General features: G+C 46.5%; 1 protein-coding gene across 1 annotated transcript; it reads left to right on the plus strand.

Moving 5' to 3' along the window:
- Positions 1-29192: 29192 nt before the first annotated feature.
- PAX1 (paired box 1) lies at positions 29193-38030 on the plus strand. Its single transcript, XM_068987769.1, has 5 exons — positions 29193-29466; positions 29890-30519; positions 32037-32179; positions 32718-32940; positions 37939-38030. The coding sequence occupies exons 1-5, from the start codon at positions 29193-29195 to the stop codon at positions 38028-38030; spliced, it is 1362 nt and encodes a 453-aa protein (XP_068843870.1).
- The last annotated feature ends 33646 nt before the right edge of the window (positions 38031-71676 follow it).

The following is a 71676-nucleotide window of genomic DNA, read 5'->3' on the forward strand; positions in this document are numbered from 1 at the left end:
TTCTCCAAGCTGTTGCCTCTGTATGGTTGGTGACACCTCCTGAGGATGAAACTGCTAGCCCAAATTCTGACCCATTCACAGGTCAGTGGACCAGGAGTCAAAGGCTTTTTGAAGACATTTGTTTATGTAGGGCTCATTTAAGATACCACCTCTTCCAGAAAATCTCATCCAAGTCACCATCAAGTTCCTGTAAGAATCTAAGCTATTCCTCACCACAAGAAAACCCCAACACAGGCAAAGCATAAAAAAGTAAAAATTTTTTTTCCAGAAAAAGTAAGGAAGCCCCAGTTTAGATCACTCAGACGAAAGAAGTTTTCTTTGTGTTAGAATGCTGCTTATGGCCTCAAGTTTTCTCTGTGTAAGTGCCTAGGAGTGCAAGATTCTAAGGTATTTCATTTGTCTTTTCTTTAATCTCTAATAAGCTCTCAGTCGTTAGGATCTAGTTACTAAACCAGATATCTTTTCAACCATGTACTATAGGGAGCACCTTTCCAGGTTGATAAATATCAGGGGTACTATTACATGACATTGAAAGTGAAAGTTGCTCGGTCATGTCTGACTCTTTGTGACCCTTTGGACTTTAGCCCACCAGATTCCTCTCATCTGTGGGATTCTCCAGGCAAGAATATTGGTGTGGGTTGCCATGCCCTCCAGCAGGGAATATTCCTGATCCAGGGATAGAACCAGCATCTAGGGGCGTCTTCTGCATTGCAGGTGGAATCTTTATAGCTAAGCTGCCGGGAAGCCCTATATATGTCTTATATTTTGGAAATTAGTAAACCCAATAGAGAGACACAAGCAGACATATTCTGTGTTTTTCACAGCACTTAACATCTTGTTCTTCCTTAATATTGACAATAAGCTGTAAGAAATGACTCATGAGCCCAGAGGATGAAAGCACACCCAAAAAGTCACTTGAGGACATCCCCTTCTCTGGAAGAGCCTGCATCTTCTCTTCTTGTTCTCGCATCTCCAAGGAAGGGGAGATGTCAGAGAGAGGTGTCAAAACTCACTGGGTGGTGAACCGTGTGATCCAAAGCCAGCTTCAGCAGGCTCTACTCCTCCAGCTCTTGGGGCGTCAGGAGGGTCCAGGCCTGATGTGTGAGCTCTGGATGTGAGTCCAGTGAGGACTGGTCTTGCATGTATTTATACCTATTTTCCCTTTTTAATGATGTTGGCATTCTCTTCCTTGGTGCTGGAGTTCTAAGATGAAATGTCAGTGGAATCAAACTTGCACTGTTCAGTATCACACAACTGATGACCCACAGCTTCCATTTCTAAGTGACGTGCCATTGTGGCTGACCCTGGGAGGCTGGAGGACTGAGTCTTTATTCCTTTATTGAATTTGTTACAATAATGCTTCTGTTATATGTTTTGGTTTTTTGGTAGCAAGGTATGTGGGATCTTAGCTCCCCAACCAGGAATCAAACCCACATCCCCAGCATTGGAAAGGCGAAGTCTTAACCATTGGACTACCAGGGAAATCCTCCTTTTATGATATATTAGAAAGAGCCAAAGGCTTGACTCTTCCCTTGCTCACTTGTCTGGTCTGTGGCCCCAGGTAAGCCTTTGAAACTCTCTGAACCTTGCTTTCTTGGTCAGTAACAAGGATCACCCCTACTCCATCACAGGATGGCTGTGGACAAAGAAATGAGTCATTGTAGGGAAATCTCATTTCAAGTTGCACAATTTACAACGTAAGGGATTATTATTACTACTATTGGAGCTATCTCAGTCTGAATATCTATGTTGAAAACCTCACTCAGGGAATAGAGGTAAAAAGTGTGAATATATCAGCTCTGGTTTCCTCCCAGCTCTGCAAGGGTCCATTTGCCCAAGGGAGGGTTCAAATTGTTACAACAAGGATGTGAGACAAGAGTTGGTGTTTTGATGTATGAAGGAAGATGATTCAGAGTTCCCGATGCTGACAATGAAAAGCAGCCTTTGGGGAGAGACAAAGGTGTGTTCTAAACTTCCTTAGCTGCCTTAGTATATCAGGATCTTACTTCTGTGGCCAGATCATGAAGTTTTACTGTAAATCAGGGGCAAAGGGAAGTCTGAGACTGGATACAAGGGAAGTCTATGCCACAGAGAGAAGGTAAAGTGACGGTATGTGTGTCAGCCTGGGGATGGAGAGGAGAGGCAGATAGGTATTCACGTGTTCCCGTTATCCTCTTCTGAGTCCAAATCCTGCAAGAGTGTGTTGGATATTTGAAGGGTTAAAGCCAATCTTTTGCAGTGTGCTGTGTGTGCTAGATGAAGACCACCCTGCAGGGTGACTTGGTGGCTGCAAGAAAAGTGCAGCTGTGGAAGGCAAGGGCAGCCAACAGGTGGCCCAGAGCTCACTTGCCCAGGCTTCCTGTGTGGCACAGAAGGAACCAGAGTCCTCGCATGCCCGAGGGTGGAGGTAGGGGCTGCATGACAGTTGTTCCTGTTGCAGTCCTGCATAAAACACCAACCATTGTATTACGCTCCGTGACTCTTGGGTCAAGAGTTCAGAAGGGCACAGGATGGGGCGGGGGGGGGACAATGACACGTCTCTGTTCTATGCTATCTGAGCTCTCAGCTAGGAATTCAGATTTCTCAGGCCTGGAATCATCTCGAGGCATCTCCACTCTCATGTCTGGTCCTGGGCTGGAGGATGGGAACTGCCGCCTGGAGCACCTACATGTGCTATCTCTGTGTGGCTTGGGCTTCCTCACAATATGGCTGCCTGCAGTGCAGCTGACTTCTAACACAGCGCTGCATGGTTATAACAGGGAAAGTTCCAGCAAAAGTGAAACCTCTCATAGTCTTTAATATTTTGGCCTTGGAAGTCACATAACCTTATTTCAGCCACAATCCATTGATCAAAGGAGACACAGATCTGCCCAGATTCAAGGGAGAAGGATGGAGGCACCACCTCTCAATGGAAAGAGTGTGAAAGAATGTGTAGCTTTGTTGTAAAAATGTTGCAAGAATGTAGCTAAGAGTGTTGTGGGAGCTTACAGTGTAGCCTGGGGAAAGCTCCAGAGATGGGGACCACGGGGCAAGAGATGAGGCTGAAGACCAGCTGGAAACTGGGGGCAAGGGTGCCCTCAGAGCTAGAAGGGACAGGGGCAGCTGGAATCAATGAGTGAGACCCCTGCCCCTTAGAGGGCTGGGGGAGTGAGGGAGGTTGGTTCTCTAAGCACAGAGAGGGGCCCAGAATACCTGCCTAGCTCCTGGGGGGAGATGAACAGGAACTACCCCACAACGGAGATTTGGTGAACCCAGCCGGCCCTCACTGGGGGACCAGACCCATTACCCCTCAGCTGCACAGGAGGGTGGGCAGGGCTAGAGGGAGACCCCCCCCAACCGTGTCAGCTGTCCTGCTCCATCTTGAGGAGGAGGCAGGGAAGGCAGTCGGGGAGACCAGGTTTGGACTCTACTATATTTGTCTCTGGCAGAGACAATTTTAAATCAAAAGTGATGAATGAAACCAAAGGAGCCTGACACCACAGAGTAGCAGCCTAGGTCTCCCTGCTGGGATGGGGACAATGACTGGTGGAGACAGTACGGGAGATAAAGCAGCTGAGCTCTTTCTTCACATCTGAGTGGAGTGAATGTGGAGGGATACGTGCCAGCAAAGAGCACTTTCCATATGTTCTTCCTGTGAGCACTTTTAAAAATGGTGTTTTAAATTAGCTTTCATTTTAAAAATTATTTACTGGGACTTCCCTGGTGGTCCCGTGATTTGGACCTGGTATGATCACTGCTGAGGGCCTGAGTTCAATTCCTGGGTCAGGGAACTAAGATCCTGCAAGCTGAGCTGTGTGACCAAAACATTTATTGGCTAATTTCTCTTAAGTGTAAATCTCATTAAGGACAGGTATGCATGCTTAGATGCTTCAGTCGTGTCGGACTCTATGTGACTCCATGGAATGTGTAGCCCTCCAGGCTCCTCTGTCCACGGAATTCTCCAGGCAAGACTACTGGAGTGGGTTGCCATTCCCTTTTCCAGGGCATTTTCCCAACCCAGGGATTGAACCTGTGTCTCTTATGTCTAACCTGAATGGGCAGGCAGGTTCTTTACCACCAGCACCATCTGGGAAGCCCAAGGGCAGGCATGGAGATTTTCAAATGTGGCCACAGATTTCTAACCCTCCTCGCACACAGAGGTGGGGGTCTATGTCTCTTCCCCATGAACCCAGGTGGGCTTGTGGTCCAGTGATCTCACCTCTGACCTATGGGGGTGGGGAGTGATACCACGGGCCTCCTGAGGTGAGGTCACAACAGGCCTGCAGCTTCCAACTCATCCATGGGATCACTGAGCCTTGAGCCACAGGCTGGAACTCCAGATGTTCCAAGGCCTCCATGCTGTGAGAAAGCCCAGGCCACACAAGGGAGCAGAGATGCCTCCAGGGGACCCCAGCCTCCTGCTGCTGGAGTCACTCGTCGGATGCAGAGGGGCAGACACCAGGCACCAGCCCTCTGCCCCGTCCAGGCTCCGGGCACACAAATCCCCCAGGACAGGACCAAACACACATTGCTTCACAGCACTAAGAGTGTCCAGTCTGTTACACTGCGACAGATAATACAGCAGTGGACCCTGTGGTCAGCAGACCTGAGGTCCTGAATAGGACTGTGAGGCATCTGTGCCCAGGGGCCCCTGCCTTCTATCCAAAGCTAGCATCTTCGGTAGCACACAGCACCCCTGCCTCCAAGGCACCCTCCTGCCCCACCCCCCACTGCAGTGCAGGAGTGGGTGGAATGTGCCTCTGTGGGGACTGTGCTCTGACATCCTGGCCGCCCTGGGGTGAAAGTTTTGTGATTTTTCTCCACCAGTCCTCTCACTGGGTAGATTTTCATTAAAAAGCTGCCTGAAGTCAGAAACAAACTCCCTTTCTCTGACCTTTGGCTTTATTTTCACTGCAACTGGATCCAGACATAGGCATCTGAAACAGAACTGCATCCATGAAAATAAGATTTTTTGACAGTCATAATGAGGATAATAATAGCTAATGCTTATTGACTGCCTACCATGTGCCTTGAATGTGAAAGTGAAGTCACTCAGTCATGTCCAACTCTTTGTGACCCCATGGACTGTAGTCCACCAGGTTCCTCTGTCCATGGGATTTTCCAGGCAAGAATACTGGAGTGGGTTGCCATTTCCTTCTCCATGTGCCTTAGTCCTTATTTAATCCTTCCATTGCCTTTATAAGGCAGATGCAATTATAATCTATTTTACAGATGAGAACACTGGGGCATAGAGAAATTAAGCATTTTGTCCAAGGTCACACAGTGGCAGCTAAGTTTGAACCCAGATAAATGATCAGATGGTATACATTAAACACATGCAGGTTTTTGTATAGCCAGTATACCTCAATAAAGCTGAAAGAAAAAAGAAAAAGAAAACCTTGAGCCCAGGGTGTTTGGTTGTAGCATCCATGCCCTAGTCAGCATCCATGTAGCCTGACAACACCATCCGGCTGTGCACAACAGTTAGATTTTGAACTCATGTGAAAAGATAATTTCATTTGCTGACCCCCAGCTTTTCCCCCACTCCACACCTTAATTAACTTCTTTCCCTGGAATCTACTTTGTTTCATGAAGGCAAGAAACACTCATGAGACAGTACATCAAAAACTGTTTTTTTTTCCTAGCAAAAAAAGTTCCATGACCTTCGTGTAGCCTCTATTTCTCCAGGCTCAAGATGAACTGAAAGAGACTATTCTAAAGAATCAGTATAGCCAGAGACCTGCCACGTTTATGAGTGCCCCCTGAAAGAAAAGAAGGGGTGTCCTGATTAGGTTGTGGTTACACGGCTATGCATTTGTCAAAATCCATACCACTGTACGCCAAAAATTGAATTTTACCATATGTAAGTTAAAATGGTTAAAAAATTTAAATGAGAGGGTATAAGTATATGTACCAGTAATTCAAAAGGAGACAAGGAATGTTCAGTCCTCTTAGAAGAGTCAGACCGGAAAATATGATGAATGTCTTCATCAGTCGTTCATAGCAATAGCAGTGTGTGCAAGTTATGTTTGCATCTGTGAGAGCCTTTGAGGACTTGCCATTTCTCACCTATTGAAGGGGTGGGAGTCACCAAGCACCCTCAGGGATGGAGGCACCATTCATTCCCGTGGATTGCAAACATTTCCAAAATCCACCAGGAAGCAGGGAAAAAAGAAGTGATGTGTTAAGTAAGCTCTCATAAGCTTGTACAATCAAGTCCCCTCTGGACCTCTTCATGGCACAACAGAGGAATGGGCTGGTTTATGGGCACGGTTATGGGGGAGAGAAAGAAAACTGGATTTATTTACTAAGAATGAAGGAAATATTGGATTTTCAGGAGCTTTAGGTCACCCAAATGGAATAGATAGATCCATATCACCAACACAAGAAAGATGCTCCTTTTAATTATGTTTAAATGCCCTCCATTTATTTATCTTTCAAGAGTTTGAGCTTAACTCTGAAAAAAATCATAGCCAAGGTCTATGATGATGATTTAAAAACCCAGTGACCCATAAATTTCTCATGGCCACTGTTTCCTGCCCCTGTGGTCCCTGTTACTCCTGTTTCACAGGTGAGGGTCGAGGTGTCGGGTTGTTAATGATCTGTTCCAGGCAGCCTTGGGAGTGAGTGACAGGACTGAGACTGGAAGGCTAGATCCACTCGCCTGGCCACCTCCCTCCTACAGAACGTGTAGATTAAAATAAAGAGAGCCCGGCAGAGGTTTCACCCAGTTCCGGACCATTACATCTTCCCACAGCGATGGCTTTGAATAGGGCCACCTCCACAGGAAAGAAATCTTGGAGGGGGCGTGGGGTCAGAGGAATCTGCCCAGTATCAGGAGAAGACAAGGTGAAGACACGTTTTTGCATTATAGAAATTTCTGCTTTCAAACATCCCTGGACACAATTAGCCCACCCAGTGAATAAACACAGGATGGTCCTCATCTAGCCGCAGATGAGAGAGGCTGGGGAGGCGCTTGGGCACCAGCGGCTGCAACCTTGGCCCCCAGCCTCTCTCCCCTCCTTGAAGGCAGCAGAGATGTGCATGCAGCCTTCATGGACGGCAGGGCTTGGAAGTGCTCACACGAGCTTCTCTGAGGCCCGCAGCTGCCAGGGGTCCCCAGATGCGATGTCTAGGAACGGGTCCCAGGCAGCTGACGGGATTCGCTCTCTGTCACTCCATCTTCCTTGCTCTTGGCTCCGTGTCTGTTTCAGATGCTGGGTCTTCTGCAGCTTCTCCCAAGCCAGACGCCAGGCCTCGCTTGTTGGAAGCAACCCCTGCCAAAAGTGCAGGCCCGGGCTGGGAGGGTGTGAAAACCCAGTATCCACCCTCCCCACCCCCCTGCCCGCAACGAAGGCATCCCGACTCCCCGGGGCAGTGACAGCCTCTTGGCCGGCTCCGCTGGCACAGCTGCCCCGGAGTCCCACCGCTTCATCGATTCATCACATCTCAGTGTGCTGTTGCCACAGGCAGTGCGATCTCTTGGCGTTCCACTGGCTGCTGCATTTGGAAGTGATTTGGGACTCAAAAAGGCTGCAATCGAGGGAACTCGGCCACGTTGTTTTCTTCGATTTCTGGCCACCCACTTTCCGAGCCGAGAAAGTGGGATCTGGCCCAGCTGAAATGAAGTGAATTGATCTGAGGTCAGGAAAGGTGGTAGCCCATAGGACGGGGCACTGGGTGAGAGGTCTCTCCTTCCCTCTCAGCTCAACCCAGATGCCTGGTTGCGGGGGGCGAGGGTCCCTGCCCGCTCCCACTGCCTACCATTCTGTCTGCCTGGCCCAGCCTCAGTTCTCTGTCTTGATGATCTGTCCTGAGTCCTGCAAGTGCCCAACGCACGTCCTGCTTTCACAGACATCACCCTGATTTCTTGAGCTTGACTCCGATTTGACTTCCTTTCGGCCAAGAGACCAAGCCACATTTTGCCTCCCCTGCCCTTGAGCTCAAGCATCCCTTTGCAGAATGTTGATGTCCTTCTTGATTCTCTCCCCTTCACAGTTCTTCTCAAATCCAACCATCTTGCATTTCAACTGCACATCAGCAACTGCATGTCAAACGCTGATGTTTGAAATGACTTTCCCTAATGATCCAGAAAAAGCCCATTTTCCACAAAGCTTTTCTCCACGACTTGGTTTTACATATGACTATTGTTTGCTGTAAAGTCTTTCGATCAATCATGCTTCCTTTCTGACTCCCCTCTCCCTGCGGTCCTGTCCCCCCTCCCATGTTCATCTGCCCACCTCCCCACTCCCTCTCCTGTGGGCCGTGCCAACAGTGCAGCAGGAGGAATTTCTGGAAGGAGGCCAAATTTGGCTTCAGATCATTTCTCTTCAACACACACTGGCCTCTGAAAACCAGATTCTGTTTGTCATTTGGTTTGCTCTCCCAGCTTTGTGTCATTCCGATGGTAATGCTGATGGATTTCAAGCTTGCCTCGTAGAGGAACGCACAAGGTTTTCATAAGCACATTAATCTTAAAAGAAAAACTGTCAGATGCAAACAATACTCATATGACTGATGTTGTAAAGACACAAGCTAACTCTTAACATCCATTCCCAAAGAATATTATCTTACAGGGGCCTTCGGTTGCCCTCAGCTCCCTTCAAACATATGTACCTGTGTGGCTGGGTTTCGTGGCACCTAAAAAGTTTACTTTCCACAGCAAAAGGCTGGGGCTTAATGTCTGCTCATTTGCCAAGTCCATATAATAGGCTCAGTGTCACATGGCTGTGTAAACAAGAGCATGATTACAAGAAATGTGTAATTCCATTAGCTTTCACAAAATGTCATATAAGCAGTCCTTATTCAAACTAAATTGGAAAAATTATATTCCAAGACAAGGGACTCTGGTCACCTCGAAACACTGAATACCCATTAGCAGATGAGATGTCCTGCCCAAACCCTCTCCCCAGTGGACACGTCCTCAGCTCAGAAGTGCCTTTGCAGAAGGCATTTTTTCCCATTTTGGTCTGAAGTTAGCAAAATGTGTGGTACGAATTAAATGTCTGATATTGCTGCAAACGTCATTGGGAAGGGTGCCAGGCCACAATCAAAAGTGAGCTGGTAGCTTGTTTTAATTTAATGGTGTTGAAGTGTTCCACTATAATTAAGCATCTGAGAATTAAGTAGAAACAGTCATTAGGCTCAGCGATACAAAGCCACCAGACCAAAGAATATAAATTATTTCAAATGGAGAGCCCTGAAGAGCATTCTGGGGTCTGAGAGGGGCTCTGCAACAGGGTTTGGAATGACAGCTGGAGTTTAGGACCTTGGAAACCGAGGAAGGCAGACAGGTAATCTGGGGATGCTGTGGCCCCAGCCCAGTCCACGGAGGTCAGTGTGGACCAGGTCCTGAGCCAGAGCTGCGGCTACTCAAGCTGACCCCATATGAGGGTGAAGGCGGCCCTGAGGTTTTCATCATCACTGGCAGCCCACCTGCAGCCCTGGAGACTCACTCCTCTCTGTGCAGGCCTTCACCACAGCCCTGGGGCCTCTCAGGAGCCCCTGCAGCCAGAGAAAGCCCACAGTATTTCCCCACTTTCAACTCAAGAACTGACAAGAGCCAGCCCTTCATCCCCACGCCCATCTCTCAGGGATGCAAAAGGTCTGGGGTAGGTGCGGGCAGGTGAGATGATGGCAGGTCCTCCAGATCTCTCTTAGAAGCTTAGGAAAATACCATGGACACTTTGCAGGGCTAAAGTGCAAGGCCCAATTTCATAGACTGTCTCATCTTGTTATGTTCCTTCTACAGATAAGCCAGCTGAGATTTCAAGAAATTCAAGACTTTCCCTGGGATGCACAGCTGGTCAGTGGCTGAGCTGGTTTGAGAACTGAGGTCCTCTGATTCCATGTTCCATGTGTTTTATAAAATGCTGTATTGACCCTGATAGAAAACAATAAAATTAATTGTGCTGCCCTTAGTGGTTGTTTGGTTTGCCATCATGTAGCCTGTTTCACAATGAACTTTTCATTTATCCACAAGTTTAAGTAACAAAGACCCTGATGATTTGAGATCTTTAGCTAAACTCTTTGGAAATATGATGAAAACAAAGGATGCTCTCTTGAGAAAATATACAGAGGCAAAGTTTCACAATCCATTTTAAAGGGTTGGGGACCTGTAGCCCATGGGACCTGGGACCTCCAGTTAAAAAGGAATGGACAGATAATTGAAGCCTTCAAATTACCCCAAGTCTTCACTTTATAAATCACCTCTGAGAGTCTCCTCTACCAAACATTTTTGAAACCAGGCTTTGACAAATTTCCCAATTGTCCTTCATTACCTCCCCTTCTACCAGCCACTGCCTGATGAGCAGTCAACACTTGGCCAGGTGGGAGTGAGGGATGGGTGGGAGATCTTCAGTACTTGGAGAGCCCACTGCCCAGAAATCAGTTCTGGGGAATTTCAAGTGAGCCGTGTGTTAGGTCTCAGAGGAACGCTGAAGACTCCTGAATTGAGAACAGTGTCTGTGCCCCAGTGTGTGCTATGAAGGCAGATGCCAGATTCAGATCCGGACTCAGCCACTTTCTGGTTTGTGTGGCCGGGCACGAGCTGTCCTCTTTGTACTTCAATTTCCTCATCTGTACAATGGGGACGATGTGATGTCAGTTTGGCCTCATGCAAGATATACGTACAAATGCTTTGAACAATGCCTGGCCTGAAGCAGGCACGTGGGAAGCTCTCACTATCAAGGCCAGGAAAGAGCACGTCGGTTCAGGGCCATGTGGTACTGAAGTGGGACATTGTCACGGTGGGCCAGCTGCCTTGATTGTTTGCAGCAGTCTGGGGGAGCTGACCGAAAGGGTCATTCATCAGCTGTGGACCTTGTGGGGCTAAACCCCCAAGTTGGCATTTCCTCCATGTGAGTTGGCATCCATTCCCCCATATCTGCTTAGGTAAAGATTGTATCAAAAAGCACCCACGTTGCCTCCTCTTAGCCCCCTGCAGCAGTTTATTTGCTCTGTGTCTGCACCTCCCAGTGTTTAATGCCACATTCCTCAAGGGCTGGGCACCTGAATATAACTATCCTCACCTCAGACGTTCAGCTCCTGAAGCAGCTTCTATTTCTAAGCATAAATGGAATGTTTCCTCTGAGCACTTATCTTTGGATTTCAAAGTATCTCTTTTTCATTTTTTAATTTGCTGTATTCTTTTCAATACAGGAAGGCCTCCAACTCTTAGGGTTCCAGTTCTGTTTTGGAACAGAACTGTAGGTTTCCATGACCTGAATTTTGAGTGTAACACAATGCAGGTTATTCCTAGCTGGAAATAGTAAATAATTTCTTTCTCCCCGCAGTGCTCCAGAGACTATGGGAGCCTCCTTTGTCATTGGGCATTGCTGACACCCTGGCTGGGGCCCCATGTCTCAGGGGCTGTTCTTGTCTGGGGAAGCTCTGGTGTAGGACAGTTCATGTGCAAGCTGGTCCCACTGGTGGTGGGGGGACTCAGACCTCCTTGAACTGCCAGGAGCCATGGGGCTCAGGAAGACTGACATCCACAGATGTCTCTATGGGGCCACATAAAGGCGAAGCCAAGATCAAGAAGAAGTCCTAGGCATAGAGAACACATTGGGGGTTGCCAATGGGGAGGAAGTTGGCAGAGGGATGGAGTGGGAGGTTGGGATTAACAGATAGGAACTTTTACACATAGAAGAGATAAATAACAAGGTCCTACTGTATAGCACAGAGAGACATATTCAATATCCTGTGATAAACCATCATGGAAAAGGATAAAAGGAAATATGTATATATAACTGAATCACTTTGCTATACAGCAGAAATTATTAATAACACATTGTAAATCAACTATAATAAAACAAAGCAAAATGAAACAAAAGAGGAGGCCTAGGGCTGAGGTCACTGAACAGTATGGTGCATGGCATCACTGCTGTATCTGAGCTCCATGCCACGCTCTGGTTTCTGCCTTCACTGTGGAGCCGGGAGCAGAATCTGCTAGTGGTTGTTGCAGATAACATGGTGATCACTTTGCTGTCCATAACGACCCACAAAAAGTGTGATCTTGGAGATGAAGAAAACACATGAAGTTTATTTTCTGGTGGCTGAAAAAAACTACCCATAGTTAGAGCTGTTTGATATGAGAACATTATCAACAGTGAGAGGACTTCCCCTCTAGGCACCAGGCCATCACTCTGTAATGTCAAAACCTGACTTTGTCACCATCACACCCAGTAAAGTCTGAAACTATGGCAATTGTTAGGCTGCTTTGAAAATTCAAAATATCTGTTTTATTTTATATCAAGGTATCCTATCGATAGCTTCCCAGGTGGCACTAGTGGTAATGAACCTTCTTGCCAATGCAGGAGATGTAAGAGACATGGGTTCCATCCCTAGGTCAGGGAGATCCCCTGGAGAAGGGCATGGCAACCCACTCCAGCATTCTTGCTTGGAGAATCCCATGGACAGAAGAGCCCAGAGGGCTACAGTCCCTAGGAACACAAAGAACTGGATACGACTGAAGTGACTTAGCATGCACACACAACCTATCGATAAGGTTGCATATCAATAAGACCAATAAAACAGGAAGATCACAGAAGGATCTTGAGGGAAATGCCCTAGCAATAATATACAAATATAATTATTGCAGTTGGACATTAACATTTGGGGAAAACATGACGGGTTAAACAGCTCTGCATCTGAAGCGAAAACAGACCAGTTCTTTGAGAAAGACAAATGGGAGAGGAGGGTCCCCGAGAAATTCTCCCCAGGGTCTCATCTGGAGAAAACTGGCAGACAAGGCTTTCAGGGTCTCCATGGTGACTTGGTAATAAAGTCAAGATGAGAACAGACTGCTGCACATTATACGTACACTGCCTTCCAATTTAGATCTATATGCTGTACAAGAACAAGAACTGTAGATCTATACGTGACAGGTGAGCGGGAAGCGGACATTTAGGAAGAGAGCAGAGCAGTTGGCTTTGGCTCGTCTTTGGAGAGCTGTCTGAGTTCAGCCATGTCTGGGAATGAGATAGTCAAAAACTTAAGGACCATTTGAAGTGGATCACATTCGTTTTTTATTTTCCAGACACTTACGGGGAGTTGATAGCTCTTGCTAAGCTCCTGGGCTCAAGTGGCTCCACGCTCAGGAAATTCAGCAAATACTTCCCAGAAATGCCAGCCCTGGACAAAGGTGTAGGGCTTGGTCCCTGCCCATGAGCAGCTTGGGACCTAGCAGGCATGGGTTAAGAGGGGTCCTGGAACACACCAAGTGTTTTTGCTGGATTATGTAAAAGCCAATCCCAGATACCACTGGGTTGGTAAATATTTTAGTAATATTTAGTAAATATTTTAGTACGTAGAGTTAAGAGTATGTATTTAAATATTTATGTAAGAGTATATAAGTATGTAAGTAAGAATGTAGAGTTAAGAGATGAGAATTTTTCCAAAAAAAAAAAAAATCATAAGACCATTTACACCTAAACACTTAACAATGATTTCTTAGCGTCTTCTAGTATTTTTCCAGTGTTCACATTTCCAGGATTGATTTAAAAAATGGGTATTTGCAGTTGTTTTGTTTGAATTATGATTCTAACAAAGTCAACCCTTTCCACTGGTTGATACATCTCTTAGGTCTCTTTTGTGTATTTTAATTTTATTTTTGTCTATTATATGCCCTCCCTTCTTTCTCTTTTGTCATTTATTTGTTGAATAAACTGAGTCCTTGCTTTGTAGATTTTCCCACATTTTAGATTGGGCTAATTACATCCCTGTAAGGTCATTTAAACAACCTTCATCTTCCACCTACAGTAGGCTGGTGATGAGATCTAGAGTCTGGATCAGATTCTGGTTCACTCCGTGGGCCCGGGGCCTCCTATTGCATCCCAGGGAGGCACACAGGTCTGGCTGCTCCTCTTCTGTGAAGACTGACTACTAGGTTCAGATGTCGCCAGTCTTATTAATGGACAGATTTTCATTAGAGCTATAAAAGACTCGAAGACAATTTTTTAATTCCATCTTGTTCCAGAAAGAGCTAATAGGACAGTAGCAAAAATAGAGACCTCAGAGACTTACTGGAAGTCCAGTGGTTAAGACTCAGTGCTTCTATTGCAGCGGATGAGGGTTTGATCCCTGGTTGGGGAACTAGGATCTCACATGCCATGCAGTACAGCCAAAAAAAGAAAAAGAGAGAGAGAGTGAGACCTCATAGAGGATGAAAGGCTGGAGAAAGCCAGAAGTGTAGATGATGTTTTTTGAACACACAGAGTCTAGGCCCTGTGGTGAATGCTGTGGATGCATGCAAAGTGTCAAGAGCAGTGTCTTGGGCTTAATGAGATTGCATAATAAATTACATTATTGCTGATGTTTGTTTGAACCACTTTATTCTATTCCTTCTGTGTCTCCCTCCAAAAGTCTGGTGATCCAGGGAGAGAGAGGGCACCGCTGGAGGACACCACCCCTGGAGGGCAGAATGACTTGGGGTGCAAGAACTGTGAAAGAGGAACCTCTTTCTTTGGTGACCCAGAGCTGGGCCATCTTTGGAAGGGGCTGTTGGGTCAACCGCAGGGGCTGCAGAGCAGGAATGGCCAAGTGCTGGCTGGTTCAGACTGGAGAACAGTGTGGTCAGAGAGGTAGTTTAGAATGAGTCCTGGGCAATCGTTTATACACAGGGAGTGACAGGAGGCTGAGCGTGCAGGTAAAAGGCTTCAGTTATTGTCAGGCTAAGAATTGCCTGGGTTCTGATGAGGGGTTCCTTTACTAGGTAACCCTCTGGAGAAAGTCAGAACCACATCTCCCCCCATACACTCGAGTTCATGCCCATGGGCCACAGATTAAATTTAAGAAAGCGAAACTAGGAAAGTACCAGATGGAAACATGAGGGAATTCTGCACATTATGGAGCAAGGAAAACTTTTCTAAGAGTGCCAAATTTTCTGGTGCCCAAAGCCAGAAAATTAAAACAAAGCAAGAGTAATCTGACTCTTAGGAGTCAAGGATTTCTGGATGAAAAATATCACTATAAGCAAAGTCAAAAAGATAAGTGAGAAACTGGGGAAAAAACACATTGCAGAGAAAGTGTGAATCTCCCCAGTATGTGAAGATATTCTAGAAACTGAGAAAAGATCCAATAGAAAAAAATGGGTAAAGATATCTCAAATTAAAAAAAAAAAAACATGAAAAGGCCTGAAATATGAAAAAGTGTTCCATTTCACTCCTACAAAGAGAAACACCAACTACAACTATCATAATACCCCCCCAGTGTTAGTTGCTCAATTGTGTCTGACTCTTCATGACCCCATAGACTGGAACCTGCCAGGCTCCTCTGTCTATGGGGATTTTCCAGGCAAGAATATTGGAGTGGATTGCCATTTCCTTCTTTACATACTACCCCCATCTAGCCCTTAAAAGACAGGCTGAAAAAGTTGCTCTTGGGAATGCAAAATGGTACGGCTCCTGTAAAGGATCATTTGGCAACATTTATCAGGGTGACAAATGTATGTAGCCTCTGGCACTTCTGGAATTGACCCCACAGAGGTGTACCAGTGTGGCCACAAAACTGCAAAAGATTAGACACAATTAAGAGGCTGAATAAATGCTGAACTCAGATGGTGCAATACTACGCAGCTAATAAAAGAAGATCGTGAAGTATTCTCTGCTCTGATATGGAAAGTTCTCTAGGATGCGTGAAAACAGCTAAGTGCAGGACAGGGAGCCTGGCATGCTTCCTTTTGTGAAAGAAAGGGTGGAAAAGACCACGTGTTTGCATTTATTTGCATCAAAGGAGATAAAAACAATGGGTAAAAGTGGGACCCTGTATACTTCAGGAGGGAACAGGGCAGGATGTGGGTGAGAACCAGACTACTTAGAGGCGACCACTTTAAATCTTTTGGGAACTTGAGTCATATGAATGTATTACCTATTGACAAAAAGAATGAAATTCTAAAAAGAGTGGTCCATGGTCCCAAAGGTCCATGGTCACTTCTGGGAAGAGATGGCTGGTTATTGGTAGGTGTGGCTGGCTGTCAAGACCCATAGACCTTGACCATCCAGCCCAGGATCCTAGGGAAGTCCCAGACAGGGTGCCTTTCTTTCTCTCTTGGCCTCTGAAGGTGAAGCTCAAAGCTGCCCCTTTTTCCCAGTGGCTGTTCCCAGTACTGAGACAATTGGGTGGAAATTGGTGGGAGGGGGCAGGATTTGGGGAGGAGAATGCTGGGAAAACATATCTGACTGTGAGGACTCCTTAGGAATGAAGTTCTGTTGTTCTCCAGGAAAAAATACATCAGAGGCCAGCAGGCCATGGCTTGCAGAAACTTTGCCTTCATGCATAACTGAGATCATTTTACAATTAGCAGAGCAAAACGCCTGCCTGGGCGTCCTTCCCCTTCAGCATTCCCAGGTCACAGCTCACCTGGCTTCCTCCTGACTTCTCACTGTTTCTCTGATTCATCTTGAGACCCATGATGACAAGTATAATAAAATTGTTATATGTGATAATAATCATTAATGATTATTATTATAACAACAATCATTTATCGAGCTCTTGCTACTCAGCTGACACCAGCCCTAGAGCCTGCCCTGTCCTCTTGGCCTCATTTAAGCCTCCTGACTTCAAGAAATGCATTCTTGGGACTTCCCTGGTGGTCCAGGGGCTAAGACTCCATGCTCCCAATGCAGGGGACGTGGGTTCAATCCCTGGTTGAGGAGGAACTAGAGATGCAACTAAAGATCCTACATGCCACAACTAAGACCCAGACCCTAAGACCCAAATAAATAAATATTATGGGGGAAAAAAAAGAAATGCATTATCTTGTGACTCCATTCCCCAGATGGAAAGACTGAGGTTCAACAATGTGCCCCAGGCTGACAGTGGTTGACCAGGTGGTGTCTTTGGTCTGCACCCCGTCTGTGCTCTAAAGTCCCCGCAGGACTCCCCACAGGACAGGGGCTTGAACTCCTCAGCCCCCACCTTCTGGCATGCCCGCTTCCATAGCTGTCCTTTAACTTGCAGGCTCAATACTGCATAGCCTTAACCCTCTTTCCTGCTTTTTCTGCCCCCACTCTCTGGCTGGGGCCCTGCTCCTGTCTCAGCCTAACTCTTTCCTCTTCACCCTTGCCTTCCTGTGACCTTCCTTTGCTCACCTTCTCTTTCCTGGAAGGGCCCTTCCTGCCCCTCCTTCACCCTCTGGGCCTCCGCTTGTCAAAACTCACTTTTCCAGGTACATCTCAGATGTTGACTCCCCCCTGGAATACTCAGTGGCCCCTGACGATACGTGACCTTTCTTGGTTTGAAACAGTGGCTTCACCTCTGATTGCTCTGCCTACAGTGGGGCTCCAAGGTTTCCTCCACAGCACCTATCTTGATGCCCTGGGCCAGAACCCTGCCTGGCCACAGGGTCCAGGGAGCAAAGGTTGCATTTTTGATATCTTCTGTTTTTCTTAAAAAGGGTAACAATTTTTTTTCTATGCCATGAACCACTCATGCTTGTTTGGATATCAAAATCATGTTATTTTCCAAAATCATTGGGTGAGATTGACATTTTAGAAAGATGTGTGTGTTTTTCCCCCCTAGTTTTTTGTTTTGCTTTGTTTTGGCCTTGCTCCCTGTGGGATCTTAGTTCTCTGACCAGGGGTCGAAACTTCACCCTCTGCATTAGAAAGCAAAGTCTCTAGGAAGACGTGATTTTGCATGGTTAGGAGTGCCTTCTCTCTCACTGCCCAGCCCCAGCAGAGGCTACACACCCAAATTTCAGAAATTGTAACCAGAACATAACGTCCATAAAGAGTGAAAACGGCATCTTGTTCCCAATCCTTGAATTACCACCGTGTGTTGATTGTAAAAAGAACTTCACATTTGCTCGCATGAATTACATATTAACATAAGCTCCTAAAAGTCTGAAAATAATTTCTTTCTCAGTAGATATGTTTCCGTTGTAATTGAAGCTACTTGATTAATTTGCTCAATGAAGCTATTTTTTTTAGAGCTGGCACTAGCCCACCAACACAGTTCATGTTCCCAAGTTCTAATTTGTGGCATCCTTAGGAGGTTCTGTTGTATTTCCATTCCAGAAATTCACATGTGCTGGAAACAGAGCCAGACCACATTTTAAAATCACTGCGTTTGAAGGTGGGAGGGAAGGAGCCCTCTTACTTTCCTATTTGTTGTCTTCCCTCTGCCTCTCAGATTCTCAATCCCTGGTGTGAATCTGAGATGGTCTTGCTGCAGTCCAGCCAGCCCACTGTGGGCTCCAGGGGACCTGAGTCCAGTCACCTCTCCAGGTAGACATCCCACCTGCTTGGAGCATCTCCTTCAGCCCGCCAGGAGGATGACTGGGCAGCCACTCTGGCCTCGCCATGTGATTCAGTGGCCGTGATTTTATCTCCATGCCTCCAAGCTTCATCTCTGGAGCAAGGACACAGCTGGAAAAAACCCACATGGTTGGCAAAGGAGGTAACTGTGTGTCACGGTCCGGGTTCCCTGGGAAGTGGGCTGAGTCAGGATCTGTGGCAGGATGTTTGCTGTGAGGTGTTCTTGCTGTGAACAACATCTTCAGAGGTAATAGGCCAGGACTGGGCAGGAGGAGGAGAAGGAACCATGCTGAGAAGGCCTCTGCTGACCCCATGCCAAGCCCTGGCCCTGGGATAGCCCTTCACGGTTGTCCCCACTGAGGTTTCTGTGTCCTCACATGCACAGTCATGGGTTGTGAGCTAGCCTCATGAAGGGGTGTCTCTTTGCATGGGACAGCTGTCATCGGTCAAAGCAGGGGGGTGGGCTCTCAGCTGGGAGCTCAAGGCTGCTGCCAGCAGTGAGGGGTGAGGGCTCAGACCTGGGGTGGGACGGTGTTGGGGGGGTCGGGGCATGGCTGTACTGAAGGTGCCTGGCCCCAGAGTCAACTGAGGCCATCAGGTTACTCAAGCACACTGCCCAAATTAATAAGGAACGAGGAACAGCCTGGTTATCCCAAGGGGGTGACCTTTTCAGGAATGAAAGTGGCCCTTTCACCAACACCTTGGAGCTGAAGCATTTCAGGGAATGGGGAAAAGTTAAAATGTGAGAGAGATGCAAATCTGGGGGAGGGGAATGGTAATTTGTGGTAGGCAGGAACTCAAACCCCACTCTCACTCTGTTGAGGGCACCCAACACTGAGAGCCACAGAGACAGTCTCCGGACAGCCTGGCCCAAGCTTTGGTTCACAAAGAACAGGGCCCATCCCTGGAGGGAGCCCCCCGCACGTCCTTGAGCAGAAAGAACATGTTCAGAAGGTAAACAAGGAAGGAAAAACTCAGGACAAAAAAGAGCAAGAAAGCAAACAGAGACATAAGATCTTCTTCTCTCTGACAAAGAAAGAGCTTGGTGTTCCAGGGGTAAAGCCAGAACAAGCCTGGAGTTCTGTGAGTGTGGGGCCAGCATTGCAGGAAGTCAGCCTGGTTAAGAACCACTGTCCTCCCAGGACTCAGGAAAACCGTGGACCATCAATGAGTTTCCTTCTTCCTCAGCTTCCACAGACTGGACTGTTTACAGCCACCACTCACCACCTCTTCACTGCGGACCCTGGCTCCCCAGGAGCGTCCCTTCCCCAGGAGGAACCACGAAAAGCACGTGGCAAACAAACAGAAACTGAGGAAAGTACCTTGAAGCTGTTTCCTTCCCCAGACCTGATTTAAGACAGCTTGGTTTATAAACATTTCTATCAGCAAATCACCCACTGCATGTGTAACAGATGCCTTATCAAAGAGACAAAAAAATTAAAATGCATGAGTTTCATAAAAAATACAGAAAACCAATATAAAGGGAATGAGGGCCACAGATTAGCCAGCTGCTGCTATGAAGCATTTTCCACGGTCAGGCTGCACATCCTTATTATGACCCTATCCTGGAGAGACTGAGAGCACAGCCGCATTAGAGGCAGATGCTTTAACCTCTGAGCCAGCAGGGAAGCCCAGGAAGTGGCAGAGCCTGGATTCCAACCTGAGACTTCAGAGGGAATAAACAGTCTCGACTCAGCCATACTGAACTTTTCTGTAGCCAGGTCCTTTACTGAATCTGAGATGCATATGCACTTTGGACCTTTAGAGGCATCCTCTTTAAGGAGGACACGTCTACAGGGCGAAGTAAGTCAGAAGGAGAAAAACAAATATAGTATATTAACACGTATATGTGGAACGTAGAAAAATGGTATGGGTGATCTTATGTGCGAAGCAGAAACAGAGACATAGATGTAGAGAATAAACATATGGGTACCAAGGGGAAAGGACTGGGTGGGATGAGTTGAGAGACTGGGATTGATACACATACACTACTATGTACACAATAGATAACGAATGAGAACCTACTGTATAGTTCAGGGAACTCTACTCCATACTCCATGGTGATCTAAACGGGAAGAGAATCCAGAAAAGCGGGGATATATGTCTTTGTATGGCTGATTCACTTTGCTACCCAGCAAACACAGCAGTGTGAAGCAACTATACTCCAGTGAAAAAAAGAAAAGAATGAAGAGGTCAAGTCCACCTCTCTGTGCTATTTTCAGGATGGCACTCACACATGTGTTCTCGCTGTGGATAGCAGCTCGGCTCGGCTCCCATCTGATCATAAATTCCTCCAACCTCCCAGCAGCTTCAATACTACTACACAAAGAGAAGCTCCAGAGGCACAATAAGAACAGAAGACCCTCCGATGAAATCCCAGTCTCTCCGTAATGGGGGGCAGCAGGAACCCAGCCTAAGAAGCCAGGAGGACATGGGACCCAGAGGAAATCAAACCACTATTCACCTCACGGAGGGTCACTTGTTCAGACTGAAGCTCCGCTGTGCCCTGAGCCCCAGCCAACCCCTTCCAGTTACCTTATGCCCCAGCTTAAAGAGAAACCAAGATGAAAGTGCCAGATTCGTTCTGCCCACATCAGTCGGCTGACATGGCAAACGCGAACACATGTCCCACACATGCAAAGACCAGCTTCTCATATCATGGTCTGGCTTGTATTTTGTGAGATACAATTACAGAAGGAGATTAGACCCAGCAGAGTCTTAGCTCAGCTGGAGGTGTTATTACGGAAAGTGAAATGGACAGCACCTCTATGCTGCCAGGTCACGGGGGAGGCAACCTCTCCCTGGATGGCCTGTCAAGAGGCAATATTCCCAATGCCGAGCATTTCCCAGTTGGATGGGTATTAATTCATGTATCCACTTTGCCAACATCTCGATGCTAAGAAACCCTGTCAAAACTCGTTTTCTCAGCACATCCATTTGGAAGGCCTGTGTCCCGTTGCCGAGTTCTACATCTGGTATCGCCTTGGGTACAGCTCTCTAAACCTTAAGCTTCTGGTTGTTGCTGAGAAATGCCGAATCATTTTGAAGGCATTCTAATTTTTATTGTTATTATTATGATTAATTTCCCTGTACCTTTAAGTTATTTTAAAATTACATTAGAACATAACAGGAACAGTATCATCTTATTAAAATACATGAACACAAAAAAGTTTTTACAAGACACTTTAAAAAATGGATGTGATTCCTAAAATAGACATTTTGAGATCTTCTCAAGCGGTGCCCATGTAAGATATTAAAAAATGAACGAGATCTAAAAGCCCCACTGAAATGTGTATTTGTCCTCTTGATCTTGTAGTGACTTAGACACAAACGTTATGGCTAAACTGGATCTTAAAAACATGTACCTTAAAGGTTGAGGACCTGGAGGCCCTGCAGCAACAGAGTTAACCTCAGATTTTCTTGGAACTTGTTAAAAAATGAAATGCAGTTCATATTATATGCACAAACTTAGAAAACAATCTAGATCAAATAAAGCAGCCCAAATCTTCACCCTTACTAGCAAGATGGGGCTAATTAAAAATGAAAAGGAGTTTCCTTTTAATGACTTCGGAGACTTTGCAGAGGATAAGTGAAACATTTTTCTATTTCCTCCCCCCTTACCCTCCCTACGAATTGACACTTTAGTCATTATCACAACAAGCCAGCCATCTGGGGGGGGGGGGGGGGCAAGAAGCTCTAAGATCTAAAATGCAACCCTGCAGCAGCCACTCTGAAAAAGTTTACCCCTGACAATGTGCATGGCCATTAAATAATGTGACGCATGGAAACAGTCATAAAAATACTAAGCTATGCTTAGCCCTTAAAAAGATTCAGTCTTCGATGCTACCAGAACCTGGAGGGTTATGCCTGCCCTGCTACCTTACATGGCTAAAGGGCAGAGTTAACTAACCCTGTTTAAAAGGGCAGTTCATTTCTCACCTCCTTGGACAATGCAGTTTCTGTAGCTCCCCGTTGGGCAGTGCTTAAATTCGTTGCCATTTCTCTCCAAGTCCCTCTTCATTGGGCCAAGGGTTAAGTCAATCTCTGTCTCCATGATCCCTCCCCACCACAGTTCCTTTTGCACATGGTTACGCTTCAACGGGAGGCTGCGATCACCTGTATGAGCACAGAGAGACAGGGTTCTCGCTTTTAAAAACAGCAAACCTGTGGAAGCCCAGCAAGTCTGAGAAGGCAGCCTTCCCCCTCTTCGGCTGGTTCTGAGAGGGGCCAAAGTGCCACAGGGCAAAAATGCACAGGAAAGACGTTTGCTCCATGGAGTTAAACATGTTTTCATGTGTCATGTTAAAAGTACCCACGGAGGTAAGCGAGGCAGGTCACTTGCCAGCCAGTCCTACATCCTGGAAAACAGTTGCAAAGCAGGAAGCATCGAATTACATCATCCCCTCTAAAGTGGGTATTTTCAACCCTTTAATTCACATTGCAATCACCTGGGCAGCTCTTAAAACCCTCAGTCTCGTCCCCGAAAAATTCAGCTAGAATCTCTAAGAGTGGGACCCGAGTATCAGAACATTCTAAGGCTCCTTTGGTGACCAAAGTGCAGCCTTGGGGAGAATCAGCGTCTTCAAGAAGCCTTGCTTCGGCAGGGCTGGCTGAGGGGGCCTCGATCCAAGACACAAATCTCAGCATTGATTTCAATGGCTGCACTTTTGGCTTATTGGGGCGCTGGGGCGCTGGGGACGAATGCTCAGCCCACTGTGGTGATGCGGGTCTTTTCCTGCATGCAATCTGCAGACCCTGTCTAATATTTTCCATACCGGGCAATGAGATCACAAACTCCAAAACACTAAATCAAAACCGGAGGCATTACGGGTCTTCAATAAAACCCCATCGCCCATACGCAAGGGGGAGGGGGAGAAAATTAAAACCATCACCGAGCTGCGGACATGTTATATATATGTGTATATAGCAGGCATTGCGATAGTGCAGCAATTACAGAGAAAAAGATATCAAGCATCAAGCAATAACTAGTTAAAAGTGATCAAGTAGCCTGGCAGTGAAAAGTTACTCACAAGTTAAAATCTCATTTGTGCCTGAAAGAAAGTTCATCATAAAAGACACTTGACTTCTGGCAAGAAAATGATGTAAATGGCACTGCAGGGAGAGATAACATAGGGATGTACATATGAAATGTGAAATGAACGCGAAGGAGACCTTACTTTGAGGAGAAAATGCAATTTCAAAGGCCTTCAAAACTTCTAAGCTTACACTAAACAAATCAATCCACAAGCCTGGATAAAAACCTTTATTCCAAAACAGCAATATTTCCAAGTAGTATGCTGGGTTCAGCAAGTAAAATCATTACCATAAATAATGAATGATAATTTTAAGCTTGCAAGAAACGGATTTCTGCAAAGGATGCCTGCTTCACTGTCTGTTTGAGAAGGTGGAAACCCTCTACCAGCAGGTTTCAGAGTTCTTTAGAGCAAACCTTCTAACTGCCCTGTTTCCAGCGCTTGAATTATGGTTTGTGTGTATGTGTGTTTCAGATTGGAGAGGACTGATCTTTAATAAGAAATCAGACAAATACAGGTAAATCACAACTGAATGGGCATTTTTTTTTTAGTTCAAGAAAAGGGCTCTACACGTCCTTTCATTTCCAGGTCCTTCATGCATTCTCCTGGTTTCATGTCCATGGAGGATCAGAAATTTCCAAAGCATTCAAGGGGCAGCACACTTCAAGCTGGTTCCAATTAGGCTGTCCGGCATGGATATCTCACACATGTCAATATTTGTAGCAGAGCAAGTCTGATCCACAGGGGCATCCACCAGGCAGTGAGAGACCCTCAACCACCCACTGCCAGAGTCATCCTGTGGCAGAGCTGCCATCACCCTCTCTGTCCCCTTTGAACATGCCATCTCTGTCCTCTATCCTTGTGGCCACTCTTAGATCTCTCCTTCTCCAAGTGCCCAGACCCAGTACAGGAGATATGCCCCATGGACATTTTAAATTTCCCAAATATTTCCATTTTAATAGTGCTGTTTAGGCTCTTAGCACTGCCATATAAACATTTTTTGAGAGCTCACTGCAGAGGTGGAATTTTGTCCAGTGCCTGGAGAACTCCTTGGAGGCTCTTGGTTGCTGGAATGAAATGAAATAGATCTGAGATCATTTTATTTAAGTGGAAATTGAAACTTATTTGACGTGCCCATTGCTAGGGAAAGGAGGGAAATTCTGGATTTTGCATACAAGAGTCAAGAGATGCTGCTCTTTCAGAAAGCTCAAAGAAACCATCTCTTGCCGCAGGGCACCGGCTTCTTGTAGTTAATTTTTATCACCCAAATGCACATTTAAAATGTCTCTACTCCAAAATAAATGTTATAAATGTAGAAGGCAGATCCTTGCATTGCAGGGTAGGAAGTATCTCAGATCTTCCTTTGCAAAGTTCTATTTCCCTCTATGTGTTTCTGATGAGGGTTTCAGGGCAGGTCTTGTTTTTCTGATTTTTTTCCCTCCGCCTCTGAACGGAATCGGGGAACTGTTTTGTTATTCAGCGGACACTATTCATCGTATTCTTGTCTGTTCATTTCATTTTGGGAAAATGAAAAAGACACTTCTTTGCTCCTCTCCTCTTGTATTTCCAAGGACACCCCCGCCGTCAGCCCCCAGGTATATGGCACTTCTTTCCATCACTGCCAGCTCGACCCAGTTCCAAGCTGGAGACTGAAACGCGAGGCAACCAACTTCAAGGCCAGCGCGGTCACTAGCAGGCCCAATGGAAGCCGTCGATATTCCTTGTCCTTGTAGCTCTATTTTATTGCCAGTTGGCGCTATCTTCAATGCCTTCCGTGTGGGGTCTGGGGTGTGTGTTCCCGGGTGGAGTAGCAGGTGCAGGGCGAGACGCACCCGCCCGCGTCACCTGTGAGTCCGCGCGGCCGCCGGCAAAGGGGCCAACTCAGCCGCGAGTCCTCCTCCCTCCTACCCGCCCCCAGGCCCCCAGCGCCGCGATCACTCTGGGTGGGGTTCCGTTGATTTATCTCATAGTCCCTTATCCAGCGAGCTAGTGCGCTGCGAGCGCGTTCCCTGGGGTTTGCAGTTCCCTGACCTGGCTTCCCTCTTCCTCCCTGAGGTCTCGGTGCAGCTGACCGCTTCTTGCTCGTTCCTATTTTTAAGTGTGGTGCGCGGGATCGCCTTTGCAAAACTGTGTCTGTGCCGAGGTGGGGAACACTATAACCTGCTGCATAAAGCACGTGTGTCGCCTGCCTTGGTTTTTTTTTTTTTTAAGCAAATTTAAAAATAAAGCGGAGAGTCTGTTGACTTTGCTTTCCAAACCACGCGACCCCCGGCACAGTGCTCTTACAATCCCAGCAAAAGCGCGAGGCGTGCGTGGAGCCCGGACTTTCCCGGAGCGCGCGCGAGCTCGCAGCCTTGGGGCGCGCGCGCCGGAGGAAGGCCCCGGGATCCGGTCTCCGCTCCCTCGGAGACGGCGATGGTCCGGCGGCCCAGCCGGGCGGCAGGGTACTGGCGTCTGCTGTTAGTCCGCGGGCTCGGCCCGGGGTCCTCCGGGAATGCCGCCTCTATCTTCTGCGCTGTGTTCCGTCGCGGTCGCCTAACCGAAGGGCGCCCGGTCGCTCCTTCAGCCTCGCGGGACCCGAGCGGGACTTCCTTCTTCAGGTTAGGTTTTCCCTGAAGCTTTTGCGATGCACGGGCCCCGGGGAACACCCGGTTCTATTGTGACTGGCACATTTCGTTGGCACCCCCCAATAGCACTCCGAAACAACCCCACCAAAATATCAAAGCGGCGCAGGAGACATGAAACGGGGTAATTGAGGCTCCAAGGACGACCTTGGCACCAAACCTCTGACTCTCGCAGCCTTACCTTTCATGTTCTGGGCTCAGGCGGCAAAGCGCAAGGGCACTCACCCGCCGCCCTTCCTGCCTCCCGGGAGGACCGGCAGCCTCCTGTTTGCTTTAAGATTTTGGCACGCGACTGCCTCTCCTTCTTCTGGCCCAAGAAACCCGCGGCAGTCCCCAAGGCCACTCGGCGATCCTCGAAGCTGTCCTCCGCCAGGAGGGCGTCCGGGCCCCGAGGGGCGCGTCGGCTCCCTGGTCCCAGCGGGCGCCCGGTCGTCGGCGGCGGCCCCGCGGCCCCGGAGCCTAGCCTCTCTTGACTTTGTTCCACTCGGCATCCCGGGCTCTCGAAACAACAGAGCCAAGCCCAGCCCAGCGGCGACGTGGGAACCCGCGCAAGCTTTGCTATTTTCTACCTTTGCGCTCTCAGCGCCGACCACGTCGCCGCCCCTTGCCACCGAGGAGACCAGGCTGCATCCCGAGAGGTGGGAAGAGTCTTTTCCTTTCCTTCCGTGAGCCCACCTTGGGGCCCCCTCGCCCCAGTCCCGACTGCCGCGGCGGGAGCCGGTGGAACAGTGCTGCCTGCCGTCAGGGGGCGACAAACTGTAAGCTTTTCGGCGGCGGGCCGGGAGCGGGTCGCGGGGAGCTCTGTGTGGTCCCCAGCAGGCGGCGGGCGGCTGGAGGGGTCGGGGTGCAAGAGATGTGGAATGTGAAGTAAGGGCCTGGGTGGGGGGCTCCGACACCCCATAGAGCCCCCGGGCTTAATCCTCCTGGCGTCTCCTCCAGCCCCAAAGGTCTTTTTTTTTTTCCAAAGGTCTTCTCCAAGGGGAGTGGGTTCAAGATGCCCTCCCGGGTTCGCGGTCTACTGGCACAGAAGTGGAGGTTGATGCTCCCCTGATGGGACGATTGGGGAGAACCGGCTCTCGCTCGGGTACCCAGCTTTATTTGTTCGCTGAGTGCGCCTGACGCGGGGAGCTGGGCCAGGGCGGGGGTTAGAAATGGCTTTAGCTGCTTCACCTTGCCTTGAGGGCACACCGGGTGATGGGTGCTGCGTTTCCTGGGTTTAGGGATAAAACGATTTCGGTCCTCCGCGGCGCCCGACTTGAAATTCAGGCAACAAAAGTCTAGATCAGGAGCTAACAGGTTCCAAAACCACTTGGAGAGATCTTTGCGGGGCTGCCCCACTGCTGGTGGCCTTGGAGGGCCCCAGGTCCCTTGCGTGCTCAGTCCTCTTCGCTCGATGCCCTTTCAGAGCTCCTGGCTTCGGTTACCCATCTTCATCCAAATCACCTTTTCTCCTCGAACCCGACGCTGTACGGTCGTGGGTCGTGGAGGGGCCTAATCTTCCAAAATAGTCCCACCCCACCTCTCACCAGTGTACTCTGACGCTCCTCTGCCCGGTCTGGTGTCTTCTCTGAAGTACCTGGAACCCAAGGCTGCACTACGATTTCTGTGCTCCAGGAAGGGAGAGTCCTCACCTCTTCTGAACCTGGCTTTTCTTTGTCCAAAGACGGTTCTTGAAATCACCTGCCGGGACCTGCGCACTGCTTCCCCAGAGCCAGGATTAATTCAGCCTCTCCTAACTGACATATTCGGACAGTTGGGTTAGGAGCCAGCAGGCTTTCTCGTTTCCCAGGGACTCAGCCTTCGCTGCTCCCCAGAATGTGCTGATCGGGTCTGTCTGCGCCTCCAGTAGCATCACTGCAGCTGTGTGCAGCTTTCCACCAGCTCCCAAGCACTGGACTCTTGGGACCAAGGGGGTGGGAGACTCTTCTCTTCCTCAGGAGAGCTGGTAGTCCATGGGAATCCCTGGGAACCGGCGCTTTTCCTAGGCTCCCTCCAACCCGCCCCCGCCTTCAGCTCAGTGCCCTTGAACTTGCAGGGCCCCAAGCTCAGAAATCCCAGGACTAGTCTCCTCCACCTCCTCACTCCTGGTCCCCACCTCTAGGCTCCTTTTGGGACTGCCACACTTAGCGACACAGGCTGGAAAACTACAATTCAGGATAGAGAAAGGCAGAAAGGAGGTGATGGTTAATGCTAAGGACGGAGAGTTCAGGGCTGCACAAACCCCACTTACCTGACAGGGAAAGGACCACTCAGTGGTTTAACAAAGATCCCCTGGAAGCTGCAGATGCAGAGTGAATGGTGAGGCCAGGCCACCTCAGCATGGAAAGATGCTGGATTCTGGCTGGGAAGTGGCCTAGAACGGGAGCTATAGCTTGTGTCCTCTAGTGGGCCAGCAGGTTGCCCCTGGGGTCTCCACAGCACCAGGACCCTCTTCTGGGGGCCGTAGGTCAGAATCCCTTTCTGACCTGTGTCCTGAATTCAAGTGGGTGGGCCAGTCTACAGGGGACAGAGTCTAGAATGCGTGTCTCTCACATCACTGAAATCACACTACCCCCAAGGAGTGGGTAACTGTCAAACATTGTGAAGATTTTCTGAGAGCGAGATTGAGGTGTTGGCCAGAAATGGGACACTCTAGAGTCACTCCATCCCAAATGCCTCAGGTCTGCTGACCAGGCACCTTGCACCAGCCTGCTGCTTTTACTGGGGCGCCCTCGTGACCCAGGCTGGGGCACTAGCGGCTGCCCAGGGAAAGGGAAACGAGGGGTAGCCCCATACTGAGCACCCTGCCACCATCAACTTTAATCCCCAGCTATCTTAGTAGTAATGGCAGGGGAGGTTAGTAACACAACTAAAACCAAGACTAGTACTGCTGCTAATAAATACTCATCAATTTGAAATGACTAGACGCGTACTACTGCTAATAAATACTAATCAGTTTGAAATGACTAGCCCATCCTTTCATTCTGAAAACTCTAGTGGTAAGGGGCTTCCAGGGAGCTAGAACAAGTGGAAGGACCCAGGCCTGGCGCGGGTTAGGACTGTGTGTGCATGTGTGCGAGTGTGTGTGTGTGTGTGTGTGTGTAGGGGGGGGATGGGTTCCAAGGGAGGGCCGAGGGGGGAGGACGGAAGGAGGGGTAGAGTTTCAGGGCGGGGAAGGGGGCGCCGGGGCGCAGTGACGGGAACCAATGAGCTGCCAACTCGCTAGTCTCCGGCGTGACTGCCGAGATTGACGTGGAGGACACGTCAAATTGATCCCCGCACTCCGCAGCCTCCCGGTCAGACGAATTTCTCCTAATCGGATGAAGTTCACCCTAGGCCTGGGGTCGCGGGCGTGGAGAGTGTCCTGGGAGCGGGCGGCGGCGGCGGCAGTGGGCCCGGGGGCGGGCGGCGGCGCGCTCGGCGGCGGCGCACGGCGCTCTTCCAGTCCGCGGCCCGGCCGCCGCGGCTCTCGGCTCGCGCGCGCCCTCCCTCTATGCCTCTCCCGCGGCGGCGGCGCCCCAGCTCTCCCGGACCGCGCCGGGCCCACCCCCGGCCGCCTCGGCGCCAGGCAGCCGGCCGGCCCGCGCGCCATGGGTAAGGGGCGGGCGGACGAGGCGGGGGGCGCGGGGGCGGCGGTGTCCCGGCGCCTCCCTTCCTTCGCGTCCGAGGTTTCCCGGGGAGATCTGGTCCGGGATTCCGGACCGGTTGCGTTCTCCGCACGCCCCCAGTCCCGGGAGCGGAGGGGGCGCTCGGCTAGTATCGGGAGGGGATGTTCCAAGTAGACGCGCCAGAGATCGCAAAAGGGCACGGAGGGCTGGAGCGCGCGGCGCTCGCCTTCGCCGCCCCTGCGCGCATGCTGACTCCCGGGACCGGACGCGGTCTGCTCGCTGGGATTCTGAGGAGCCGCCGGTCACCGTCGGAGGCGCCCCGGGTGCGGCCCCTGTCCCCGCGCGGCCACCCTCGGCTCACCTCCGGTGTTCTCTCCCCTCCCCTCACTCTGGCCGGGCGCGTCCGCAGAGCAGACCTACGGCGAGGTGAACCAGCTGGGCGGTGTGTTCGTCAACGGCCGGCCCCTGCCCAACGCCATCCGCCTGCGCATCGTGGAGCTGGCGCAGCTGGGCATCCGACCCTGTGACATCAGCCGGCAGCTTCGCGTGTCCCACGGCTGCGTGAGCAAGATCCTGGCGCGCTACAACGAGACGGGCTCCATCCTGCCCGGCGCCATCGGGGGCAGCAAACCCCGCGTCACCACCCCCAACGTGGTCAAGCATATCCGGGACTACAAGCAGGGTGACCCCGGCATCTTCGCCTGGGAGATCCGCGACCGGCTGCTGGCCGACGGCGTTTGCGACAAGTACAACGTGCCCTCGGTGAGCTCCATCAGCCGTATTCTGCGCAATAAGATTGGCAGCCTGGCGCAGCCCGGGCCCTACGAGGCAAGCAAGCAGCCGCCGCCTCAGCCGGCGCTCCCCTACAATCACATCTACCAATACCCCTACCCCAGCCCCGTGTCGTCCACGGGCGCCAAGATGGGCAGCCACCACGGGGTCCCTGGCACAGCGGGCCACGTCAGCATCCCCCGTTCATGGCCCTCGGCTCACTCGGTCAGCAACATCCTGGGCATCCGGACATTTATGGAGCAAACAGGTCAGTAGCTTTCCTGGAAGGGGCAGAATGGAGCGAGGGGGGCAGGAGTGTGGGTAAGGGGATCACTCTCGCCGGGGCGCCTCCAACCGCTTTTGGCTCAGGGGAAGGCTCCGGGCTGGCCAGGGAGGCTGAGGGTCCTGGGGCCTTCTGTGGGAGTCCTCGGACATCTTGAACTTTTTATGACAAATATGGAAAATATTTTCCCAAATGGAAGAGCAATCGCTGACCACAAATTCAGAGCCCTGAAATTGCGCTTTTTCATTCTTGCAAAAAGTATGCAAACCCCTATCACCAGATCTAAGCCAAACAAACCGCAGTCAATTCTGCGACATTTTCTTTAAGACTAGTTTCTTCCAGGGTCCCTTATCATTCCGGAAAGGGCTCTGTCCCTCCCAGGCCCAAAGACTCTTTGAGTAAAGGGTGAAAGGTCCACCTGGCCCCGTGACCTGAGTCTCCAGTAGGCCCCAGAGCCTTGCAGGTCCTGAGGCTGAGACCTGGATCACAGGCGCCTACAGGCTGTGGCCGTCCTTAGGATGGAAGTGCCCATGGATTTGCCCTCGGCCTACAATGAGACTCAGCAATCTGTCTGGGTGTGGAGGGAGAGGAGGTGGGTTGGGGGCAGCTTTGATGTGGGCTCGGGAGAATGGTGGGGGCCAGAACTGAGCCCTGAGTCTCTTTGCACTGTCCCCTGCCCCTAGCAGAATGTTGTGTTCCTAGGCGAACAGACTCAGCAGGAGGGTAAGAGGCAAAATTCACTGTAGCCTGAGAGAGAGAGAGAAGGGGCGGGCGTCCTGGATGAAACTGAAGGCTTAGCTCCAGCGGCCTTGAGCCACGTCTCCAGGCCCGTGCACAGGCTGTGTTTCTCCTTGTGGCTCAAACTCAGCCTGGGCCTCAGGCTCAGGCCAAAGCTTTGCATGGAGCAGCCCACGGGCAACTGGCAGGGAGGTGACCTGGACAGGCCTGAGCTCAGTTCTGGAGCTTTCTTTCGGTTTCGTTCGCATACACCCGCGCCAGGAGCAGACCTGTCCCCCGACGCTCTTGGGTGGCTGAGCTGACACTTATTTCAGGACACCCAGGATGTCTCTGCAGGGAGTTCTGCACAGAAACAGCTTCTAGCCTTCCAGACGCTTTTTGAGACATTGAGAAACCCCGTGTAATTTTTTTGAGCCTTGTATGGATTTGAACTTGGACCTTTTGGGGCACCATCTCTGGACAGCGGAAAGGCAGCCTGGGCCGAGGTCGCCAGCTTTGGCTGCCAGCTGTCTACCCGCTGGAGATCCCTTGTTTCGCGGGAAGCGGGTTGAGGGCTGAGGGGAGGGAGGAGTAGACCCATCTGCCCTCCTGTGCCGCTGGGAGCAAAAGCGAAACCTGGGGCCGTGGGCGCATCTGACCCTTGGGGGTTCAGAGGAGCCCTGGATTCGCCCTTGGATCCCAGGTAGACACTTGAAGGCCTGAGTGCGCTTGTCCTGGCAGAGGGCTGCCCACATGCCCTTCTAATCCGTCCTGTGTCCCCGCAGGGGCCCTGGCGGGGAGCGAAGGCGCCGCCTACTCCCCGAAGATGGAAGACTGGGCGGGAGTGAACCGCGCGGCCTTTCCCGCCAGCCCCGCTGTGAATGGGCTCGAGAAACCTGCCTTAGACACGGACATTAAATACACGCAGGTAACCGAGCGCGGGGAAGGAGCCGTCCTTCATCAGGGGAGTGGAGGAGTTGGGGGCTGGTTAGAGAGAAAAAGAAGAGACCCCCCCCCCCCCGCCACTACTCCGAGGTTGGGGGAAGCGAGCTGGGGAGACAGTCAGGGTTTGGCTGCCTGGCCCGGCATCTGCGGGCATATTTCTCTTTTTCCTAGGCGCGCTGGCTTTCAAGGGGATTGAATTGCATTTTGGCCAAGACATTTTTTGCTAAAAAAGCTGGGACGAGTTAACACAAAAGATAAGAGGACTGACTCCCTTTCTCTAAATTCCGGATGGTGACTCCCTTGACCCCTTCACCTTTTATGAGCACTTTTAGAGTTGGAGTGGGCATCACTTTGCCGGAGTTCTTTCCAGGACAGTTAGAGGCCAGGCTTCGTGTGGGAATCATGGCTAGACAGCAGGGGGAATGAGGATCCCCCACCCCGACCCCTCCCGTAACTGCCTGTGCTGGGGAAGCCTGGGGGGTCGCCTGCTGGTGACAGGCTGTCGCGCTCTCTCCTCGCAGTCGGCCTCCGGCCTCTCCGCGGTGGGCGGCTTCCTCCCGGCTTGCGCCTACCCGGCCTCCAACCAGCACGGCGTGTACAGCTCGCCGGCCGGCGGCTACCTCGCCCCGGGCCCGCCGTGGCCGCCGGCGCAGGGTCCCCCGCTGGCGCCCCCCGGCGCCAGCGTCACCGTGCACGGCGGGGAGCTCGCGGCAGCCGTGACCTTCAAGCATCCCAACCGAGAAGGTGAGGGGTGCGGCCGGGCGGGCAGCGGGCAGGAGGGCGGCGGGCAGGAGCGCTAGGAAGGGTCCCTGGAAGAAAAGCGGGGAGACAGACAGCGAGACCGACAGCTAGATGCTGGAGTGGGTACTGGCCTAGATTCTTCGCTCGGTTTATGCTTTCAGTCTGTTAACTTCTCAGAGTAGATTAAACAGGTGTAAACTGTGTCCCTAGAAAGGCAGGAGGAGGTTGGGAGAGGCGCTAGGACTGTCTCCCCAACTGGTGTGGAGAAAAAGAGTCCCCTCTTTCTAAGTATCGTTTCTCTGTCCCTAGAAAGGTCTAGAAGGCACCCTCCAGGGGCAGCTTCCTGTGGCCTGCAGGGCTGTACTTTCTGTGGACCTGCCAGTGGCACCTGAGCCCGGCAGGTGGGTTGGACCTGCTCCGGGCTTCTTCCATGTCCTGCCCGTCTTTTCCTTGGGGTCCGAGTTGTTTTTTTTTTTTAAATTCCCCTCCTCCTCCTCCCCCCATCAGGCCCTGGTCTCTCCTTAAACACATTCTTTGGGAAAGGAGAGAGCATTTCAGTTCTAAGTCTCTAAGGCTAGACAGGCTAGACTCAACTGTGTGTGGTGGTTTTGGGGATCCATCTTTCTGCAGGAAATGTGGCTGGGGGTTTCTACCTCTTTTGCCGCTGCCATCTTGCCCACCCCCTCCTCCATAAATCTGCTCTCTGATAAGCCAACTAACAGATTTGAAGTATTTGACAGTCAACAGCGTGAGGGGCCTCTTCGTACACTGATCTTTGTGTTCTAGTTTTTCCTACAACTTGGGAAAAACTCACCTGCCCTCGAGTCTGCATTTTCCTCACTCTGAAAAGAATGACAGGATTTGCCAGTTTTGAAGCTGCCGCTTCTGGGTTCTGGGCACCAGAAAATTGCAACTTCGGCTCCTCTAGAGAAAGGAAGGAGTCATCCCCGGGAGGCGGGGTGCCAGCCTCCCTGTAAAGGAGGCTGAAGACAAACCTGGGGGCAGCATGGGCCACAGGGATGTTCCAGATGACCGAAGAGACCTTTAGCAGCTGACCTGCCTCATACTCACCCAGGCAGAAGTGGGGACAGGTGGCATCCATAGGTAGAGGACAGGCATGTCTGGTGACACCCAGGCAAAAAGTTTTATTTCCAAGTAGTTTCATAGTTTCATTGAGACATAATAGCACAATCCGTGAAAGAGACGGGGCAGGGACTAGATGTCACTGTTAACAGTCACGCAGAGGAACTAAAGTTTTCAAAAAATATTTTCACCTTTCGTGGAGCACAAAAATTCTGGGATATCAATTTACAGATATTGAGAATGAGAACTCCTTTAAGCTTCAAATTTAATTTAAATAATTTAAATTCCATCTGTTCATTTACAGGAAAATCCAAGTAAAGGGGATTTTAAAAGTCCAGACTCAGAGCTCCTTCAAGCTTTCCCTTTATGGACAGATAAAGGGTCTCAGGGAAATGTTTTGCTCAGAGCCTTGTCCTTGGACTCCAGTCCACTGTTTTCTTGACACCTGAGGTTCTCTGCTGAATTAGAAATCAAAATGGGACTTATCAAATTACATTAATGAGACTAAACATTTAAGCAAGTTCACTTGATTTAGAAAAGTGTAGCCAAAAATTTAAATGATCTTCCCTGGGGTGACCCCAAGGAGCAGCAAGAGTTAGAAAAAGGATTCACTAACTTCAGAACGATGAGGTCCTTTTCAAACAGCCGCTCTGTCGTGGAACATGTCAAGCACTACATTAGAAACAAGTTATGAAATGTAGATAATAATCCAGAGGGGAAGCTGCTAAATCCAGTTAATTTGAAGTGGAAGGGGGAACTCATTGATGGTTGATTTTCTTTAGAAGATACCTTCCTTTCAGAAATACGGAGCCGGGACTTTCCTGGCAGTGCAGTGGTTAGGACGCCACGCTTCCACTGCAGGAGGCATGGGTCCAATCCCTGGTTGGAGAACTGAAACATGAAAGATCCCAGATGGAGCAGCCAGAAAAACAAAAACAAACACAAACAAACAAAAAACCCAGAGCCATTGACTGACCCTGTATTTTTACTTCCTATCATGGAGCATCCCAGCCATTTCCCAAATCTGCAGCGATAATCAGCTACATTCGTTATTAAATTAATAACAATTTCCTGATCCTGACAGTTCTTTAAAGATCCAGGTAACGGGTCATTGAATAAATCAGGTCCATCATTAAGAATGATTTCTTCAGCTGGCATACAAGTGTTTGCATTTGAACAGGAACATATAATGAGAATTACATACCGACTTGGGTTATGGTTACTCTTCTCATTGGCAGAAAAAAACGGACTTGAAAAATTGCCCCCCATCCTCCAAGTGGCCTTTGAAAAATTACAAAGCAATGCAAATCACTGCCTTTAATTTTCTAATCATTGCTTACAAAATTATCTTCAAAGAAATCTATCCCAGAAAACAGTTTACTACCATTCATTGTTCAGTTCATCAGAACAGTAGGAATAACATTTATTGAACTTCTTCAGTAAGAAAGCAGTTTTTTAGCTGAAAGTCATCAATGCTCAGTAAAAACAAATACGTTTGATCATCTAGTCCATACACGGACCATATATATTATATTTTTTATATGTATATACATATATTTCAGTATGTCCTTCAAATCAGGTGCAGGTGAACATTAACTATTATGCTAAGATAAGATTACTCAGATGTCAAATTATGGATTGCAATTGATTAACTTTATCTTGGTAAAGGGTTGGGGGTCTAGGTTCTCTATTATGTAGGTGAGAACGTGTGATTAACATTTCCCATTGGTGAAAGGGAACGTTAATTCTTGAGGGCTGTGAGCACAGGAAAGTTCCACTTCATCTACATGTGAATGGGCGACGACATTCTGTGTAGGAATCTCCACGTTTATCCAGACAAGACCGTCTCCTTCTCTTTCCAGACAGGTGACAGACCCCACCAGACAACTGGTATTTACGGGGTTTGTAGAAACTCAAAGTGTCCCGGCTCTGAGGTCCTTCCCAGCCAGTTTTTGGAAAGACTAAAGATTTGGAAATCACATTTATAAGATATTGCATAGGCTCAAAGAAAATGTGTCTTTTTGTTATTTGTTAGAGACAATTCGAGGCTTGTTCCAGTCGTCTCTGCTCCGGATTAGTTCTTGAAGGATCCTAAAAGCTATCTTTGCCAGGAGTATTAGGGCGCAGACGTCGGCCTGAGAGCCTGCCACTGCCGCCAACCGGCGTCTCCTTTGATGCATAAGACCTTGGAGACCCTTTTTCAGAATCCCCTTGACATCTCCTCCTCCCCTCCCCGCCCCGCCCCAGGGTCCCGGTAGCCGTGGAATCGAAGTCCCAATATTTTTTAAAAAAGCTTGTCCCCGTCCTGCCCATTGTGATTAAATGAGTTTGCAGCGCGCCTAACGAAAGGCCCGAGCTTGCGAAGCCAGCATGCCTTACGCGCTCTCGGCGCCCGGGGTCCAGGAGGTGGGGACGCAGGGGAGGAGAGGTCTTATGGGGAGGGACTGGTCGGGGAAGAGCTAAAAACACCGCAGCAGGACCGACCCCCGTAGAGTGGAGTGCAATCTGTCTCTGGCCTTCCGGGTGTTTGTTTTTCACGAGTTCATTTTTTTTCCGCTTGTCTCTCAGGCAACCGGCCCTTGGCTGAGAAACCTCCTACTCCGGAGATGTTTTCTAAACAGGCCCTCACCTCCAAGTGTGTGTAGTGGGTGGAATGAAAAAATCTGAAAACTCAGTAGGCTGAGCGGCCGCAACTGTGTTTAGGAAAGAGAGCTGAGAGGCAGGGGCGAACAAGGGTTCTGTCCTGGAAAGGTCTTCAGGTCCTTTCGCCACCTCTGCGTAAAGCGGTGCGCGCGCGCGCCCCTGGTGCAGAAGTATGGGCCCGGCTCCGGGAGCTAAAGGGGCAGTGCGCTTGCCGCCGGGCGACGGCTGCTGCGGGCGTAAACAATGGGGAACTCCCCTTCGCCCCAAACTGAGGCGCCCCCAGATCCTCCCTTTAAAGGAAGACATGAGTGGGGGGGGGGGAGTGGAAAAGAAAGTTGAGAATAGACGTCTTTAGGTGTAAACAATCCTGTGCCTCCTTGTGCAGAAGCCGAGCGGCAGGGCGTCGGGAAAGGGAAAAACAGGGGTTGCACAATAGTGGCGTCACTCTCCTGGCTTCCAGTAGCAAAACTTGGGCCCCTTCCCAAAACCCTAAGCAACAGAGCAACGAGCAAAATGCCGCCTGATCCGGCAAGACCACAGTCACTGACTCCGGAGGCCCCACGCCCCAGGACGCGGTGTGCCTACCGTGGCGAGCGCAGCTGGCGCAGCTGGGTCCCCGGGCCGCGAGGGCAGAACGAAGTCTGCCGCCCGCCTCATGCGCAACCACCGCCCACGTCGGTCCAGGCCGCCGGGGACTTCCTCGAGGGGCGTTTTGGTGACCCGCCCCGACTCGATTTCCCCGGCCCATAGCGAGCTCTGCACTATTTGGAGGATAGTGACCTGGTCCGCGGGCAGCCCCTCCAGCCGGTGTGCCGGCTGGGGTCTGGGGTGGGTTTCGGTGGGTGTTGGTAGGCGGCGTGAGAGCATCTCAACTCCCTGCTCCCTCCCCGCGACGTCTGGGATCCGAGAGCCGCCCATTCCGGGGCCGTCCCGTTCGGCATCGCTTCCTTGCGCCCCGGACCCACTTTCCTGAGCAGCGTGGGGACCAGGCCATTTCGCGGAGGGCAGGGGGTCTGCGTTATGGAGCATCTGCCGGAGTGCCCTGAGCGGAGAGCCGCGGCCCGGGCTGGGCGGGCGAGGGGCTCCCGCGGCTGGCCGTCGAGGGCACAGGGGATGCCCAGTCTCGCTGCCTCCTTGCAGTGCCCGGCTGTGGAGCGCGAGCCCCTCCTTCCCCCTTGGGCCCCGCGCAACCCACCGCGTAGCTGGGCGTCGCGGTCCTCCGGTCTCCTGCTCCGCGCCGCGCCCGACAGTGACGCCCTGTGCTTCCTCCCGCAGTGGCCGACCGGAAGCCGCCCAGCCCCGGCGGCAAGGCCCCAGACGGCCTCGGGAGCTTACACGGACTACCCATCCCAGCCTCGACCTCCTAGGGCCGCACCTCCGCGAGCCGAGCCCGAGCCCGAGCCCGGAGGCAGCGGCGGAGAGCGCACCCGAGGATTCGCCGCCGCCGAGGTGCCCATCAGCCTGGCCTCGCTCTGCCCCGCGCCCGGAGGCCGCGCGTTCTCCATTCTCCGGGGTTTTCGGCTTCTCTGAACTTTGGCTTTGGACTGTTACATCCTCGTCTCGACTTTTCGTCCGACGTGGCCTCCCTCGCCTGCCGGCCTCCAGCGCCTTTTCCTACTTCGTCCCGGGCAGATCGCACCCTGCCTCCGTCCCCCTCGTGCCTGCTCTCCCAAGCCTCCTTGCTCTCTCCCTTTTCTGTCTCGTTCCTATCGACCCTCCTTTCTTCCCTCACCTTCGCCCTCTTTATGTTCCTCTGTCTCTAGCCTCCTTTCCCCCCCTGCGTCTTCCCTGTCTACGTGGTCCCTGTTTCCTGTGTCCGGCCCCATCGGCCACCTCCTCTCCTGGGCCTTTAGTCACTACTCCGTCTCTCTTCGTTGGCCCTGCTCCCCCCAGCCCTATCACTTTGCCAAGAGCCCCCCTCCCCCTCGACAGGTGAACAGGACAGATCCTCTGGTCTTTAGCCCCCACCTCTCAGGGGCCCCCATGCCTACTTGAGGCGGGGGCTCGAACCTGGGAATTGGAGAAGCCGCAGCATTTATTTCATGTTTTATCACAATGAACCCAAACAAAGCCTCGGTGAACTGTCCCTTCTCCTCCCTCCTCCAAGGACATTATCTGGAAGTATTCTTGTCTGGATATCTTCTCAGTGCCTAAGGACTGGGTTTCTCTTTGCTTCCTTTGAGGTGTCACCCCAAATAAGGTTGAGGGCAGGGGGGCACCTGCGGCCACTTGTGTTTTCTGTGGTTAGAAAACCATTCCTACCCTGGAAGTGTCTCCTCCTACTCCTCCACACCCAACAGGAGGGAGTCCAGCATATGGTAGACATGTCTGCACTGTTTTTGTTTTTTTCTGTATTCAGGAGTCAGCCCATTTGTTAATTTAAACCACAAACTGCTTCTGGGTACAAAGGTGCAATCTGACTTCTGGTTTGCAAAGGGATGGGGTTGGAAAAGCCCAGAAAGTGTCCTCTAGAGCAGAACACAAGCTCTGTTCACTGCTTCCAAGTTCAGGCACTCTGGCGGTAGGACCCTGCACACAAAATTGCAATCTTTGTGGTCAGAAAAATGTCACTGGTGAGAGTCTGACATCACCTGTTAACCATGGCTACCTTTAAATAAAGGAAGGCATCTAAAAGTCTGCTTTGTAAGGGCAAGCCAGTCTGTGTCCAGCCTGGAGTATCGTGTAGGTATGTCTCACTGACTTAGCCTCTGGGTTTCCAGCATCAACACTATTAAGAGGGAACTGTTTTTACTGGTTTACTCCTTAGCACTTGCCACCCAGATTGAGGTAGAAGAGAAAGGAAGAGGAGACGACCATTTTCAGGGATGGTCTCTGAAAACTCATGGTAGCAAGGCAGAATGCAGGAACCATCCTAAAATGAAGTTAATTCTTAGAGGGAAAAAAAAAAATGGGAAGAAGGCAGTAAGGACTTTTTCAGAACACTTTAAAAAAAGTTCTAAAGCTAAATATAATTATAAGAAACTATCAAATAACCCAGGGATTTCTCAGTGCAGAGAAGGCTCCACTGCTTGTTTTATTTTTCCTCCCTGTGTTTGGTTCTCTAAAACTGACAGCAGAGATTTTTGAATTGAAGGTTTTGCTTGTAAGAGGAGCTGTCTGTTTGGAGGGAACTGGTGGGGAAATTATTTTCAGTGCATCTTACTTCAGTAGTACCTGCTGGAGGTATTCATCAAAATTAATGAAAAGAGTATCTGCCTTTTTTTTTTCATATAGAGGCTTTTATTGGTAGGTCTTCAAAGTGTCTTGCCTATAGAAAAAAGTTCCATTTTGTAGACAGGAGTATTAAGGATTAGAGACCTAGTTTATTTTTCTGGGCCACATGCAGCAAGCTATGGATCACAAGGTCTGGACAAGGAAACTGGGTGACATCATTTCATCAGAGAACCAAGATTGGGGTTCAGACTTGGAGCCTGGGGTCCTCAGCCTTCTGTGTCAGCATTTTCTGCAGAGAGGCTGCTCATAATGGTAACAGGGATAAAGCATTTAGATGAGCTTATGTGGTCAGTCATCCAAGCATCTCACACACCCCTCCTTGTTTCCTGGAGGACTGGCTGCCTCCGGCCAGGAAGAAGGCGCCTCACCTTTTTTGAAGAAATGAGAAGAATCTATCTCTCATTGCCGTGATCCTCCCCCCCCCCCCGCCCCCGCCCCCGCCGCCGCTCTGCCACTTCTCACTCTGTGTTTGAGTTGACTGGGATCATGGGTGAGAAGAGCTGGAAAATGCAGCCCAGGAAGGCTGGAGGATGCCCCGTGCAAAGGGTGGCACTTTCCAAGTCTGTCCCCTGTGGTTCCTCCTGTGGTGTGGCTGGGGGAGGGTCTTCCAGGGTTCCCAACTCTGAGGGCACATTCACGGGGGACATGCAGCATCTAGGCGCAGGGCCAGTGTGCTCTATGGCATCCATCCTGTCTCCTTCCTGGAGGCTGTGGGTCCTGGGAAGTCCCAGCAGGCTTACATGAAGCCGCTGCTCCACCGGGTGGGGAGGGGGCCTGTACCCTCGCCAAGCCTCGTTGTCCTGAGTGTGAAATGGACCCTCCCAGGTTGTGACGTCACTGGAAGCCCGGCCCTGGCGTTGCTTCACCTGTTTGAATGATTATTTTTGCGGTTAACAAAGGGCAGGAGAGTCATTTTTAGAATGATGGAAGGACCCAGAATTGAAGCGCTTTTCAAAAGAGCTCATTAAGGACTGGATTTTTGTTGTTGTTGTTGTTCTCTGTCCACATGGCTCTGTGGAGGTACTGGGGACTCATGGTAAGATTACAGAGTACTGTGTCAGATAGAATAATTTGAGAAAGAATCACTCCTCAGAAGCAATTTGCACTAGCACCTGCCTTTTATTATTTTTTAATTAAAGAATAAAATGTTTTAAATGAAGAGAAGTACCAAAAAATAAAATAAACAAGATGTGCAGTCACTCAAGTCACCCTTTGATTTGTTGAAGGAATGAAAGTTATATATACATACATTGTTAGAAAAGTCTAGCAGCACAGAAACACTGAAATGAAAAGGGAAAGCTTCTTCCAGTCCTCATCGCTGTCCTTAAAGGTGAACGTTGTTTCCATTTTTTTTTTTTTAATGATTCCTTCCAGGAAAAAAAATGCAGACAACAGAACTCTGTTTCTGTGTATGTACTTTCCAGGTTCATCTAGTGCTGTGTTGGGGGCACATGGGTGGGGTCTGCAAGTCTGATCTTTGCACATCACCAGCTCCAGCATATCCACTTGATTCTTGTGAAAAGATGCATATCAACAGGGTTTTATTAGAAACAGAATATTTGTAAAAAGGGCCAGCTCCGTGCTTTAAATGAATAAAGATGAAATTTTGTGGCATTCTTGATTGGAGGATGGGCTTAGAATGGATGGTAAGAACTTCCCTGGGAAAGGTGGCTGCTTTGGGGCAAGGAGGAAGAAAAGCCAACAAAAGGGCAGGAGACACAGAACTTTATCCTTCCTAAACACATTCTGGTTTGTCCTGCGGGTCACCGAAGGATGCTTAAACTTGCCAGGGGTTGAACAATGCACTTTTCCTTTCCTTCTAAAGGAGACTGTCTCTCTAGGTCGAAAAAAGAGATGGAGGCAAAGGGGTGGGGAAGACCCTTGTTTGAAGAAATAATGGATAGCAATAAAATGTAAACATCCTGCACTGGCCTGAGCATTCTCTTTACTTCTCCCCAAGTAATTCGAAATCTATGTGGCATTAATCTTCTGCTGGGTGGACCCCACTTACTGACAACTGTGTTTCCCTGTTTGCTTGTTTCTTGACTCCTGTTAAGGAGGGTGAGATTTATTTAATGGAGTGGTGGTCTGGGTTAAAGCCCACTATAGATTTTCTGGCATCAGTTTTTCTAGCTAGAATTACATTGGTTGGGGTTGTTTTTTTTCTTTCCAAAAGAAACTCTACCTGCTCTATGTGAGGCTTGGATAATATAAATTTAGAATCTTGCCAGAAAATGCCCAAGGAACTCAGCCGAAAGGACCTTGCATCCAGGCAGGCTGTGTAATGAGAAACATTTGATTCTTTTCTTTTAATGGGCAGGAATTATGCACAAAATGGTATTTGGTCTTCACCTTGACCTTGCTGTTTGAACTATAGCTTCATTGACTGTGGCTGAGATATTTCTAGCCAAACGGTTGGATCTCAACTTAAAAAAATTCTTCTGTTTTTGGATTTTTTTTTTAAAGGACAGAGCAAGGAGGAATCACACTGTCTTCTTTTTCCAAGGCAATAAAAGGAAAACCACACATTAAGTAACAATCCAACTTGGGAATTATAAACACTTGGAACAATTATACTGAATTTAGTCTAGTCTCGTCTTTGGAGTTGAAACCAGTTGAAACCCCTGTTTCACTCTAAAGAGCTCTTCTCCAGGAGAGCATTCTGTGATCCTCGTTGGAACACACATCTGTTTCTGGGCTGGCCAAGTCCAAAAGTGGAATCCCAATTACAGTTTTCATGGGTGATGGAATTTCAACTGCCTTACAATTTAACCACCTGGGTTCCCTTCACTCTTTCTTCTTGAGGATGAAATAAGCTGATCAAGTGCTCACTCAGCTATTAAATTACATTTCCATCCTGTAACATTCTATTTCCTTTTTCTCTAGTGAGATATATTGACTGAATGGATTATCTCCAGTGTCTTATATTAGCCATACAATTTTCCCTTTGGGGAAGTTCTCCCAGTCACTGGTGGATGTGGTTTTAGTTTTATAAGATTTAATTTTACCCTAAACAACAAATAACAAAACAAAATTCTTTAACTAGATGGTTTTAATTTCACAACAAAACTCTTGGATGAAAAAAATGAGAAAGATATTTGAATGAATTAAAGGAAATTGATTTTTTAAAAGAGTTGAATTGGAACTTGAAGCTTGTGAAACAGAAAACAAAAAAACAAGCAAAAGCTGCTTTGGCAGAGTTTTAATAGGTTTAACTTGATCTAAGAAGTGAAGGTATCATTCTGGCCACGAGGGGGAGCACGCATTGTTCCAGGAAGATAAAGATGAATACAAAGATAACACTAAATATACAAAAAATTCATCATTCTCTTCAAGTGGTAACCTGTCCAGTTGTGAACAACACCTGTTTACAAGAATAGTGCTCTTCCTGTTGTGATCATTGTTGTACTTGATAATCAGATGCATTGATTCTGGAGCAAACAGGAAAGGCTGGTCATAGAGTGGGAAACAGATTTTCTCAGCTCATCCATGTGGGAATTATCAAATAAATTAGATGAGATTCAAGATCACCTTAGAGATAAATTTCACTTCTAAATTTGACTCTACTAGATACATATATATTCAATGCTTTAAATCTAGAGCAAAAAAGAGTTTTAAAAAGCAACCTAGTCAAAACGGATGTCTTCAGGAAATAAACTTTATCTGTGTTTGTGTAGTTTTGATACTTTTGATTAGTTTGGGTTTGAAGCGTCCCAATTTTAAGCATCTTAGTCATCTTTTTGAAGTTTTAAATTATTTAAAAATCATGATTCACATTTAAAGAAGGGCTGATCTTTTGTACAGAGGTAGAAATTGACTATTTCCTCACTTTTGCATTTGTTTTACGATAAAATCCTGAAAGGTCACTTATGGGTGGGGGTAAAGAGGATCTTTTCCTTAGATTAAACGAGGTGGGGGTGGGGGTCTCTGTCTTTACCTTGTGCTTTTATAGATATTAAATTCAGACTATAAGCTGTGGGACAGCTCCCTGAAAGAGATGGTAAAGGAGGAGATGGGGGGTATTCAGAGGCTTAGAAGCTGGCAGATTTGGCTTGGTTCAAATCTTGGTTTTACCATTTAGCAGCAGTGTCACTTTGGGCAAGTTTTGGCAAAACTCAACAGTCTTCGTTTCCTTGTCTGTTTAATGGGACTGATAGCTCCCTCCCTGGGCAGTTGTGAGGATTCAGTTGGATCATATGTAAAGAACGGAGACTTGATTTGGGTCATGCTCATTCGTTATTAGGGCTGTTATCATCATTTTCCTCCTTTTTTCCCATGTACTTCCCATCAACATTCTAGGGTGAATTTAATCATGTCACAGCCATGCAGACCATATTTGCTATCTCTCAGGTTTGTGAAAGGCACAGAGGCCGTTGAGACTGCTCACTCAAGTCTCTGAGCTGACCAGAATGTCAGGTAACCTCAGAAGGAGCCACTGTTGTCAGCTACTTATCAAATCCAACAGCCCTGAGACAGTCACCAAGACCTTAGGAATACTCACTGCATCTATAGCTAGACGTGCGGGATCACTGACAGCCCAGGAGCCATCATGACTGCACTGAAGACTTCTGTGACAAGCCCGCTTACGTTGATGTTATGTGGCCATGTTTCCTCATGTTAGGAAGCTAGAAATTGATGCAGAGAGACCTCAAAGGGGTTGGTTATACAGCCTGTTGCCTCAGCTGCCCATCCCGGCACAGACTGTGGCGGCCACAGTGGACTTTGGCTGTATCTTCCTGCTCTTTGCTGAGTAAATGAATTTGGAGACAAAGTCACCCCATTCTTGACTCCATCCTTTGGGCTGGGACATAAAGAGCACTAAAGCCTTCAACTCAGTATCTTCAGGAAGAGTTACATGGAAGGTCTTCTCGTTTGGAAGATCCCATCAGACTTGTAGGAAAGGAAATGCCCTGTCCAACTCAGAAGTCCACTTTGGAGTTGGAAGTGTAGGTGAAATCTTCATCTACTGCTGAGGTTTAATTAGAGGAAATCCACAAATGCTCAGAACCTCAGGAAAACACACACCAAGTTTGTGTGACAAAGTAACGTTTAAAAGGTAGCTGTAGGATCAAGTATTTTTTAGTGACGTTGGCCTCCATCCATCCATCCATCTGTCCAGGTCTTCCTACCTAGCAATGCTTTTTTGCTCTAGAGGGTGATTCTCAAGTCTGTAGCCTCGTTGGTTGTGTGTGAGAGTGCATGTGAATGGAATACAGCAGTTGGGTTCTGACGTGTGTCTTTGGACTTTTTTTTCTCACAACCGGATGCTTTCCAAAGTAAACAAAGACATTAAAAGATTTATAAAAAGACTCAGTCACACATTGTGAAGTGCAAAGTGTAAATGAATTTTTATAAGCGTATGGATTTCATTTTTCTTACAATATGCATGAATATAAAAATTTAAAGAAAATGTGCTGGTAACAATGTGTTTTCAGTTCTCACTGAAACTTGAAAAATAATCAGAGATGCCTGAAATATTCAAAACCAAGCATACGCCTGCATCTTATCATGTCATTTGAACCATGGGATAATGATCAATGTGGCCACCTTCCTGCCAAGAGTGCTTTTTTGAAAGAAGCTCCAGAGTGGCACTTGCCATTTGAATTCGACTCATTTCTTCCTATACAAACTTTCAGGTTGCTCTGCTCAGCACACTGTCACTCTCTTTTAAATTGGATCATGGAAAAAGCAAGAGAATTCCAGAAAAACATCTATTTCTGCTTTATTGACTATGCCAAAGCCTTTGACTGTGTGGATCACAATAAACTGTGGAAAATTCTGAAAGAGAGGGGAATACCCGACCACCTGACCTGCCTCTTGAGAAACCTATATGCAGGTCAGGAAGCAGCAGTTAGAACTGGACATGGAACAACAGACTGCTTCCAAATAGGAAAAGGAGTACGTCAAGACTGTATATTGTCACCCTGCTTATTTAACTTATATGAAGAGTACATCATGAGAAACGTTGGGCTGGAAGAAGCACAAGCTGGAATCAAGATTGCTGGGAGAATATCAATAACCTCAGATATGCGGATGACACCACCCTTATGGCAGAAAATGAAGAGGAACTAAAAGCCTCTTGGTGAAAGTGAAAGAGGAGAGTGAAAAAGTTGGCTTAAAGCTCAAGATTCAGAAAACTAAGATCATGGCATCCGTTCCCATCACTTCATGGGAAATAGATGGGGAAACAGTGGAAACAGTGTCAGACTTTATTTTTTTGGGCTCCAAAATCACTGCAGATGGTGACTGCAGCCATGAAATTAAAAGATGCTTACTCCTTGGAAGAAAAGTTATGACCAACCTAGACAGCATATTCAAAAGCAGAGACATTACTTTGCCAACAAAGGTCCATTTAGTCAAGGCTATGGTTTTTCCTGTGGTCATGTATGGATGTAAGAGTTGGACTGGGAAGAAAGCTGAGCGCTGAAGAACTGATGCTTTTGAACTGTGGTGTTGGAGAAGACTGTTGAGAGTCCCTTGGACTGCAAGGAGATCCAACCAGTCCATTCTAAAGGAGATCAGCCCTGGGTGTTCTTTGGAGGGAATGATGCTAAAGCTGGAACTCCAATATTTTGGCCGCCTCATGCAAAGAGTTGACTCTGACGCTGGGAGGGATTGGGGGCAGGAGGAGAAGGAGACGACAGGATGAGATGGCTGGATGGCATCACCGACTCGATGGACATGAGTTTGGGTGAACTCTGGGAGTTAGTGATGGACAGGGAGGCCTGGTGTGCTGCAACTCATGGGGTCGCAAAGAGTCAGACACAACTGCGCGACTGAACTGAACTGAACACCATCATCAAAGCCACTGAGGCTTCTTGATCACGTTTTCCCTGAGGCAGAAGAGGTGTGAGCGAGGGAAAAAGTGAAAGAAAGCTATATCTGGGTTCCTATGGTTCCATGGAATCAATCTTTCAAGAATGTAAAATAACATTTATACCTGAGTCCGGCTTAGAATCAAAGATCTATCAGTTCTGTCAAGAATGTAGCCCATAGTTTATTTTGAATTGTCGTGATAACCTAACCTCTCAGAATTATTCAGGTTGTCCTAGGCTCAGCATCAGAAGAAGTTTTGGCAGCAAGAATTTCATTCCATTGAGTTAAATGAAAACAAATTAGCATAGATAGGTTTTTTCTTGCAAGCTCTGCTTTTGGTTGTGATGTTATCAGTTGCTGTAACGTTGGTAAGTATTGGTCCCTTAAGAGATTTCTTTTGAAGGTTTAATACACGTGAAAATGATAAATGGTCTAGTTAACTTCCATCTGTTTTTATCAGTGTGGAGACTTGGGGTTCCTTGGATAAAAATAAAATTCCCAGACCCTGGGAAGTATTCTTGTTTCAAAATAAGTATTATGATTGGGAAAAAAGGAGGTAGTATTGGGAGAACAAGTTCCAGTCTTGAAAGAATCATTTTTTAATGGGACACTCTGGTACAGGTGGAAACGTGGAGTCTCATGTTTGTCCTCAGCTTTTCTAGCAGAGACAGAAAGACACAGACAGCATCGACGACGCTAATGTGGAGACCATAATTTTTAAAGCCAGCATGTAGCACATCTGATCGGCTTCCTTACCGAGCAGTTCCTGGGCAACAGTCCAAGAGAGCACGAGTGGAAACTGCAAGGTCTCTCAAAGTCTAGCCTTGAAAGTTGAATAATATTACATCCATAGCCTTCTATGGGTCAAAGCAAGTCACAATGCCAACTTAGGTACTCGAGATGATAAAATAGTCTCTTCCTCTTTGAGAACAGCCAAGTCAATTGCAAAGGGTCCTGCATACCTGGGTAGGAGCAATTTATGATCAACTACTGCAGTCTACCACAGCAGATACCATTTATGTACATATATTTATGTATGTAGACATTACATGTACAATATACATTACATATATGTTTATGACATATGCATGCATGCTAAATTGCTTCAGTCGTGTCTGACTCTTTGTGACCCCAGGGACTGCAGCATACCAGTTTCCTCTGTCCATGGAATTCTCCAGGCAAGAATACTGGAGTGGGTAGCTATTCCCTTCTCCAGGGGATTTTCCAGACCCAGAGATCGAACCGGGTCTCCTGCTTAGATAGGTTTTTTTATCTTGCAAGCTCTGCTTTTGGTTGTGATATTATCAGTTGCTGTAACAGGGGTAAATATTGGTCCCACCAATGAATCTGCAGGCAGATTCATTACCATCTGAGCCACCAGGAAAGGCTATATATAATAATACATATATGTACTATATATCATAAATATTTATTATAAATAATGTATATTATATGTTTATATTAATATGCTAAGTCACTTCAGTCATCACTGACTCTTTGCAGCCCCATGTACTATAGCCTGCTAGGCTCCTCTGTCCATAGGATTCTCCAGACAAGAGTACTGGAATGGGTTGCTGAGCCCTCCTTCAGTGGATCCTCCCTACCCAGGGATCAAACCCTCATTTCTTACGTCTCTTACCACTAGCATCAACTCGGAAGCCCACTTATATTACTATATGCTATATATTACAAGGATTACCAATTCCTAAGTAATGATAAGAAAATATAGGTTTTGCAATGTTATACTGGCAATGCCATCTTTAATCACTTGGAAGTCACTTTGACATGTTGCAGGGTTCTCATTAAGAGCATTGATAATGATTGTTTAAAGCAAACATGAGATATGGAATTGGGGGACACACCTGGATTGTAACCAAATTAAATCTGAATGAGAAGAATAAATAATTTTTTTTAAAAAACCTTCTGTCCAGTTATCTGCATCCTGGAGGGAACATGGGAAGTATGAAAAGTTAGTGATGTTCTCTGTTTTATCTCAGTATCTATATAGAGACAGTAAACTGGGGAACAGAGGAAGCCGTATAGATACGTACATGACTGTATACACATAGACCTCCTGGTTTGGACTTCACTCTTGTAGTCAGTTCAATTCTTGTTTTCAGACTTTACCCTGAGCCTGGAGGCAGCCATGAAAACAGATAAGGAACACCTAGTGCTGCAGACAGGTCATTTTAGCTCTGTTTCTAGGAGGACTGAAAACAGAGGGATCATCAAATGCCAAAGCCCTTAATTCCAGCCTTTAAACAGGTGGAGGTAGGGCTTAAGTGTGTCCCCAAAATGTTGGCTATGTCCACAGAGCTTGAATACCTAGGTTTTTGAGATTCGTTTTGCTGAATCCTTCATGTTCTATGCAAGAATTTCCTTTTGCTTTTATTTTTTTATGGAGGCTTGGCATTCAGCTAAGGACTAGGAAAACAACCTGCTGTTTATCCAGAGAAGAGAAAAAAAAAATCCTTGTCTGTGTCTGAAAACAGAGTAGCTTTACCTGCCTCAGCCCTGAGATGTGGGCTTGCAAGTTCAGGTATATTCTAGAGTTTGGGATCTTTTACAAGCAGAAGGCCCATTTTCAGGGAGAGTGAAGTGTGGGACCACCATATGAGCCTTCCCACAGCTTTCGCAAATCCAGATCTTTGCTTGTGTCTGTGGAAGATGGGGCCTGGGATCACAGTACTGGAATAATGTGAAGGCCGAGAGGGGGTTGGCGATTCAGACCTGATTTTAGCCCCTGTTCACTGTAGCTCAGATGGTAACAATCTGCCTGCAATGCAGGAGACCCAGGTTTGATCCTTGGGTGGGGAAGATCCTCTGGAGAAGGGAATGGCAGCCCACTCCAATATTCTTGCCTGGACATAGGAGCCTGGAGGGCCAGAGTCCTTGGGGTCACAAAGAATCAGACATGACTTAGCAACGAACAATACCACTGCTAACAGACTGTGTTACCTGGAGAATTTACTCCATCTATCTCTCCCCAGGACTGGTTCCTCATCTGTAAATTGAGTCTGTAGAGTGCCTACCCCATGGGGCTGCCTTGAGGCCTACAACTGACTTTCCCTGTAAATGCCCTTTGGAAGAAGATGCCCAGCATCTTAGAGGATGGTCATCATTGGCAGTTATTTATTTTTAGAGCAATGTCTTTCATATCATAACAGACTTCAGATATAACCCTTCAATTCTCTTTGTAAATTTTAGCCTGATATTGTCCTTCTTACGTAACGCCCCCACACTCCTCCTCCCCCCCAACAACCCCACATTCTAGTAGATTTAGCTAATTTGTTCAAAAAGAACAGTCATGGGACTTCTCTGGTGGTTCAGTAGTTGGGACTTCACGTTCCAATGTAGGGAGTGTAGGTTCAATTCCTGGTTGGAGGGCTGGGATCCCATATGGCTTGTAGCCAAAAAACCAAACCATGAAACAGAGACAATTTGTAACAAATTCAATAAAGACTCTGAAGAATGGTGCACATCCAAAAAAGAAAAATAGCCCCCAAATAGTCATGACCATTTAGCAACTCAATTGAGAAGCTCATGAAATGATGAAACATTTTGGACTGACTTGGTTGATCTAACTGGTCAAGGTGTAGATTTGGAAGGGCTAGGCTATATGTTCTGGGCAGAGTGTTCATAGGCTTTTGACCTGTGTGATCACACAGGGTCTTGTGCTTAGAAGGACTTCATGATTGGTTAAGGGGCTTCCCAGGTGGCACAGCGGTAAAGAATCTGCCTGCCAAGGCAGAAGATGCAAGAGATGAGGGTGCAATCCCTGGGTCAGGAAGATACCCTGGAGTAGGAAATGGAACCCACTCCAGTACTCCTGCCTGGAAAGTTCCATGGACTCAGGGGCCTGGCGGGCTAACATGCCATGGGGTCACAAAGAGTCAGAGAGCACACACACAGCACATTGTCCAAAGTGATAGCCTAGGGTTTTTTTTTAGAAATCTTTATTTGCATTTTGAAAAAATTCCAATAAAGATCATGTTCATTTACTAAGACAAAGTGTTAACATATGTCAATTTCTACCAAAAGTGAAGTAAGAGGAAATAAAGAAGAACTACCAAATCAAATTATGAGATTAAAAAAATGTGGGATAATGCCATTAAGAATAAAGAAGGTCTGCAATAAAAAGGAAGTAAAAACTGAAGAAGCATAACTGTGATAGAAGAGATCAGCAAAAGAATAAAGGAGGATATAAAAAAGGTGAAATAAGAAAAAGAAGGTATATAGAGAATTATGTTGAGAAAAATAACTTTCTTTATTAATACAATTTTTCTGTGAAACAGAAGGTTATCTTTGAAGGCTAAAGTTATTGAGAAGGTATTTAAAATGAGAAAGAAAGTGAATCAAAGAATTTCACACATCAATGGTAGTAACATTTTTAATCAACTCTGGAATTTACATTTTTAAAAGTGAGTTATTGATTTTTTAAAGAAGTATATTTAAGAATTTTTTTGTTAAAAAAATCAAGGCAAAATGTTATAGTCTTCCACTATTCAAATATTTTGACATCAGTAGGACCTACGACAATAGCATTTTATTCACCCAGGACAGAGAAAACAACAGAATGGAAAATATAATTTAAACTAGAAAGTAAATAATTGACCAGCTTAATTTGATTGGGATGACAAGAGGGAAGAAAAACATTACCAGTTGGAAAGAAATTTAGCTATGTTGAAAAATTTCCCAACAATCTAAGCCATTGGTTTTCAAATGCCTTGAGTGGGAGAGTAGTTTTTGTTTTCTCCAAAGGGAATCTGTCTGCAGAAGCCCCATGTGTGCATCAGGGACTGGAGAAATGATGGTTGGGTGTGGGACTAGGTGGCCCACCCTATCAATTACACAGTCTCCTTTCTCCTTTTCTCTCTTTCCAGAAGTCTCCCTTTCTAGTCTACAGTACAGATATTAGTATCAGTGATAACATATCTGAAAGTCCTTGAGATCCCACATGGCACCCCTCTCAACTGGCCTCTTTCAGTCCACATAACTGGGCAGGTATTGCATTTAAACTGTCTCTGAAACCCAGAAACATGGCCCTCAAATCATGAAAAGTCTTATTTACATCACGGAAAACAAACTAAAAAATGTACCAATGTTGTCTTCTCCTTAGGAAGATTTAAGTTCCCAGAGGAAACGACCAAATTTTTTTTACTGAAACCTGCATGTTGTGGAATGGGTTACCCAAGTGTATCACCCAAAGAGATAAACTAAAATCTTTTTTAGAGTAATAGTTAATGATGGGCATCTGATCTCAGGTGAAAATGTCCAGTATTTCAGCATTATGAATCATGTTTGTTCTAGATTTTTATATGTACTGTTTTTGTATTATATTCTGTTTTTATTGAGGCTTCCCTGGTGGCTCAGACTGTAAAAGAATCTGCCTTATATTTCCAATGTGCACACCATTTTTGTTTTCTATCATAAGGGTATTGAATTTTTTCTGCATCTATTGTATAGTCATATGATTGTACCTTTATTCTCACAATGTGCTGAATTACATTTGCTAAATTTTCAATGTTAATTAACATTGCATTTCAGAAATAAACACAAGTTTGTCTTGATATATTATTCTCTCTACATGTAACTTGAATTGGTTTTCTGATATTTCGTTAGAAAGTTTGCACTGATACAAGTAAAACTGACCTGAAAATTTTCTTCTTAGTAATGGATTTTTCAGATTTTGGTATCAAGGTTACCCTGGCTTCATAAAATTATTTAGGAACTCGTATTTCTTTATCTGTGTATTGATAGCGTTTGTGTTGAAACTGAAGCTCCACTACTTTGGCTACCTGACGTGAACAGCTGATTTCATTGGAAAAGTCCCTGATTCTGGGAAAGATTGAGGGCAGGAGGAGCAGCGGGGACAGAGGATGAGATGGTTGGATGGCCTCGCTGACTCAATAGACATGAGTTTGAGCAAACTCCAGGAGATAGTGAAGGATAGGGAAGCGTGGAGTGCTGCAGTCTATGGGGTTGCGAAGAGTCAGACACGACTGAGCCACTGAACAACAAATGTTTCTTTATCTGTGTACTGAAAGCGTTTGTATAAGATTGACGTTATATCTTTATTTAATATTTGGTAGATTTCACTAGTGAGGCTGTTTCAGTCTGTATTTTCCTTGAGGAAATTTGTTATTATGTAGTCAATTTATTTAATATTTTTTTTAATTGTTATAAAACTGTTCAGATTTTTATTTGCAAGGTGTTTGAAAATTTGCTGTTTATGCCACCCTCTCACTTTTAAGAGAGTCCTAAGCTCTGCAGTTACGCTCTCTGTTTCATTCCTGATATTGGTACTCTCTGTCCTCCTTTCTTCCTCTTTCCTAGAAACAACTCTTTGGCTTCTAGACTTTTGTGTCCTATGTTCATTTGACCAATTTCTGTTATCACCTTTTTAATTCCCACCCAGCTCTATCTTTTTTCTGGGGTTTAATTTGCTCTTTTCTACCTAACTTCCGGAGTTGCTCATTAATTTTCTCCTTTTTTCCTAAAATATTCATTTGAGACCATATATTTTCCTCCGACTATGACTTTTGCAGAATTCCACAACTTTCAGTATGTTATACGTTTATGACTATTCAGTGCTGCATAATTTCAGATTTCCACTGTGACCTCTTCTTTGGTCTATTAGGAACCTAGGAGAGTATTACTTAATTTGCAAACATAAGGGAATTTTGAGAGTTGTCTTTTCTGTACTGATTATTAGCTTAATTCCACTCTCATCGGAACACATCCCTCTCTGATTTAAAACCTCTGAAGTGCTTTAAACTTGTCTTAAAGATCCCATACTTTCTTTCACATTTACGTTTACTTTTCTACTTTCCACAAGGGCTCAGAAAGAGTGTATATCCTGCAGTGTTCTGTATATACTGAATAAGTTAAGTTTGCTAATTTTCTCATTTGAAACTTCTGTATCCTCTGTTCTTCTTCTTCTTCTTCTTTTTTTTTTTTTTCTATTTGCTTTATTTAACAGCACTGTGATAAGCCTAGATGTGGTTTTTTTTGCATGATTTTTCTCTTGGAGTGCATAACTCTTCCTAAATCTAAGATTCGATGTCTTACATCACTTTTAGAAAGTTTTTGGTCATTATTATTTTTTTTGAAGTAATGTTTCTGCCACCTTCTCTCTCACCTCTGCTTCTGGGATTCCAATTATATGATGTTACACTTCTTCCCTGTGTCCCGTATTTCTATGCTCTTTTTTGCATTTTCCATCTTTTTCCTCTTTGTGCCTCAGTTTACTTGATTTTTACTAACCTTTCTTCCAACACGTCAAATCTTACCTGCTTTTGAACCCAAGTATTTAGCATTTCTTTCCAGGTTATTTTTCAGTATAGAATCGGCATTTAATTCTTCCTTAAATTGATTTTAATTATCTACTGAACATTTCCCTCTTCTATTTTCTGGAACATATTTATCCCAGTTGTTTTAAAGTCCTTTGCTGGCAACTCTGTTACCTGTTTCGTCTGGGTCTGTGTTTTCAGATGTGTGTCCTGTCATGTTGTCTGGACCCAAGGTGTGCTATGTAATTTTTCTTAAATACCAGACACTGATAAACGTCAGAGGTAATTTGGGGGATTGGACAGTCTTACCTTCCTCTCTTTCTGCAGGTTGCTGAAGGAGGCGGAGACGGTCCTCATCCAGGCAGGAGCTGAGCACAGCATCTGTCCCAGCTGGTCTGTGCCTGTTTTGCCTTCACTTCCAGGGTGTGCCCCTGACACGGTTCATCCCATAGCCTGTGTCTTCGTCCAGGGCTCCTCCCCTTGGCTGGGATCTGTGTTCCCTCCATCCAGCTTCATGAGACTGTGCAAGGCCACTTAAAGCTGCATCTAGCATATCTCAGACTTCTGGTCTTCACTTTCTGCTGGCTTCCACCACTCCCCCATCCCACCCCACGCCACACCCAGTTTCTAGGCTTCCAAGCCCTTAGAACTGCTGCTTTGGAAACCAGAAATCTCTCAGGGAGAATGGCTGGACCAAATGCAGGCATACTTCTATTTTTCTTCTGTCTTGGATCATGGCCCCTCAAATTCTTGCTGCCTTCTCAACTCTCTGATGCCTCTGAGTTCAGGTATTTTTAATTCTCTATCCAAACTTTTAAATCATTCCATCTGAGAGGTTTGGTTTATCATCAGCTAGTCTAGCATAGCTGGAATCACATATACATAACATTTTCAGAAAAAGTTCTTGCTTATCTTCATGTTGCTGGTCACGATTCTGGGTCTAAGAGGACTGAATGATTTCCCAAAGTGAACTCTCTAGTTGAGAGAAGAACCAGGGTCTGAGCCCAGTCTTTGTCCAGGCTCCTCTCAAGATGCCACCCTGTAGCAGCCACATTTAAGAACTGATTCCTTAGTCAAAGCTCTAGAGAGAGTGTTTGGACGTGGCTGGAGGGGAGAAGTGAGCTGAAGGACAGAGTGAAGGGTCAGCCAGCTTGTCTGCTCACCTTGCTGGTCTCTCTTCTCATCCTGAGCTTGGCTGCAGCCTCACTTGTGATGGAGACTGTCACTGTCACCGTCACCCATCGTTCAGGGACACAGCCTACAACTGGCAGCCATATGGATACCTACAGTAGGAAGGCTTCCCAGTCTATGTTTGTCTCCTGTGGTCAGCTGATTTAGAGAACTGGGCAAGGATCTTTATTGTCCCGGGACATGTATGTAGCGAGGCCAATCACACCTTGGGGCTGAAGACTGTTGGCTTGGCCTCAAAGGATTTGAGTGCATAAATTGCTTTATTCAGAACACTAGGAAGTCCTAGTCACAAACCTCCACAGTTACCAGCTCTCTTTCTGGAGGAAATGAGCCAGCAGGATTCACTGAGAGGCTTCCAAGTCTGACCCTCACTGAACAGAAAATGCCACCCAGGGCTGGTGTGGCTGGGAAGGCAGCAGGGGGCTGACCAGCGGAGCCAGTCTGCTATTCTGTGGAGGAGGTTATAGTATAAGCCTGCTTTTAGTGTCCCCGGCGTGCCTCGAGGCTGGGGATGACACAGTAACAGTTATTTCCCTCCTTTCTGCCTCAAAGCCATGGTGGTTGACTCATGGTGTCAAGATGGAGGCTGGGGTGAGGTCTTGCCTAAGCTCCTTCCCTCCACACCCTCGAGATTATGGAATATTATTAATAGCATCTTCTAGACTCAGAATAGTCTTTTTGATGACCCTGTCTTCTGAACAACACATGTGCGATGGGTCCTTTCTTCTAGCCTCACATTTTCTCTCCTCACTTTTCAGGGGGAGCAACATGGAAAGGAAACTTTCAGCCTCTCTCTTGCTTCCTCTTCCCCAAAGAAGGAGCTCACATGACTGGTGACAGCTTGTTGGTATTTTAGGTCTGCACTGTCCAAGGGTGGGGTGATTGGGCCCAAGGGTGGGGTGAAAGTGAAAGTGAAGTTGTTCAGTCGTGTCTGACTCTTTGCGACCCCATGGACTGTAGCTTACCAAGCTCCTCTGTCCATGGGATTTTCCAGGCAACAGTACTGGAGTGGATTGCCATTTGGGTGACTGGGCCTAAATGGCAAAAACTTCACAAAACAATAAGAAAAGGGAAGGGTTATCTATATTTATATACATCATTACGACTGAGTTGTGTTGCTATATAGCAGAAGTCAAACCAAAGTTGTAAAACAATTTTCCACCAATTAAAATATAAATAAAAATTTAAAAAGAAGCAACAAGAAAACAAAGTCAGAGCCCCGCCTTCTCCTTGTCTCTTGTGCTGCCTCTCATAAATCAGGAAAACATGCCCGGACATCCAGTTTCCCATGTCATGAGCAGCTCAGAACAAGTTCTGCTCCTCCTTCCACCCTTCTGAAGCCCTGGGCAGGGGACCCAGTCCCCGCCTGGAGCTGATGACAGAGCTGTGGTGGGTTGGTTTTCTCACTTCATGGTAGACCTAGGAGCCCATCGTGGCCACACATCCAAGCTACAGCCTCCTGTCTGACTACTGCCAAATCTCCTATGAAAGCTATTATTTTGATCCATCCTCTGGGGAGAATCACCTTGAACTCAGTCCTTCACAGGAAGAACATCTGTCCCTACTTTTGCAGGCTCTCTGTTCCCCATGGCTGGATATGTGTTCACCGGCCCTTTGACAGAAGCAGGACACGCTGTTAATATTTCTTCATGTGTTGATGCATTTATTCATCATGTAATATATAAAAGCCTGGATCAACGTGTTGGGATCGTAAAAACGATTCTATTTTTAAGCACATCGTTTTGGTATTCTAGATTTCTAAAACAGAAGTCTCATGTCACTTAAGTAAATGAATAAACCAGAACATTACTACTGTGAGTGGCAATAAGAGGAAGAAAGGGAAAAAGGTAACCACAGCAGAAGCCAGACTGGACAATCTAGGAAAGCGTGTGTGAACAGAAGCACCATATATAATGTTAACCAGGGTTCAAGCAGCCTCTGGAGCTCCTTGGAGAAAGGGGCTACCTGAAATAGAAATAAAAATAGAAAACTTCCCCACACTCCTCATTTCCTTTTTCCGATTGTGGGCACAAAATGCATAAGGCTTTAGGTTACCGTTCAACCAAATTTTATTATGGGAGGCTTCAAAATAGTTCCTCTGGGGGAACTCGGGGCTGATCCCCTGGGATCTCCTAAAATCACCTTTTTTTCCCATCAAGCCCAAGGCCTGGAACTTCACAGAGTGACTTTCGGGGTTTTTGGAGGAGGAACTTCAAGACTATACGCCACGTTGCATCCTTGTCAAAGGGGCTTTCCAGGTGGATTAGTGGCATAGAATCTGCTTTCCAGTGCAGGAGACACAAGAGACAAAGGTTTGATCCCTGGGTCAGGAAGAGCCTCTGGAGTAGGAAATAGCACCCCACTCCAGCATTCTTGCTGGGATAATCCTATGGACAGAGGAGTCTGATGGGCTACAGTCCATAGGGTTGCAACGAGTCAGATAGGACTGAAGCAACTGAGCATGCACACAGCCTTGTCAAACGGCCTCATTTAGGACAGAGGCTTGAAACATTACCTTATCCTGGGACATATGTCTACAGTTACGGTAATGGAGATTACTTGTTCTTGGAAAACTGGACTGCATTCTTCTATTTTATTTTAATTTCTTAATTAGAAAATATTTATTTATTTGGCTGCATTGGTGTGAGCTGCAGTTTGTGGGGTCTTCATTGCAGCATATAAGATCTTTCATTGCAGTGGTCAGGCTTCTGTCTAGTCATGGCTCATGGGCTTCGTTGCCCTCTGGCATGTGGGATCTTAGTTCCCTAATCAGGGGTCGAACCCACATTCCCTGCATTGGAAGGCAGATTCCCAACCACAAGACCACCAGGGAAGTTCCCCCATTCCTCTAACTTAAATTGTAGTGATTGAGTGGATTCTTCATTGATGATGCTAAGTGACTCTGAAGCTCTGTCCACATACGAGGCTTACTACCTGTTCTGCTGAGCACATGGGTCTGTCTGGGCACTGAGTCCTCAGCACTTGGCAGGTAACAGGCACGCAGTTCTATTTGCTGAATGAAGGCATGAGCAATTTACCTACCAGATGCCACCTATGTTGATACACAGGAAAGAAGGGGAATTTACATTCTGAAGGGGTAAAAGGACAGTGGGCCATAGGGGTGCTTCTCCCTGGGAGGCAGCCTCCTCTGACTGCACCACCCACTTGCCCTTGTATGTCTAGGCTACTAGCTATAGAATAAATAAGATAAAATGATAAATGTGTAGCACAGGGAATATGGCCAATATTTTACAATAACTTTTTTTTTGGCCACACAGCACAGCTTGTGGGATGTTAGTTTCCTGATCAGGGATTGAACCCCAACCCTTAGCAGTGAAAGTGCAGTCTTAACCACTGAACCATCATTGAATTGGGAGAAGTATATTCTTGAATAACTACTTAGTAAACCTTATTACCTATAAATAATGTCTCATAATTAATTGAGATAGAGGTTTTTGCACAGTATAAAAAAAGACTTTCTAAATCCTTCCATCATTTTCCAGATCTAACTCAGCAAATTTCAACCATCCTTTGAAATAAACGGTCAAAGAATCTGTCCTAAATATTACCGTCTCACTTGCGAGATAAGGATCTTTTCCTCCTTCTTTTTCTTCTGAGTATTTTCTGAAATGCTGAGGCTTAAATACACTCTCCTCAAAGTTCAGCAGACAACTAGAGAAGGCTTGTGCTCTGAAAAGGCAGAGAAGAGAGTCAAAAGCTGGTCTTAAAGTCTTTTACATTTATTTATAAATTACATCAACATTTGTCTCCTCTTGTATACAGAGTTTGAGGTGATGTGAAATATTTGAAATGAAGAGGTCTATCTACCATTTAGGACAGTAAGTAATTCATGATCATTTCCCATGATCACTAGAGACAGATAGAATGGAGGCTAAAGGTTGACAGCCAGCAAAACAGGTTTGGGGATGGTGGGAGTGGGCAGACAGTGCCGTTTACTTTGGAAGCCGTTTGTCACTGTCAGGCACACACAGTGGCCTCTCTTTTAGCTCTGTTCAAACAAGAATAACGTTTGCCTCCTGACATTTCCCTGAAAACAGCGAATTTCTTTTATCACCGGGGTGGTTTCCAAGCTTCATATCCACTGTTGTAAAAGTGAGCTGAATCTTTTAGGAGCGGTTCTGTTGAGCTCTGTAACTTTCTCATGAAAACCCATAAGTAGGCTTTTCAAACTAGCATCCCTTCACATCCTCTTGTTGTCTCAATACAACTCGACAATTATTTATTTCTGTGTTATATATTTATTGAGCTCTATCTCATTGCTTAAGTAATCATATTATATCCATTTATGTGATTGTGGATCACTAATTTTTAAATGAATGCTAGTCAAAATAATTTAAATATATGTCAAAGATGAAATTAAGACAAATCTTCAGAACAAGGATCTAAAACTCAGGTTCAAATAGAAATTACTGTTCAGCCATTGCAAAATTGTAGTCTTGCTATAACTGGGATGAAAAGTTGCTTTTCAGATGAGATAGTAAAACTATAAAACAAGTGGAGACTTTGCATTAGAAGAATAGGAAGAAAATGGTTAACATATAATTGTGTGTGCATACCTCCTCCAGCCTCTATTCTTTCAAAAACTGTGAAAGATTTGTAAAATTAAAATATCTTTTTGTTGTTGTTATTGTTGGTATGTTATACCCAGTTTACAGAAACAGTAGGGAATATACAAAATTCCACAACAGAAAAATTATTTAAAAAATTTTTATGTAAATATAGTCACAGTAATCCCTGTATTTGAATTTTAGAATTGTAGAAATTGACAATCCATAGGCAATATTTAGTTTAGAAGTTGGCAAACTATGGCCCATGGGCTAAATTCAGCCAGCCGCCTGTTTGTAGGTAAGGTTTGATTGAAACACAACACAAACATACAACAGTATGTTTACAGACTGTCTCTGGCTGCTTGGGAACCACACCACAGAGCTGAGCAACTGTGACAGAGACCACATGGCACGAAAATCCTAAAACATTTGCCACCTGGCTCTTTTCAGAAAGCATTTGCTGACTCCTGCTTTTGTCCATCTGATAAAGATTAAATTATCGGGACAGTCGCTCTTGAACATACTGTGATGTGCCTGGCTTTACCTCAAGGAACTTACAGTCTAATTGTAAAAGAGAAGGCGTGGACATTAATACAGTTTAAAGCGTAAGAAAATGACTAGTGCCATAGAGGGTACGGCATGCTTTAGGATTTCCACAGGGGCACTGGTAAAGTATCAAGGAGAAGATGAAGGCCAAGTTCAGTTTGATGGATGGGTGGCAGGTGGTGGACGATGCCAAAATGTCTGCAGAATATTCCTGTTTAAAGAAGAGAGGCAAGAAAGGTTCAGAGATAGGAAAGCCTGGTGCACATGTGAGGACCCACAAGCAGATCAATTGGGGTAGTACGAGGGAGTATGAACGAGTGGCCGGGGATGGGTACGTTCGGGATGACAGGGCTGGGGGATCTGAATGTGGGCTGAGAGTGATGTGTCTGGTAGCTTAGAGAAAGCTGTGTGCGTTAGTCACTCACTTGTGTCTGACTCTTTGCAACACCATGGACTGTAGCCTGCCAGGCTCCTATGTCCAAGAAATTCTCCAGGTAAGAATACCACAGTGCCATTTCCTTCTCTAAGGGATCTTCCTGACCCAGGGATCAAACCTGGGTCTCCTGCATTGCAGGCAGATGCTTTACCATCTGAGCTACTAGGGAAGTACAGGCTTAGAGAGGGTGGAAGCAAAAGATGGTTATTATGAGAGTTTAGGGTATATCCACGAATCCTTTGCCATTCCTTCAAAAGATGGAGCTGAGTCCTCTCTCCTTGAGTGTGGACTACGCTGGACTCCTTCCTTCATGGAATGCAGCAGTGTATAGGGTGAATCTTCTTAAGGTTCTTAATCTCACTAAGGTGAGCCTAGACGGTTCCCTAATAGTCTAGGAGAAGGGTACTTGTAGCAGACGCTACATTTCACTCCGGTCAGCTGGCTGTCTTCAAAAAGTTTACAAATGATAAATGCTGGAGGGTGTGTGGAGTAAAGAGAACTCTCCTTCATTTCTGATGGAATGTAAACTGATGCAGCCACTATGGGATATAGTATATAAGTTCCTTAAAAAATGAAAAATAGCACTACCATATGATCCAGCAATTCCACTCTTGGGTATATATCCAGACAAAACTATAATTCGAAAAGATATATACATCCCAATAATCATAGCAGCACTATTTACAATACCTGAGATATGGAAGCAACCTAAATGCCTGTCAACAGATGAATGGATAAAGAAGATGTGGAACATTTATATAATAGAATACCACTCAGCCATAAAAATGAATGAAATAATGCCACTGGAAGCAACATGGATGGACCCAGAAATTTTCATACTAAATAAAATAAGTCAAACAGGGAAAGACAAATATCATATGGTATCACCTATATGTGGAATCTAAAAAAAAATTAAAACAAGGATCTACTATTATAGGACAGGGAACTATGCTCAATATCTTATAATAACCTATAATGAAAATAATCTGAAAAAGAATATATATGTATGCTCAGTCACTCAGTTGTGTCTCACGCTATATAACCCCATGGACTCACCAGGCTCCTCTGGCCATGGAATTTTCCGGGCAATAATACTGGAGTGTGTTGTCATTTCTTCCTCCAGGGGATTTTCCCAATCCAGGGGTCAGACCCACATCTCTTGTGTCTCCTGCATTGGCAGGAGAATTTTTTTACCACTAGCACCATCTGGGAAGCCCCATATATATATACATATAGCTGAATCACTTTTGCTGAAGCTAGATTTTGTAAATCTACTGTTTCAATTTTTAAAAAGTGCAGAATGAGGACCACACTAGAACAGAGAGTGTTTCACATGCCTGCTGGGTGAGCCTTCCCTCTGAACACACTTACCTGGATTTCCTTTGTGGCCGAAAGTGCTCATCACAGGGGCAGCTGACATCCAGGCTTAAGGGCTGATGTGCTGGCCACCACTGGTTACATTATCTTTTGGTCAAGACTCCTTGGTCCCTGGAATGTGACCTTTTGACCACTGGTTGAAGCGGGTCAGTGCAATTGAACATCTGATGTTTTTTTGATGATACCAAATGGATGGGACCAGCCGATAGGCATCCTGTGATCTTCTATTAATAGGTCAGTCTTGAATGCTTCAGGTAGATGGTTTCACTACAAAGTTCTTTGGAGGAGACAGTGAAAGGCTGGTACAAGGTGTATGATCTGGAAAAGATGCTTAATAAGCACTGCATTTTGTTAGTAATAAAAATTATTAGATTTAAAAATATTCAAAGTCACTATTATAAAAAAGGCATGTTTAAAAACCAGCTGATGATTCATAAAATCAGTTTTTAAAAGAAAATTATTGGTTTATTATTTATATTTCTATTATAAAAACATTTTTATATATTTGAGAAGTGCTTTAATGAGTTTTTGGTATTGAGTTTTTTTAATTGAGGTATAGCTGACACATGAAAATATATTAGTTTCAGGTAGACAGCACCATGATTCAATATTTGTGTACATTGATGACCACAGGAAGTCTAGTTACCGCCTGTCATCATACATAGTTACAAAGATTTTTTTGTTGTTTTGTTTTATTTTTCCCGTGATGGGGGCTTTTAAGGTTTACTATGTTAGCTACTTTCAAATTTACAATACAGTATTAATAACTGTGGGGTTCCCAGGTGGCACAAGTGGTAAAGAATCCGCCTGCCAATGCAGGAGACACAAGAGCCTTGGGTTAGATCCCAGGGTTGGGAAGATCCCCTGGAGTAGGAAATGGTGACCCACTCCAGTATTCTTGCCTGGAAAATTCCATGGATAGAGGAGCCTGGCAGACTACAGTCCATGGGGTCCCAAAGAGTTGGACACAACTGAATGTACGTGCATGTGTGTGCGTACACACACACACACATTATTAACTGTAGTCACCATGCTGTCCATGACATTCTCTTTTATCCACTCTATTGTTTTTTTTCCAGCAGAGAGACTAAAACTCAAATGTTGTCACAGTAAACAATCAAGAGTTTTATTAGGAAAATGCTTTATTAATTTTGAATCTTGATTGTAACATCATCTTTGTACATCCACTTTTCATTGCAAATTTTTTTGTCTGTTTTTTTGCAGATTCTATCTACAAATAAATAATGGATCAGTAAGTGAACCAACAAAGAAATCCCATAAACATGACCCATCTCATCTGGAGGTCATTATCATACTTCATTAACATTAACCTGAAATGAAATTTTCACTCAGATTAAAAGGAACATTTTCAAAGTTGTTTTTTTGGGGCAATGAAAATAAAGTAATTGTTAATTCGGGTTTAAGATCTTTCTTATTTTATGCATATTTCTTAAAATTGATGTTTTTGTTTTAGAGAGAAGCATTTTTTCACATTATTACGGAGCCAATTTACTTTTTCAAAACAGTAAATCCTATTTGTAATATGTGGAACATTGGTAATGTAAAATGCAAACTCAAAGAATCTGTTTTCTGTAATAATTAGGGACTCCATTCAGTGGCATGAACAGAAGATGTAAATCAGAGTAGGACTTTCTCAAGGAGCAGCAAAGCAGAGGTGGGTGGTCCAGGGCCAGGGTGGGCCTCTTGGAGTCAGTGCTCAGCTCCCTTCTTTTAATGTTCTGTATCTTAAGCTGGGTGCTTGTGCTCACTGTCACAGGATGTGCCCTCCATCTTAAGGCATGGAGATATATTCCAGGCAGGGAGAGAAAGGAGGGCAAATGGTAAAAATCAGCTGAATCTGATCTCAGTTTTCTGGAAAACTATCCTTCCCTGGAAGCTCCAATTGGCTATTTAGTGGTTATGTCTATCTGGACAGAACTGGGTCACCTGGGCACCCCGAAGTGTGAGAGTCTGGGAGGCTGAGTGTTTTATTTTCTCCCATTTCTATGGTTCTTTTTCTTCTTTTAAAAATTGGAATAGAGTTGATTTACATTGTTGTGTTAGTTTCAAGTGTACAGCAAAGTGAATCAGCTTTATATATATATATATATATATATATATATATATATATATATATATATATATACGTCTACATATCTATCTGTCTGTCTGATTTGTTCTTTGAAGATTCTTTTCCCATATAAGTTATTACAGAGCACTGAGTAGAGTTCCCTGTGCTACACAACAGGTCCTTATTAATCATCTATTTTATATACAGTAGTGTGCATTTGTTAATCCTGGTTTCCAAGTTCATCTCTCCTCCTACCTTCCCCCTCTCAATCCTGCCAGTAACCATAGTATTTAACTAGACACAGTGGTGGTGGTTTAGTTGCTAAGTCGTGTCTGACTCTTGTGACCCCATGAACCATAGCCTTCCAGACTCCTCTGTCCATGGGATTTCCCAGGCAAGAATACTGGAGTGGGTTGCCATTTTCTTCTCCAGGGGATCTTCCTGACCCCTGGGATCAAACCCAGGTCTGTAGCACTGCAGGTGGATTCTTTACCACTGAGCCACCAGGGAATATTGCTATACCAATTCAAGTCAAGTCACTGGGGAGAATCGATGCCGAGGATTCAGCTTGCAGGGTTTGCCACGTTCCTCAACCTCTTGCATGCTGGTCAGATTTCTGAACGCAGAAGACGTTTGGGGCAGCACAACCAGGGCTTTGAGAATTGAATGAGGTATGGAGTGGAAAGATCTTATGCAGGCCTCCTTCACATAATGACCGTACAGATGTCAATTTTTCACTGTTAACAGCTCTTGAAAAATTAATCACTTTCTAGGCTTTTTTCCCCACTTAAAAAAATAATAAGCTTCTTACCCCAAAATGCACTGAATAATATACTGTAAGAAATATTTCTTTGACACTACAGTTCTAGGCAAATGAGTATACTTATCAATTTACTCAATACCACAGTCAGTAGCCTAAGAACATTACACAGGATACATTTAAACTGGGTGCCCTATTTGGTGAAGCCACAAAGTTTTGGTTCCTGCATTCAGCCTGAGTGAAGGGGTGAAGCAGCAGCATTTCATTAAGTGTTGGGTCTCTTGTGTGTGTGCCTCATTCACGTGTGCTTTGAAGCACATTTCCTGTTCAACCTTCATTCTGCCCTGGGTTTCTTGGCACTGAGCATTTACTTCTAAGTGCAATTTGTGCATGAGATAACCATCCTACCCCCCGAAGTTGGAAAAGTACTGACAAAGCTGTGCAGAAAAAGGGAAGGAGAAAAGAGTAATGTCTATTACTTTACATTTTTATGTAAAGACTCAATTTGTCATTTTCACAGTGTTATTACTTAGGTAAAGTTATTTTTGTGGTTCAGGTGATATATTTTTCTACTTGTAACTTTTTGTTAACTTGGATTGGAACACATGGCATTATATTCCCACCCCCACCCCTCCCCGCCCCCCCCACCCCCCCGGCCACATTAATATTAAAGAAAAAAGTTAAGGGAAAATGGCTTTTCACTATGGACAGATTTTCAAGAATAAACTTGTTAAGTGGGGGATTGTCGTGTGCTATAGATCTCTATGGGGGTGGATATTGTATTGGGGATAATGGGAAGCTCAAGTTGGTGTGTTGACTTAGATGCTATAGGGGGATGGGGGTCATATGACTTATCTTGTTTCATCTTCCCAGCAGTCCCCGGGGCAGGCACATTGATCGCCTTTATGAGGGGAAGTTATGATGGCTTTCTACCCTGTCAGCACGATGGTCTCAGAACAACATTTCCCAGGACTCCCTCTCATGCATAGTTCTAGTTTTTGGCTGTGTGAGACCAGAGGGCAGAAGGGCAGTAGCAGTCCTTGGGTGCTCACAGGTGTGCAGGCTCACCTGGTGGATGTGGGTTCTCCCAGCTCCTACCCATCTCCTCCTTCAGCTTCTCCTAGGCCTGGGTTGCATGGGTGCAACTCTATGATGAAGGTGCCAAGTTCTTCGGAAGGTCGCCTGTGTCATCAAGATTGCGGATGGTGAGAAGTGATGTGGGCTCCCATCTGTCTTCGTGGGTACCATCTGCACATTCAGTTTTTCTTCCAGATGTCTACCTCTGATAATGGGGTGACTTCAAGCCCACTACCAGATGCAGGAGCAATGGCCTTTCTAGACTTTTCCACCCAAGTTACACTAGATATGTTCCCTGTAATGAATTCCCTATTCCATGTCACTCATGAGGCTCGTGACCCCTAAGTGAACCTTGACTGATACAGAAGTCCTAAATTCAGAGAGCAGATGCTCCCTGAACTGGGATATACAGATCCTTTGGGGACCTGAGAACAGGGAGTGAAATTTATTCAACTCCTGTCCTGTGATGGGCCCAGCACTCTGTGCTGTTAATACATTTAATCTTTACAACAGGTATTATTACAATTTTATAGGTGAGGCAGCCCCTTTTTTCTTAGGGCCAGTTTTCCAAATAATTTTCTTTTTGCCTTAGTGCAAGCTGATGTCCAAAATTTATTTTTTATGGAGAATCTGTCATTGTAAAAATATGACTCCGGAGACAAATTTTCAGAGAGCAGTAAATACCAGAAGCCAAGCCAGAAACTTCAGCACCCTGTTGAGACTGGGAAAAGGCAACATTGACTTATTTTCACTTAAATTTTTGACTTGGAAAAAACCCAACAGGGATGGTTTTTCTTCTTGCTCTCTCTGAGGCCTGTGACTGCCCATTTATTTCTCTAAAGCGAGTGGTAGCCCAAAGATGCTTGTGATACATGGGTTACAAGATTCTATAGCTGTATATTCATTTCCCAGAATTCAGAAAAGTGCAGGGCTCAATTTGGTAAACATCACCTCCATGGAAATGAAGTTTACCCAGGTTGTATATTTGAATATTAAGCATAACCCATCATGAATCAGGCTTGTTGGTCGACCAGCTGGCTGCCCGTTTCTTTGTGTTCGGTCTTCTTCATGCCTTTTTAACTCCTCCAAGCTGGCATTCAAATGCCAGGTCCTAAGCGTGTTTGAAAAGAATACATTTGAATGCAATTACTAAGCCTCCTTTAGAAGTCCGGCTGCCCTGTCCATTATAATAATTGATAGTCCAGAAACTTGTTAGAGAGAAAGGAATTTAATCAAAGCTAAAAGTAATTTATAGGGTAAGTCCGACATACACATACTTTCTCTAAGCCTTGGTTTGATTGGTTTTCATTTTTGGGATGTGTATTTGACATTTGAAACAATTTTGGCCAATCATGCCTTCATTTGAGGCTGAGAGTTCTTTGACCTGTGTATCGAAAATGAGGGTGAACACAAGAGAAATTTGGTGCCGCTGGTGACTGCTGAACTTTTGGGATCATTAAAATATACTGCTAACTGCATGAAATAAGCACATTTGACTCAGGTTTCTCCTTTGGGATGGGATTGGCCAGCTTCACAAGAGAGAAACTTTTCTCTTCCCAAAGATTCTATCTCCTGTTGGATAGACTGTTTCTTCAGTTATTAGTGGCTGCAGCCACCACTATGGGTATCCCATGCTTGCTTCCCCAGTGCGTGTCTCTGATAAACTTAAGAACCCATGTCTTCCAACTGGGAGCTTTGTCATTCTTCCTGAACTTTTCCTGGACTTAAGACCATCTTGCCCTGGACACACGCAAGTAGTAAATTCTAGGCAGTTAGTACATCAGGAAGCAGCCCTTGAACCATGGTGGACAGGAGATGGCAGACTGATGCACAGCTGCCCCTTATGATGGACAACCATGAGAGGCTCTGTGTGCAGTCTTCCAAGGCTCTCCAGTGGGACTGAGACTCGATTGACCACAAAACTTTTCTGTTTTATTAAAGTGACCCTTTACTGGCTGCCTTCCCTTTCCTGACTCAGTTGCCCTCTCTTCTGGTTGCCTCCCAGATCATCTATGGATGTGAATCCTTGTCTCAGGTTCTTCTTTGGGGGAACCCAAATAAAGATAGTGGACTTTATCGCCTAGTCCTGCTAGGGCTGCCTTTGTGGGCTCAGCCCCAGGAGCAAGATCTTCTGTGCTGAGCAGGTGAGTGGGTGATGACTGGAGGGCCCATCTGCACAGGAGCCAGTCAAGAGCTGTTGGAAGAACTGAGTCCCAAGGCCAGCTTCTGCAGAGAGGAGGTAGAGATGAGAGAGGCGACCTGGGTGCTTATCTGCAGGGGTTGGCTGAATAATATTCCTTTGTAGAGGTGTACCATGTCTTCTTTCTCCATTCCTCTGTTGAAGAACATACAGATTGCTTCCATGTCCTGGCTATTGGTGCATGTATCTTTTGGAATTATGGCTTTCTCTGGGTATATGCCTAGGAGTGGAATTACTGGGTCATATGGTAATTCTAAAAATTTTTAGTTTTTGAGTTCAGTTCAGTTCAGTCACTCAGTCATATCAAACTCTGTGACCCCATGGACTGCAACACACCAGGCTTCCCTGTCTATCACCAATTCCTGGGGCTTACTTAAACTCATGTCCATTGAGTCGCTGATGCCATCCAACCATCTCTTCCTCTGTCATCCCTGTCTCCTCCTGCCTTCAATCTTTCCCAGCATCAGGATCTTTTCAAATGAGTCAGTACTTCACATCAGGTGGCCAAAGTATTGAAGTTTCAGCTTCAGCATCAGTCCTCCCAACGAATATTCAGGACTGATTTCCTTTAGGATGTTTTTGAAGGAACCTCCATCCTATTCACTGTGCATGTGTACGGTAGGGGATGAAGGAGGAGAAATAGAACTCTGAGGGCTGAGAGCAGAGGTTGAAAGGCTCCAAGACACTGGCCAGGGGACTGTTAAGAATTCCTTCTTTCTCCACATACTCAAGGAGGTGCTTCATCCTCCTCTGTCTCTTCTCTCACCACCTGAGAGTTGAGAACTCTTTTTTTTTTTTTTTCCTATTGTTTTTATATTCAGGTCTTTGTTGCTGTGCAGGCTTCTTCTCTGGTTGCTGAGAGTAGGGCTACTCTCAGGTTGTGGTGCACAGGCTTCTCATTGTGGTGGCTTCTCTTGTTCCAGAGCACAGGCTCTCGGGCATGTGGGCTCTGTAGCAGTGGCACACAGGTCTAGTTGCTCTGTGGCAATTGGGATCTTCCTGAACCAGGGATCAAACCCATGTCCCCTGCTTTGGCAAGGGGATTCTTATCTACTGTGACAACGCTTGAATGCCCAGCCCACCTCTGCAAAGCCCCAAATGAATTTTTCCAGCACTCCTCACAATAATTGGCAATACCTATACCTGGATACTCTATAAATGCTTCAAACTCAGCACCCCCTGAACAATATTCATTTTTTGTGTCTCTGTAATCCTGCCTTTCGTCCTGCCCCCAAACCCTACTTTTCCTGTCTTCAGCATCATTTCCTACAATGAAAAGCCAGTCACACACTTCCAAGCTGCAGGCTGTTCCTTCTCCCCGTCTTCCACGTCTGACTCTTCATCCAAACAACCTAAGCCAGTCCTTTAAGGCTTCCTGAGAGAACCCTCTCCCCACATTACCACTTCTCAGCCATCTTATCCCTCATCTCAACTTTCCAAAGTCTTCCCACACACCAGCCCATTCATTCTTCCAGGACAGTCTCTCTAAGTGATGAATTTGATCATGTCATCCTCTCTCCTTGCCTCTCAAACCTTTGAAAGCCCTCCATCATCTACAAATACAAGTTTCAGTGATGTGGGCTGTCATTCCAGGTCTTACTTAGTTTTACTTCTTTTCCAGCCTCTTTTCCTGCCCTGCCTGAGTATCTATGCATTTTTCAAAGCGTATTCCAAGGAGTGTGAGTACCTTGGGGGTGCTCCTCTGCTTAAGAGTTCCAGGGTAAGAACTCGGACAACACAGCCCACTTTGTCCCACTCTTGGATAGTCAAAGGTCCGTCAGCACATTCTCAGAGAAGTTCTGAAATAAAGAAACCTGTTGAATTTAGCTTTGCTCAGTGTTCCCCAATGTATTTGGCCATGGACTTCTTTCTTGCCTGTACAGAATGGCAGCTATTATTCATATTGTGACGTGTTCGTATTCCTGGGACAGGCGCCACTTTTTCTAACCACACCAGACTTGACATCTGAAACACACGTCAAACTCCAGGACTAGAGTTGTGTTTGTCTGTTGTTTTTTCTCCCAAGCTGTTCTCTTACTCAGGAATGGTTTTACCCCAGTGCCTCTCAAAGTCCTGACTCAGCCTTCAGGGTCCGGCTCAGATGCCCGATGCCATGCACCAGGCAGCCACGTTCATGCCCTCCCTTGCTCCCTCCTAGTACCACTATTACTGGAGGGGTTTCTTTCTGCTTTGCAGTATAATTAACTCACATTTCTGTCAAGGTCTTTGAAGACAAAAATGTTTCATTTTTCCTTGCTGAAATGTGACCTACAGTGCTATGCAGCTGCGTTGACCCCAAAGTGTCCATGAGCAAGTTTTTTTTTTTTTTTCTGGATTCATTTCACAATCATTTCATTATTCCTTGTAAAGTCCATCTAAGCAACAGAGGAGCATAATTTGCCCTAGTTCAGTCTGATGCCAACCTCAGCAGGGAAGCTGGGACCTTGACATTCTGTGGAGCTTTTCTGGGCCTGTTGAAGAACTGTGAGAATTCAAGGACCCGGTATGTGGGAGGGACTTAGACTGGATCTGGAACCCAGCGGGTCTCAGGACCGCAGCCGTGGGTGACATGCAGTGACCAAGTGCATCGCAAGCATGAGTCAATTACATCCTCACCGCAGTCTTAGGAGACACATGTTATTGTTCCCATGTCACAGGGGACAGAACCGAGACTGGGATCTGAGCTTTTCAATCTTATCCCAGAGCCCAGGGTCTGAGGCACCAACATACTACACTGCAGACTGAGGTGGTGAAAGTACATATTAGGTGTTATTTTTATTCACAGAGCCTGCAAAAGACGGGGGACTCGGCAGAGAAAGGGGTGTCCAGGGACAGAGACAGGTATTGAATTCCACCTCTGTCACTGTCACTTCTGGCTTGTGAGGTCTGGGGTGGAATAATCTTGTTAAAATTGCGTTTTCCTCACCTGTAAAGTGGAGTTAATCATAGTATTTTTACCTCAAGAGGTTCTGAGAATTAATGAGACCACACAAGTGAAGAGCAAGTGCAGGGTCCACAGGGGCTTGAGAGAAGTTGGAGGCTGGGCGGCACCCTTGATGTCCTTGTGGTTATGATGGCCACCTCATTGTCATTGTCCAGGAGCCGATGAAGGACTTTGGATGGGGAACTGCCACCTGGCAGTTATGCAAATTCAAGGCATCCTGAGTGAGCTGTTCATAGAGGGAAGGAAGGCTTCACTCAACCAGGGCCTGTCATTCCAATTTCCTCTAAAAAACAAAAAGCAAGAAAACCTCCCTCTTGAACACTCTGAGACTTATGACAAAATGTACCTGGAAAAAAATGGAGGTCCTAACAGTGCAGGAGCAGCTGCAACCGTGGGTCTTTGCCTGGGTGGATACAGAGCCAAGCTGGTGAGTCATTATCAATAGCCTGTGGTGTCCCCGGGGCTGGGCCCATCTGGCCACTCCTCCTTACCTGTCCCCGA

This window comes from Capricornis sumatraensis, chromosome 15, assembly GCF_032405125.1.
Source record: "Capricornis sumatraensis isolate serow.1 chromosome 15, serow.2, whole genome shotgun sequence".
In the NCBI taxonomy this organism is placed as follows: Eukaryota; Metazoa; Chordata; class Mammalia; order Artiodactyla; family Bovidae; genus Capricornis; species Capricornis sumatraensis.

Bases quoted from the DNA above. Each gene is read 5' to 3' on its own strand.
- PAX1 (XM_068987769.1), top strand. From the start codon at position 29,193: ATGAAGTTCACCCTAGGCCTGGGGTCGCGGGCGTGGAGAGTGTCCTGG. The intron at 30,520-32,036 runs GTCAGTAGCTTT...GTGTCCCCGCAG, and splicing joins GACATTTATGGAGCAAACAG to GGGCCCTGGCGGGGAGCGAA. The intron at 32,941-37,938 runs GTGAGGGGTGCG...TTCCTCCCGCAG, and splicing joins CAAGCATCCCAACCGAGAAG to TGGCCGACCGGAAGCCGCCC.